General features: G+C 35.0%; 3 protein-coding genes across 3 annotated transcripts; 2 read left to right on the top strand and 1 right to left on the bottom strand.

The window, feature by feature from the left end:
* Nucleotides 1-34,278: 34,278 nt before the first annotated feature.
* LOC131658594 (uncharacterized) lies at nt 34,279-36,021 on the bottom strand. The gene is made up of 3 exons (XM_058927871.1): nt 35,476-36,021; nt 34,888-35,154; nt 34,279-34,614 (listed from the first exon to the last, which is right to left on the bottom strand). The coding sequence occupies exons 1-3, from the start codon at nt 36,019-36,021 to the stop codon at nt 34,279-34,281; spliced, it is 1,149 nt and encodes a 382-aa protein (XP_058783854.1).
* A 662-nt stretch (nt 36,022-36,683) lies between these two features.
* Nucleotides 36,684-37,307, top strand: LOC131658593 (pentatricopeptide repeat-containing protein At5g04780, mitochondrial-like). The gene has a single exon (XM_058927870.1). The coding sequence runs from the start codon at nt 36,684-36,686 to the stop codon at nt 37,305-37,307; it is 624 nt and encodes a 207-aa protein (XP_058783853.1).
* A 1,086-nt stretch (nt 37,308-38,393) lies between these two features.
* Nucleotides 38,394-47,412, top strand: LOC131662183 (uncharacterized). The gene is made up of 9 exons (XM_058931893.1): nt 38,394-38,966; nt 39,381-42,473; nt 42,767-43,327; nt 43,600-44,329; nt 45,259-45,398; nt 45,848-45,925; nt 46,377-46,443; nt 46,540-46,674; nt 46,755-47,412. Exons 2-9 carry the CDS (start codon nt 39,381-39,383, stop codon nt 47,282-47,284), a joined length of 5,334 nt encoding a protein of 1,777 aa, XP_058787876.1. The 5' UTR covers nt 38,394-38,966; the 3' UTR covers nt 47,285-47,412.
* Nucleotides 47,413-72,089: the final 24,677 nt, after the last annotated feature.

Here is a 72,089-nt window from a genome sequence, read left to right as displayed (position 1 = left end):
CCCATCTAAACCTTATAGTTGAGGTATTTATAGGAGTATCTAGGGCCTGGATCTTAGAACCCATAGAATGGTTATTGTATTCTTCTCTCATAAACTAGGAAAATGGATCGATTATTTTCCTTATTAATATGGAGAATATGAATTCCTTATTTGACTTTTCATTCCATACCTTTCATGTGTAACGACGCATCATTCCCCGTGTTTTAATAAGTGGGCTACTTGTGCAGCCAACATGCAAGTAATTCGATAAAAGGCAACTACCATATTCAGGTAGTGTGTGATATCATATATCTTGGATAAACTTTGTACTGCCTCTTCTAAGCCTTTTGCAACTATATCGATACAATCTATAAATAGAGTTGAATTTACACCATTTTTCTTCCCTCATTTTCTTCTAATCTTTTTAATTTTTCTTACACCCATATTACCCAAAGTCCAAATCCATTTGACTTCATATTTATTCTTCTTTACCTTAACCAATCGCACCAAAGCATAATCACATAGGTGACAATTTATCAAGTGTTCAAGTTCTAGAAATCACCTATTACCAAAAAAATCCAAAATTCCGATGAGGCCAAAAAGTGGAAGGAAATTAAACCCAATACCTTAAATGGTGATAGGAGATTCAATATACACTTCCATCTATAATACACTCACTTTGTTTTTCTTTCATTATCACTTTATGTTACTTTGTTTATTTTATTTTTTCCCCTAAAATTCATTATTAGTTCTATTGTTTATGAATTTGTTGAAAATGTTAGAGCTCATGTCAGAGTATGAGCTTTAGCTGCTTCACTTTTTATCTTAAAAAAAGTTTATTATAATATCAACTCCGGTCCTATTTATAAGAAAAAATTTCCTTTTTAAATACATTGAATAAATAATGTATCTAGACAGTACGTCCAAATACATTATTTAACAATGTATCTAAAAAGATAATTTTTTCTTATAAATGGGACCAGAGGCAGAGTATCAAACTGAAAGGTTAGCTTCAATTGAGATAATAATTTTTGTCATCTCATTTTGCAAATTCATCTTAATACTAGTTTCCCGAAGACAATTTGAACAACAATATGAACATCATGTGATAGTTTGTAGCGGCTCCAATTCAAAAACAAACAACAGACAATGTTGTGCCATCTAAAAGATTTTTATCATAATCTCATTGTACATGACCATTCTAATAGTTTGTAATTAGTTAAACTAGTTGTTTTGATTTCTCAATGTATCTAATGTAAATTATTATTAATGATGTTACATTTACTTTTGAAAAAACTAATGACACCTTACAATACATATTGAATCCATCAAAGAATGATAATAATTAACTTTATGTGTTTTAAATTAATTTCTAAATATAGTCTATTGAACAAAATATTTTCTCAAAAATTACGAAGTTATATCATCGAAAAAAACCAATATGAAATATAAAAAGTTAAAAAAAAAAAGTAAAAATTTTATTATTTTATTTTAGGGTTAAATATCACTGTGATCCTTCTAATATATCAATTTTCACTTTTAATTTCTCAAAATATTTCCTTCAAACAAAGGTTCATCTAAAAATTTCCATCCGCACTAATGATTCTTCCAACTAATGTGTGTTGAGAAGGTGATGATGTGACACACCATATGGTAGCTTTTGGTTGATTAATCGTACACGTAACAATGTAGTGTGGCAAAGATGTTGATATGGTATGCTATGTTTCAAATTTCACAATTTTATTATGTTAATATTAATTAATTATATAGCAACAAAAAAGTTGTCAGCTAAATCCAGCGAATAAGATGAACACGATACTTAAACCAAAAAATGGTCGCTATTTTAGTCTCTAAATATGTCACTAATTTAAAAACATTATTTTTTTAATTTTTTCATCATAGAGAGATGCTTATAATGACTTAGTCTTAGAAGATGCATATTAAGGGGAAAAAATAAGGAATTGTGTATTAGAATTAGTGACAAATTTAAAGACTAAATTAGCGACAAATTAGTGACCATTTCTAATAAAAGTATGATGTTCATCTTATCTTATGCGACAAATTTAAGGATGGATTTTCAATCACTATATAGTTATTTAATGTTGACAATGTAAGGTCAAAGATTTTCACGTGGCATTGGACTTTGGTCGCATTGTCATTGCCTATGTAAGCTCATTCACCAAAAACTACAATGGTGTGTGTTATGTCATTATTTATCAATAGACGTAAGTTAGAGGGACATTTAATGAGGATGAAAATCTTTAGAGGGACCACTGTTTGAAGAAAATATTTTGAGTGATTAAAAGTAAAAATTAATATATTTAATGGAGCCACAAAGACATTTTACCCTTCATTTGGTTTAATTGAAGGGTAAAATAGACATTTTAGAAAAATATAAGGGGTGTCAGGTGCAAACTGTAGGGGTGTCAAATAAATTTCTTGAGAGTTTTTGTTTTGAAATAATGTTGTTTGGGTATGTTTGAGAAAGAGATATGGGCTATCTTATTTCGGGCCTAATTGCTAACATGGGCTGAAATGGTTGTGCAAAAAAATTGATATTTTATATTTTACTCTTTTGACCAAAAAAAATATAGTTGATACTTTATATTTTACTCTTTTGACCCCAAAAAATAAAATTAATATCTTCTAGAATACATAATGTTAAAATTAACCTAAAATTAAACCCTATCCAAGAGCTCCTTATAAATACATACTCGAGTTTACTTCTAATAGATCGACGCCGCTCACTCAAAATTCCAATCTTCATTTGTCTCTTTCTCTTGATCCATTGTTGATATGATTTTTCATTATATATTTATCTAATATTAGTTCGTATATATAAAATATGTTCGCATATGTCTATTTGTATGATTGGATCGTATATGTTGATATGTTTGCGAGAGGTAGATCTGTTGCAGCGACGCTCAAATCAAACCAATACAATCATAGAAAATCTCAGGTCAATCATCTTGTTCTATCATTTTCTATTTATGTTTTGTTGTCTTATTTACTTCTATTAAATCCTGTTTTATTTTGTCTCCACCAGATCCATGGCCGAAACAACAACAAAAAATTCATGAAGTATCATTTCGGACCTAATCAAAAGAGAATTATTAGCTCTGTTTTGAATTTGTACGCCGTATTTTCATCGACCGTAATTTCCTTGATTAAATATAGGTAAATTGATAAATTTAAATCGTTTTCAATTTTGTTATTATAATCTATTTTCAATTAGTTGATTTTATTTAAAAGAATTCCACCTAATTTTTATTTTAATTTCTAGATTCTATCTTGATGACATGATTTAGTGAGTGACTAATAATATTTTATATAGATATTATAAAAAATTTATGTTTTTCAATTTTTTTTAATTTTTTATATATCAATGAGTGATTTATTTACTCAATTTTCCCAAAAACTATCCTATAACACTACCTTAATACAAGCAACAACATATACAATTTCATCTCAATCCATGTTTTGGTGACATATATTATGCATTGTAAGCGGAATATTTCAAATTAATGAGTAAAGTTTTATTAAAGAGGTAACTTACTATGTGAATTTAAAATGAGGATATTATTTTTGGCAAACTCATACACGATGGTTACCAATTTTTATTAAATCTTTGTTTTTACTATTATAATTTTTATATATTTAATAACCACTTTTGACACCATCAATAGAGGAAATGGAAGTGGAGGGAAAATATGTGATACCTCTAAGATAACTTTGTTTTCTTTTCTATAAATTGTGAATTATTTGAATCGGTAATGTTTTTAACAGTTTGTTACTTTTCTTTTTCTTTTGGCTAAAATTCCTTACAGATGCTATGGTCTTTGAGCTTGTTGAAGATGTTGGAGCTCAAGGCAAACCATGGAGGCTGTAGCAAAGTCTGCAATATCATATATAGCATCAATTTCATACGTTGAAGCTTTGATTGCATTGTAAATTCCAGTTTGTATCTATAAATATTCAGACTTTGGTTGTAACTTTTTGACCCATTTTTTCCATTCTTCTTGAGTGGAAGAAAATGAGAGTGTTGGATGGAAGGTTTGAGGAAATATGTCGTTCTTAGAGTTTTGTTTTCACTGGATGATGGTGAAATCATGAGTTCTTCTCTAGCGTCTATCATATTATCATCCATTTTTTAAGTGTAAAGGACATAACATATGAAATTTTGCTTTTTCTGATGAATGAAGTGAAAGTTAAAGAGACAGAATATAAATATATCCTTTATTTAGTTTAAGCAATATTTATTTTTATTTTAAAATATTTATTTTTAATCATCTTGTAAAAATTATATTTATATTTTTATATTTAGTCTTAGTTAAATTATTTTTTGATAATTACTTAAATATATATATATATAAATGTTAAAGTTTATTATTCTAATATATAATATATTTTATTTAAACAAACATTTTAAGAATTAATTTTAACAAAACTTAAATATACTTTTGATCTCTCTAATTTGGTTGATTTAAACAATTGAACCCCTATTATAAAACCAATAATTTTGGTTCCTTACTTTGGAAGGACTTTGAATTTTTGTTGCCCCATCCTATTTTGCTTTTGTGTCATGTTCATTTTTGCTTTTTTGTGTCATGTTGATTAATGAGGCGGCGGCATCTTTATGAATCCATGTCATTAATTCAGTTTATCTTTAAAAAAAAATTAATATTTTAATTAATAAAATACTATAAACATTTTTAATTAAATAAAACAATATTTAATTTGTTATAAAAAATAGAAAGTATTAAAAGAACATAGAAACAACATGTCATTAAATCAAATTTATAGAACAACTAAATATTGTTTTTCTTAATTAAAAAATGTTTACGGTATTTAATTTATTAAAATATTAAATTTGTTTTTAAAATAATCTGAATTGATGATATGGATTAAAAACATGTCGCCACCTCATTAATAAATATGATACATAAGTAAAATTAGATGGAGGACCAAAATTTTTCAAAGGCCTTCTAAATTAAGGGACTAAAATCGTTGGTTTTATAATAGAGAGATCAATTGTTTAAAAAGTTCAAACTAGAGAATTAAAAGTGCTTTTAAGTTTTTTTAATAAATAAATTTAGTGTAAGTTTGGTTTCAATTCTAGAAGGGGTAAAAACACTTTTAGAGTGTGGAATTAATTATGCAATGATTTTAATATGTTTGGTTCTATTAAAAAAAGATTGATTCTACTTCTAGTTAAAATTTGTAGCTTATGCTTTTAGAATTGATTACGGGTGATTTTTGTAATGAAATTAATTATTCAACTCACTTTTATATAAATATATACAAACATAAATCAATTCTGCTAAATTCACTTTTGTTAAAATCAATTATACCAAACTCAATTATGCTATAATCAATTATGTTAACAATCAATCCAAATACACACTTACCAAAATTCACATCTAATTACAGATTCATATATAACACTTACTTAATACATCCATTGTAAATTATTATAAACACGAAAATTCATTGCGGGGCTATATATATTTTAGATGTTTGAACTTTGTTGAATAAGATATGTATACAAAATGTTGGAACATGCAATCACATAATTGGTAAACAATGGACTATTTGGAGAAAAAGGTAGTGAGAGAGAGAGAGAGAGAGAGAGAGAGAGAGAGAGAGAGAGAGAGAGAGAGAGAGAGAGAGAATTGAGGGTGATATTCTGCATTAATAATGATGAGGATGCCTCCAAGACATTTATACAAGTGCTACAAAATGATTGAGACCTAAAACACATAATTGAAAAACAAAACAAAAAAAAAACAAAAATTGGGGTTCTAACCTATTAACACAAATTGTTAACTAGTTATAATTGATACAAACTTAGAAAATGTATAACAGGTTAACGCGTACGCGTAATCGGTTAACGCCAACTCAAAACTTATTTTTCTGCTTCCATAAGTTCTTTTCACCAAGATGTAATCGATTACACCCCGTGTTAATTGGTTACAACACTCGAATTACCATTCTCTTAACACACCATATTAATTCAAGTGCTCCAAGTCTACCATGCCCGTTCTCATCTTCAACTTTTTGAACACATCATTTGTGACTCTCTTAGTTAACAAATCAGCAACTTGATCTTCACTTCTACAATATCTCAATCTTAACTTGCGTTCACTAACAAGCTCGCTTAGGTAGTGAAACCTCGTCTCAATGTGTTAGGTCCTCTCATGTGCAATTGGGTTCTTAGCAATATTAATAGCAGAAACATTATCAACCAAAAGCGTAACAACCTCTTCCTCATTACTGCCCAGCTCCCTCAATAGTTTCATTAGCCACGCGACTTGGCACACACCTAACAAAGCGATAATATATCCGACCTTACAAGACGAGAGCAACTACTGGTTCCTTCTTCGAACACCATGAGATTTATGTTTCATCGAACATAAAGATATATCCAGTGGTAGACTATTGATCATCTTTATCTCCACACTAATTGGAATCTATAAAACCAAGAAAATTACATATTATCCCCATATAGGTTGTGGGAAAGAGAATTTTGCAGCCAATAGATCCTATGACGTATATTAGGATTCTGTTGACTACTATCAAGTGAGACACCTTTGATTTTTCCATGAATCTACTTGCAATACCGATACCAAACGCCAAATTTGGTCCTGTGTTGCACAAGTAACGTAATGATCCAATCAACCTTCTATATTGAGCTAGGTCTACGTTCTACTCCTTTTCATTCTTTGACTGCTACAACCTTGGTTCAGCTAGTGTAATGGCAGTGTTACGATGCTACATTTCACACTTCTTCAATATCTCAAGGGCATATCTCCTTTGGGAAGTTTTATGCTAAATAAGTGTGCCATGATACCAAGTCTGCTCATCTTGAATTCTTCCATAATATCACTCTTGAACTTAGAAATACTCTTCCCGTTACTTCCCATGATCAACAAATCGTCTATGCATAGACAAAGAATGACCATCTCTTCATTTGTATCTGTATTCACATAAATTTCATGTTCGGACACACATTTCTTGAAGTCAACCTCAATTAGGAAACCATATTTCCTTTTGTGCCAAGCTCTCGGAGCTTGCTTTAATCCGTATAACACTTTTCTCAATTTGTAGAATCTTCTCTTTTGATATTTCACAACAAAAATTAGGGGGTTGTTCTACATACACTTCTTCTTCAATTGGAACATTCAAAAATGTGGACTTCACATCCATTTGATAGAGAGATCAATTATTGTTATTTGCAATACCGACAACTAGCCTTATGGTTTCGATCCTAGTAACCAGAGCAAATACCTCATCAAAGTCTATACCTTATCTTTGCAAAACTCCTCTTGCAACTTATCGAGCCTCATGCTTGATTATTTCACCTTTGGGGTTTGCCTTCACCTCATAGACCCATCTTACATCAGCCAACTTCTTTCCTTCTTGTAAATCGACCAAATCCCAAGTAATTTCTTCTCAATTGATTCTAGTTCCTCCTCCATATCACAAATCCACTTTGAATTACTAAAGGCTTATTCCATCTTAAAGGGCTCGAATTCGGCCATAAGTGCAAAATGGACTAAACAACCACCATCATTGATTTCGTTGTCATATAATATCTCACAATCTTGGAGTTTTTTAGGCAAACCTCTTTGCCTAGTTGGTCTTCTCAAATTTTAACCAGTTTAAGCTTCGATGAGCGACTCTTCTGCAGTTTCATTTTCTCCAAAATCTAAAAATTTATGATGTAACTGGTTAACGGTTACCTGTAACAGGTCAATGCTTGCATATAACCAGTTATAGGTTGTTCCAGCTACTTCAATTCATCGTCCAAAATTTCTCGGCTGATCATAATTCTCCTATTTTCAATATCAAATAACTTATAACCTCTAGTAGGGTGATACCCTACAAGTATCGTCATCTCCCCTTTGTCATCCAACTTCTTTCTAAGTTGGCCTAGAACAAGTCAATATGCCATGGAACCGAAAATTCTCAAATGGTTCATATTCGGTTTGAATCCAGACCATGCCACTTCTGGTGTTATCTTCTCAAGCTTCTTTGTAGGATACCGCTTCTCCCCATAATTCTTTCAACAAGTTCTTTCCATTTAACATGCTTCTCACAATGTTCATAATTGATTGATTCTTCCACCCGACAACATCATTTTTTGTGGTGTATAGGGTGGTACTACCTCATGCATTATTCCTTCTTCATCATAAAACTTTCCAAAGTCATTTGAGACCTACTCGCCACCACCATCCGTTTTGAGAAATTTGAGCTTGTGACCGCTTTACCGCTCAACCATGGACTTGAACTTCTTAAAAATATCTAATACCTCATCTTTTATCTTGATTAGGTATGTTCGTAGCTTTCTACTATAATCGTTGATTAAAGTGAAAAAAATACCTATTGCCACCACACGAATCAACTTGCATCGACCCATACACATTGGAATACACCACCTCAAGGTGATGCTCAGTTCTACAACTTGCATCCTTGCTGAATTTACCCTTGTGTTGCTTAGCTTGCACACACTCTTCACAAATTTCAGTTGGTATGTTGATGAGCGACAACCTAGTTACCATTATGTTTCTTTGAATGTATTGAGATCTCAAAAATTGAGATGCCCAAGACGGTTTTGCCATAACAACTCCTCTCGACTTGCCGCTGTAGCAAGACGCCTATGCTCCATCACTTTCAACTCAATCTTGAAAGTTATATTAGCAGCCATATGAGCTTTAAGGACCCAAACCCCATTTGCATCTATAATGTGCAAAGTCTTATCTTCCATGCGAATCTTGTAACCCTTCTCAAGCAATTGGCCAATACTTAAAAGATTACATTATTCTTCGTGGTGTCATCCGCAAATTTCACTTTATTTTTCGTGGCTTGATTGATTTTGACAAATTAATCCTTTCTCCCCATCATATATATAGAACAATCATAATCTAAGTATCATTCTTCGCTACACTAGACTCTTTCTCTCATAGTCACGATAACATTTTCTTCCGCAATTTTTTTTGTAGTGTTTCCAAAAATGCTCTCGCTCCCTACAACCTACTACTGCTACATTCACATTATGTGATCAAGACTATGGGTGGAGCAATGGGTTGGCACGTTGGGATGCCCGTTTTGCCCACACTTTTATGTGGGGCGGGCCAATGTTTCAGGCCCTCACCCTCAAGTGTGACTGCCCCGCCTCATTTTTTATGCAGGTTTTTGCGAGCACGTGCATTAACATAAAATTTCCATTTTTAGGCCCGCCTCACCCCGCCCCGTTTTCTTGCGGGCTTTTACGTGGCGGGCATGCCCGTTTGCCATCCCTAATCATGAATAAGAGTGTATTCTCATCATTTATCTCTTTTCTTACAACCTTGGCTTCATCTCCTTGATATTCCCTCTATTCTGCCTTGCATTCTCTTACGAAATGACAGAACTTTATACAATTGAAGCATTATGCCTCACTTATGTCCAACTTTCCTTTTTCGCCTTTAAAGTTGCATTGACCATCATATTTGCTGTCGCTGCTCTCGCCATTTTGATAAGTCGAATTCTTTGAATTTTGATATTCTTTTCCACTGAAATTTGGAAAATTCACTTTACTCTTCATGGGCCATTTTCCTTTCAAATTTTTGTTCTTCTCATTGAACTGTGCTTGCAAAGCAATCTCAAGAGAGAGAGAGAGAGAGAGTTTTATTCTTCTCTCATCCATCTTTTACTCATGATTCTCAAGAGAGATTTGAAGATCGTCTTTGCTCAACGTCGCAAGATCCTTAAATTCTTTGATTGCCACTACAATTTTGTCAAATCCCAACGTCAAAGAACGCAATATCTTTGACATAACATTCTGCTCCGAAACAGCTTTTCCAAAATAATTTATTTAATTCACCAATCGCGTAATTCACGTCACATAATTGTTGATTCTCTCTTTCTTCTCTATTTGAATCAACTAAAATGAACGTTTGTGATCGTATGTGCCTTTGAACAACAGAGGGTTGTTCCTCTAAAAATCTCCTAGTTGCCTATTAAAACCAAGTCCAGTCCCGTTGGGATTTCCTCCCAACACACCAGCAAGCATTCCTAAAGCCTCAGCAAGTGCTTCATCATTTCTTCCACCTATTTCAGCCATTGCTCTTATAATTCACAAAACAATCTCCATTAGAGCAACAATATCGAATGTGTTAACTCACACTAGTCGTATACAAAAGAATAATTAATAATAAGACACTGGCCACAACGGCCGACTATGCTCTGATACCACTAATATAACACCCTTCTAATCCCCCGTGAAATACAAAATAATTTCAGAGTAAAACATGTAACAAGGATGCTACAACTCCTTTATAAAATTTTAAAATCATTTTTCATGCCTTTCCGAGGAACATAAATCAACATTATTCAACAAAACATGTTTAACACAACGGAATAGAATTTCATAATTTGAATAATGTAAAACATCAGTTATCAACACCAAAATTCACCGGCTCATAATCCAACCAAAATTATCCAAATAAATAAAATAAGAGTTTATTAAATAACTCTAAAACAAAGAATGTTTCCCAGTGTTACAAGACCAGAGCATGACACCCGACTCAATTGAAAACTAAATGGATTAGCTCTACAAGCTATCCTCACCAAGTACGAAAGCTTCTACTCCTTAATCTGAAAATGGTCAACAATAAGGGTGAGACATATTCACAATTAACATATATTATGAGTTCATAAACAACAAAAGATCATAAATAAATTGTTCATCCTATTGCAACATATTCTAGATTTTAGAATATTCAACCAACAATTCACAATTATAATCAAACATAAGTCACCTTACCATATTATAACACTGGAATTCTTTCACTACAGTTATAATAAACATACATACTAATGCAATAAGATACTATGCATGTGGTACCAAATTATGGGATTAACCCATCTCACCGATCCAAACATCATAGGATACGGCCACCGCCAAATCACTAATTCCACACAATGAGAATTAGCTTCCACTGATCCAAACACCACCGGGATACAACCACAAATACGATTATGATTGCATGCATCACAACTAGCATACTATTCATCAACATCAATCAAGATGAACAATAGCATCACAACATACTCACCGAAAGTCACACCGAGTATAATGTAGTCATCTTTCAACAAAAATAAAACAATCACATCATACACAATTTCACACCGAACGCAACATTAATATTATGATTATGTTGCCACAACATCACCACATTGTCACATTCATCAAATTATGCACATAATGTACAAACACACCATAAACGGATTAAATCTAGATTTTCAAAATAAAATCGGGCCACTGCCCGTTAAACCATTTTTCTAGATAGAATACTCAATTACCTTTCCAACGTTCAAAACGGCGGCTAAAACGGACTTACAGATCAAAAGTTATGACATTTTGAAGTTTTAGAAAATTCAGTCAAACTCAGTGGGAATCGGTTCCCCAATTTGGGAACCCGTGTTCCCTACCTAAAATCTCAATTTTTACAGAACCCGAAAATCCCCTTTTTGACAGCATTTTCTCTTCTCTAATTCAAACCCAAAACGTACCAAAATGTTTGCAACATTAAAACAGTGTCCAATTTAATATTCTAACACATTTCTAACATGCTTGAGGTTTACCTAACATCAAGTATAATCCCTAATCACTAATTTCATCAAAATCCTTCAAATTACCCCATAGGTTTCAAAACCTCAAAATCTCTAATACATTCAATTGGGACAAATAATACACCTAATCAATTCTATCATTCATAAACTGATTATATAGGCTAAACGGAATTAATCACCCCTTACCTTAGCCAAAATCTTGAGTGCTTCCTCTTCCTCTGCTCTTTCACGTACTTTTGATTCTTCTCTTTTCCTCCTCTTTGCTTTCTACTTCTTTTCTTTCCAAAACCCCTTATTATATGAAAAATAGAAATTAACTTAGTAAGACACATTTGCTTACACCTCCCCTTTACTAATTATCACATTAGGCCCAATTACTTTATTTTTTATACTTTTCCAATAAATCACTAAAACTCCCAATTAATCCAATTAATAATTTATATTTCAATTAAATTAAATAATGGAAATTATAGGGTGTTACATTGACCGTTGTGTATATGTTGCACCTTCGACAAGAGGTTTCACCCCAATCTTGACCACTTCAAGAACATCTTAGTAGTCAAATAATACCTTCATTTGCTTGCACCATTTGTCGTAATTCTATGCATCAATAGTTGGTAGGTTTGTAGGAAATCTATCATTAGAGACATAATTTATTGTTGCTCTCTAGGTGTTTATGGATCAGAACCAGACTCTTGATGCCAAATGTTGAAACCAGTGTTTTAAAAACCGGACCGGACCGGCCGGTCGGACCGGTCGAACCGGGAACCGGCCTGGTAACCGGTATGGTTCAATAGTCAGATCGGGTATGTCATTAAACCGGTGAGAACCGGTGAAAACCGGGAAAACCGGAAAAACCAGAAAACCGGCGGTTTAATTGCATTTTAAAATTTTTTTTAATTTTTTTTAAACTTTTTTTTTAACATTTCTTTTAAACTTTTTTTTTAATATATTTAATTGTGTATTACTTAAATAACATTTTCACATAGTTTTTTTCGTTAGTGACAAATTAAAAACTTTATTGTCTATTTGTTATCTTTGCTAATAGATTTTGTTAAATAGCATAGACATATTAAATTTTATTTGATTTTCTTTTTAGTATGATCCTATTTTGAATTAAATTTGGTACACATTGGAGTTATTTTGTTATAAACTAATCAATTAAATTATGTTGTAATTAAACTTTGTTTGCAATTATACTTTGTAATTTTTTACTATTTTGTTATGTGTGATACCTTTGTTTAAAATTTGAATTTAAGTTATAAAATTGTAAATTTATGATATGATATTTTTAAAAAATTTAAAAACTAGTTATATTTTTTTAGAGACTGAATCATCCGGTTCGACCGGTTTTATACCTATATAATGACAGGTCTATTCAACCGAGTTATCCGGTTTGGTCGTGCGGTTCGACCAGTGACCCAGTGGTTCGACCGATAAACCAGTGACCCAGTACCCTCACCGGTTCGATGACCGGTCCGATTTTTAAAACACTGGTTGAAACATACAATCACACAATTGGTAAACTTTGGACTATGTGGAGAAAGAGGTAGTGAGAGAGAAGAGAATTAGAGTGAGATAAATAATTGAGGGTGAGAATGATATTCTACATTACTAATAATGAGGATGCCTCCAAGACATTTATACAAGTGTTACAAAATGATTGGGGACCTAAAACACATAATTGAAAAACTAGAGAAAATGAAAATTCGGGGATGTAACCGGTTAACACAAACTGTTAACCGGTTGCAACTGATACAAACTAAAAAAAAATGCATAACAGGTGTAACCGGTTAGCATGTATGCGTAACCGGTTAACATTGACTCAAATATGTTTTTTCTACTTTCAAAAGTTCTTTTTCACCATGCTCTAACCAATTATACCCTCGTATTAATCGGTTATAGCACTTGAATTACCATATTTTCTCTTAAAGTCATGGCAACGTTCCAAGACTTGCATATCATTGAGACTTGCTCCAAGGTCTGTCATATTGAGGGTCATAAAGAATCTCATGATACATATGCTACCATTCTAGTAGTTGTTCTCTAAATTGTTTGTCTTTTTATTTTAATAACTATCCATTGTAATTTTTATAATGAAATGTTTCACGTAGTGGTTTTAACTTTTTCATATCTTGGTAAAAGCAAGTGCTCAATGAATCCAAGCAAAAGAATGAGAGCCAGTAATGTGTGGTAGAATAGATAGTAAAGCAAAATGATGATAGGGGACGGTCCAATAACTAACTTTTACAAATTTCCTTGATTATATGGAGTGACTAGGTTGAAGTCTAATATCTCGATTTAGATTAAACTAGTTTGAATTTTGTCCATGTTTGAATCTAAATCGAATAAAATCAATTAATTCCATCGGTATAAATTGAGTATTCTTTGAGTTATCTAAAATTTGATTATCTGAGATCTGAACTATTACAATTTTAATTTTCTCTTATTTTACACTATATTAGTAGTTTTATTTAAATGGTGTGATGTTTTTAATTATGAGATTATTTGGAGTACAACGTCCGTCTAAAACCAATTTACACGGTTATCTAATTAGAATAAAATATTTTGACAAATGAGAAGAGAAAATCATGAAAGTGGTGGTTATTAAAATAGTTTAATTATAATTTTTTTAATTTCGTATCTACGTGTCAAAATTCATTCTAATTGGATGACAGTATAAAATGGTTTGAGAAAAAAGGTGAGTTTAAAAAAATTTACATTGTCAACCAATTACGATCTTGTTAAGCGTCTAGTCATGCATACTGTAAATTTTACATTACTGTTATGATATGGCAGAATAAAATATTTCTATTGAATGACCGTGTAAACATTTTTTACACCGTCAGTCCACATATGCATCATCATTTGTTGAATGTTGTTTAATAAGTTGAAATCAATCTCATTTTCGATCATAAATTACAATTACAAGTCTCAATGTTCACTCAAATAAATTAACATCTCAAATTTGTCAAACATAAGAAAAAGAAATCAAAATTGCACCGCAGTCAGTAATATTATCATGATGTCCGGTCATTTATTTGTTCTTTTTTTGTATTTGCAATTATTTAAAGAGAATTTCTCACCCCACCCCTTAGATTTCTCACGCACCACTGATTTGACAAAATTGCTCATCTGCTTTCGTAGATGTACCTCTGAAAGTAACTTTTTTTTTGTTTAAAATTGTTTTGTTCCATCGATGTTCATATGGAAGCTTCCGTAAATGCATCTACGAAAGCATTTGATGAAATATTCGCGTCAGACTCTTCTTTTTCCCCATTCTTCACTTTCTCATTTCCAAAACCTCACTCCCTCTCAAATTCAAAAAACAAACTTTCGAACAAGTTCATTTCTTCCTCTCGATTCGGCCAGGAACGTCAAGGTCAACTACCAACACATTCCAACATGTTCCAAACTACATGTATTTGGTAAGTTTTTGATGTTTCGAGTTGTTTTAGATTTTTTTTAAAATACAGATTGAATTCGATTTTTAGGTGTAGGAATGATTAAGTAGTGTTAGAAATAAGGTTTAGCTATAATGTAGGTCCCGTTTCAACTGTAAAATGGGCGATCAATGGATTAAAAAGGGATTTTGAATCCTCTACAATAGTGACCATACTCTATTGTTGCATTTTGAAGGTTCCAGAACCTTCCGTAAATGCATCTATGAAAGAGTGGAACCTTGGGTCCTTCCATAAGTGCACTTACGAAAGAAACCCATTTTTTCAAATGTAAGACACTTCCGTAGATGCATCTATGGAAGGTTCTGTGCTGGTTTTTTTTCCTTTCTTTTTCTTGTTATAAGTACCTAGTAACTTACTCGATTTTATTAAATAATAATGAAGATATTATGGCTGACCATCCTGACAGAGTTATACATGGGAGGACTGCACAACATTAATCTGTGCGGCGTAAACGGATGCGTGTAGTATCACAGGTAACAGATGAAGCTACCGTTCTATGATAGGTACATGATACACTTGATGTAACTACTACACCCGTTCTAGCCGGACCGTCTCCATCTGTTCCAGTTGATGGGCCTTCTCCGTCCGTTCCAGTTGAGAGGGGGCTACTCCATCTACTAAACCATCACGAAGGCCTCGATATGATGTGGAGGGTTCTTCACAGATGTCCGCCGCCCGCAGACGTCAATGGGGCAGTTCGTCTATATCTTTTATTGTGCCAGTGACAAATGCCCGCAGGTGTCGGATCCTTATAGGCGTTGTCTTGATCGCATGGCTGTTGAGGACATCCACTACGACTGCTACGCTGATCGCCGTGAGACAATTCCATTTGATGAGATCGTACTATATTCTTGATGATTGAGTGCCAATTCGACCATCATTGTCTGTTATCTTCCCAAGCGGGTCATGCATTAGTTCGGTTACCAACAGACCATACCTCGCCACCCTTTTGACTCTGCTCCTATCGCTGTGACTTGTCGGCAGTTAGATAATGTATTTGTAGACTGGGAGCACCACTTGATTCCTATCAAGGCTCGAGCGACCACATCAGAGAGGGACTGTGTAACACCCTATTTTTATTAGATTTTATTTAATTAGGATTATCTGATATTTGATAGTTGTTTGTGTGTTTATTTAATTATTGTTTGAGTAATAATTATTTGATTGTGTGGTAATATATTACTTAGCTAATTAATAAATGGTAGAATTTTATTAGAATTAGCTATTGGGCTTAATGGGAATTAGAAATGAGAATAGTGGATGGGTTAAGCCCAATGAGATAATGAGAGTTAGAAGAGAATTTTATGAGTTAACCTAAATTAGATAGAAAAATAGAAAGAAGAGTATAAGAGAGTAGAGAAGAGGAAAGAGGCAAAAGAGTAGAAGAGAGAAGAGAAGAGGATTGTAGATTTCTTGAAGTTAGAAGGAAAAATTCAAGAGGTAAGGGTTTGAATACAAGTTCTTGTAGAATCTATGATTGGGTAATGTTGTGTATGCTTTCTATTCTTCAATTTCATGAATTTAGAAAATGATAGGGTTTATGTGAAATCAATTGGATTTTGTGGTTTGTTCATGTTTAATGTGTTGTATGAATGACCCATGGTTAGAAACATGTTTAGGAACCTTACATGTGTCCTAAATTTGTTTTCAAATGATGTATGGATGGTGTATGGGTTAATGGGTGTTGTATGAGGGGATTAGGGGAGAAAAATGGTGAAATCTGAGTTTTCACGCAGCCTGGGTCGACCTATGTAGAATCTGAGTCGACCTAAACAGTCTAGAAAGTCAAAAATCTATTTTTCCTTCAGTTACGTCAACCTAGAGGAGTTTTGAGTCGACCTAAATGAGTTTGCGCCGACCTAGAGGTTCAATTTTGAGCAGATTTTGTAAAGACCATAACTTTTGATTCGTAACTCCGTTTTATGTGTCGTTCGAAGAGTTGGGAAGCCAATGAGATTTTCTATATGATAGAGTAGAGTTGATTGGCATTTGTTTAATTTAATTATGATGTTAATTGAAAATAACATGTAATAATATGTGTACGTTATGGATGAATCTTGAATGATCAATGTTCATGGATGCCTTATGAGATGTTAATGTCATGAAGTATGTGATTGATTGATAAATGCTAATTGATGTGTGATATTGAATTGAAAGTCATGTTGTGTAATGTTGTGCAAAGCTGTAAAGATGTGATTGTGTAGTTTAAGAGATAGAGAGATCGTCTTAAATGCATGAGCCTTGTTTTGTTGCACACGTACACAAGCATGAGTCTTTGCAAGTGGCAATGTTGGGTAATCTCGCGAAGGTTATTTACTTGTCCCAAACCTAACGAGTATGAGGTTTGAAAGCTTAACGAGTCTGGGGCTTTGAGGTGGTTATCTTGTTCGTAGAGAGTGGCAACCGGCATGACCGAAAATGATAACAGAGGGATCCACATGCATATCGCATAGAGTCACACTTGAGTCGCACATGTCGGTGTGAAATGTTATTATGTGTGATTATGTGGTATGAATGTGTGGATGTGAATTTGATTGATATGCATATATGTGGAATGATGAATCATTTGATATGAATTAGAGAATGTGATGAGAATGAGATATATGTGATTAATACATATTTGATGTGAAAATGTCAACAGTAAGGGTGAGTCTCATCACAGTTAACAAATACATCATAGTTATATCATTCATCCAATTTCATCATATTCAGATTATCAGGAACATCCATCGTTTACACAAACGTCAACAGAACACATCTTTCACACAGACAATCATACTCAACATTAATTCAACAAAACACGCAATCAACACATCATCAATATTTATAACACTGGAATACTTCCAATCATGTTATAAAAGTATGCATATGTATGAACTGACACTATGCATGTGGTACCAACCTCATCAAATGGGACTAACCCATGACCGATCCAACATCATCAAGATACTGCACAGATTGCACACAATGGGAATCATGCCCTTTACTGATCCAACACACCCTTATGGATACAGTATCACCAATGAACATGAATGAATGCAACATATACAACATACTTATACCATCGTCAAGTCTAATGAGTAACATCATCAAATACCCATTTCATCATCATCATCATCATCTTGTTTATATACATTAGCATCATTCAAATACAGTCAATCATCATCATCATCATCATCATCATTAAAGAACATACATGTGTCCACATCAATCATCATCATCAATAAGAAGAACACACATGTATCCACATCATTCCAACACAAATAAATCAACATCATATAATTCTCAACAAATCATCACATCATAATGTTTTTCAAAACAACATCTTATATTGTCACATTTCATCATATATGTCAACAATACATCATCCAATTAAACAAATCGTCACATGATTAATATTTCAACATAGCATGTATTTAACACATCTCATCACATATATGTACAATACATCATTCACCAAGAAATAAAATCATATTTAAAAATAATTGGATTCAAACCTCATTCCATCATTTAAACACGTAGGCTCTCTCCTAAGATTCATCGTGCTCGAAACGGCACTAAAAACGGACCAACGGTTCGAAAGTTACACATCATTTAACTTTTCCAAGGAAACAACTAACGCTACAGCACGCGGCGGAACCAAGGTTCGCGGCGCGACCTGAACTACACAAATGCGTTCGAGGCGCAAATATGCACGCGGCGCGAAACGCGAAAATAAGTACGCCTTCGCGGCGCCAACACTGGGGCGCGGCGCAGCGCGGACTGGCGATTTCACAGACTTTCAGGTCTGCGTCAGATCCTGCGATCTCACCCATTCTGAGTCCAAAACTGACTCTAAACATCATATACAGGCAGTTAATCATCAATTTCATCATTATTCATCATCACACATCAAAACAACACATAATCAACCAATAATCCATGCAACTTTCATCAATTCATAACTTCCCTAAACCTAACATATAATCCAATTGACTCAACAACATCCCTAATCAATATTATTATCTAAGAACACGATAATAGATGATAACCGGGGAGTCCCCCCTTACCTTAGCCAAGAGTTCTTGATTGGTCTCTCCCTCTATTGCTCCTCTTTCATGTATCAGCACTTCTACTCTTCTGCTCCTCTTTCACATCTATTTTCCTTTTTTTCTCAATTCCTTATTTTTATGAAAACAGATTTTAATTTAGTAAAAAGACCTACTAACATAGCACCCTCTCTTTACTAACATCACACATGGCCCAATACCATAAACCATCATTTTCCACTTAAGTTCCACAAACCACCAATAATTCTAATTATTAATTAAATTTCGATTTAAAGTAAAAATTAAAATATACGGGTGTTACACTGATCATGTAACACTTGGGAGGTTTTCTTAGACTTATGTTCATGTTTGAATATTGCTATTTCTTATGCTTTGTTGAAAATTGAATGTATGTGATAACTTTTGGATATGTGATTAAAGGCCGATGTAGCCTAGAATTGTAATGTTCAAGTAACAAAGATATTGATGTTATTTGAATTTGGTAGATGAATATAGTATGGGATATATTCATTTAAATCTTTAATAGCAATTCGAATTGTTTTCCGCGAGCGTTTATGCATAATGTATGAGAACATGAGATTACATTTTGTGTTACAATATGATCTTTACGTATTATGGATGTTGTATGTATGTTATTTTGGGATTTTCATTTGGTGAAAATCAACATGTGGCGCCCTTTTTCCTTTATGCATGCTTACTCTGTTTGATTGTATGATATATTTGGGGTTAGAAAAGGGGTGTTACATTAGTGGTATCAAAGCATGGTCGACCAGTTGGTCAGAGTCGTTAATGTCTTTATTCCCGTTGTATTAGATTCGTGTATCTAACACGATCAATACTGTTTTGTCTGCTTTGGTTGTTGGTTTTCGTAAGATGATGGTTGCTGGAAGGAACGATGATGCCATTGTTGATGCATCGAGGATGTTGGCTGGATCTCTTGGTCAAATTCCTCAAGCGAATGCTGGAAATCGAAATGGTGATGATGATGAGTATCGTGCCTTAGGGAAGTTCTAGAAGAACAATCCTCCTACCTTTGAAGGAGAGCATAAATCGGATAAAGCTCAAGCTTGATTGAAGGCGATTAAGAAGATTTTTCGGGTCATGAATTGCACTGATGCTCAGAGAGTGCAGTTTGGTACTCACGTGCTGGAAAAGGAAGCTGAGGATTGGTGGAGCAATATGGCTCAGAGATTTGATGAGGAGGGTACTCAAGTTACTTGGGATCGTTTCCGTGATGCATTTTTGGAAAACTATTTTCCGGAAGATTGTCGTGGAAAGAAAGAGGTGGAATTTCTTAAATTGAAGCAAGGGAATGGTACCGTAGCGGAGTATGCTTCTAGATTTCAAGAGCTCATCAAGTATTATCCTCACTACAATACTATGAATGCGGAGAGATCTAAGTGTTTGAAGTTTGTGAATGGTTTGAGGCATGATATCAAGAAGGCAATTGGATATCAACAGATTACTCGATTTGTGGAGTTGGTTAATAAGAGTCGGATTTATGATGAGGATAGTAGGGAGAGTGCTTCTCACTACAAGGCTATGAATGAGAAGGTCAATATCATGGAAAACCGTATGATAATAAGAAGAAAGCTGGTTTTGGCGGAAAGCCAAGTGGGGGAGGATCTAAGGCTCCGATCAAGTGTTTCAAATATGGTGTTGAGGGACATCGTGTTGTTGATTGTCCTAAAGTTGAAGTGACATGTTTCAAGTGTGGCAAGAGTGGTCATAACGCAAACGAGTGTATAGGTGGTTCGAAAGTGACTTGTTACAATTGTGGGGAGCAAGGTTACATTAGCACCAAATATAAGCCAAAGAAGGAACAAGCGAAAGGGAAAGTGTTTGCATTGTCTGGAGCGGAGGCTTCTACCGATGATAGGTTAATTCAAGGTACGTGCTTTATTAATGGTACGCCTTTGATTGCTATTATTGATACCGGTGCGACACATTCTTTAATTTCTTTGGATTGTGCTAAGAGATTGAATCTTGTGTTATCTGACATGCATAGAAGTATGGTTATTGATACACCTGCTATGGGTTCTGTTTCTACTTCTTTTGTGTGTTTGAATTGTCCTTTGAGTATTTTTGGTAGAGATTTTGGGATTGATTTGGTTTTTCTTCTGTTAGAGCAACTTGATGTGATTTTGGAAATGAATTGGTTGGAATTTAATCGTGTGTATATCAACTATTTTGATAAGACTGTTATTTTTCCTGAGATTGGTGTTAAGGAAGATTTGTTTTTGTCTGCTAAGCAAGTTGGTGAATCTGTTCAAGATGGGGCTGAATTGTTTATGTTATTGGCAACCTTAGATGTGCATGAGAAGAGAACCATTGAGGAATTGCCAGTAGTTTGTGATTTTGCGGAGGTATTTCCTGAGGATGTAAGTGATTTACCGCCGGAACGTGAAGTTGAGTTTTCGATTAATTTAGTTCCTAGAACTAGTCCTGTATCGATGGCTCCATATAGAATGTCTGCTTCTGAGTTGAAAGAGTTGAAGAGTCAACTTGAGGATTTGTTGGAGAAGAAGTTCATTCGTCCTAGTGTATCGCCGTGGGGTGCGTCTGTTTTGTTGGTTAAGAAGAAGGAAGGTTCTATGAGGCTTTGTGTTGATTATAGGCAATTGAACAAAGTGACGATTAAGAACAAGTATCCACTTCCAAGGATTGATGATTTGATGGATCAGTTGGTTGGAGCTTGTGTGTTTAGCAATATTGATTTGAGGTCTGGGTATCATCAGATTCGTGTGAAGGCGGAGGATATTTAGAAAACTGATTTTAGGACAAGGTATGGTTATTATGAGTATTCTGTTATGTCGTTTGGTGTGACTAATGCACCTGGTGTATTCATGGAGTATATGAATAGGATTTTTCATGATTATTTGGATAAGTTTGTGGTTGTGTTCATTGATGATATTTTGATCTATTCCAAAAGTGAAGATGATCATGTTGAGCATTTGAGAATTGTGTTATCGATGTTGAAAGAGAAGAGGTTGTTTGCTAAGCTTTCTAAGTGCGAAATTTGGTTAAAGGAAGTGAGTTTTCTTGGCCGTGTGATCTCTAGTGGAGGTATTTCTATTGACCCGTCGAAGATTGAAGCTATATCTCAATGGGAAACTCCTAAGTCTGTTTCTGAGATTAGAAGTTTTCTTGGTTTGGCTGGTTATTATAGGAAGTTCATTGAGGGATTTTCTAAGTTATCTTTGTCGTTGACGTTGTTGACTAGAAAGGGTCAAGCTTTTCATTTGGACTTTGCAATGTGAAGCGAATTTTCAAGAACTTAAGAGAAGGTTGACTTCTGCCCCTATTTTGATTTTGCCGGATCTGTTTGAACCGTTTGTTGTGTATTGTGATGCTTCATTGTTGGGTTTGGGAGGCGTTTTGATGCAAAAGGGAAAGTGATAGCTTATGCGTCAAGGCAACTTAAAATTCATGAGAGGAATTATCCGACGCATGATTTAGAGTTGGCTGCCGTTGTGTTTGTTTTGAAACTTTGGAGGCATTATTTGTTTGGATCAAGATTTGATGTGTATAGTGATCTCAAGAGTTTGAAGTATTTGTTTGATCAAAGAGAGTTGAATATGAGGCAACGAAGATGGTTGGAATTCTTGAAAGATTAGGATTTTAGTTTGAACTACCATCCTAGAAAAGCGAATGTTGTAGCCGATGCATTGAGTAGGAAATCATTGCATATGTCTATGTTGATGATTCGAGAATTGGAATTGTTGGAACAATTTAGAGATTTGAGTTTGGTTTGTGAAGCGACGTCTTCATGTGTTAAGCTTGGTATGTTGAAGCTTACTAGTGGTATTTTGGATGAGATTAGAGAAGGTCAAAAATCGGATTTAAGATTGGTTGACATTATTACATTGATTAACCAAGGTAAAGGTGGTGATTTTCGGATTGACGAGAATGGTATTATGAGATGTTGTGATCGAGTTTGTATTCCGGATGTTATGGATTTGAGAAAGAGAATTCTTGAGGAAGGGCGTAGAAGTGGTTTGAGTATTCATTCCGGTGCTACTAAAATGTACCAAGATTTGAGGAAAATGTTTTGGTGGCAAGTTATGAAGAAGGATATAGCAGAGTTTGTTTATTCGTGTTTGACTTGTCAATAGTCAAAGATTGAACATCAAAAGCCGTCTGGTTTGATGCAACCGTTATCTATTCCCGAGTGGAAGTGGGATAGTATCTCTATGGATTTTGTGTCGGGTTTGCTGAGAACATCGAGTAACTGTGAGGCAATTTGGGTTGTTGTGGATAGGTTGACGAAATGTGCTCGTTTTATTCCGATAAGGATGGATTATTCAATGGAAAGACTTGCTAAGTTATAAATTGAGAAGATTGTGTGTTTACATGGTATTCCGTCAAGTATCGTTTCGGATAGGGATCCAAGGTTCACTTCTAGATTTTGGGAAGGTATGCAAAGTGCTTTGGGTACGAAGTTGCGTTTGAGTTCAGCTTATCATCCGCAAACTGATGGTCAATCGGAGAGGACTATTCAGTCGCTTGAAGATCTTTTGAGGTCTTGTGTTTTGGAACAAGGAGGAAATTGGGATAGTTTCTTACCTTTGGTTGAGTTTACGTATAACAACAGTTTTCATTCGAGTATTAGAATGACACCTTTTGAAGCTCTTTATGGTAGAAGGTGTAGAACTCTTTTGTGTTGGTATGAATCGGGAGAGAGTGTTGTGGTTGGACCCGAGTTAATTCAAGAGACTACGGATAAGATTAAGATGATTCAAGAGAAGATAAGGCTTCTCAAAGTCGTCAGAAGAGTTACCATGATAAGAGGAAGAAGGCTCTTGAGTTTGAGAAGGATGAACATGTGTTTCTTCGAGTTACGCCAATAACGGGTGTTGGTAGAGCATTGAAGTCGCGTAAGTTGACGCCGCGTTTCATTGGTCCTTATCAGATTTTGGAGAGAGTAGGTGAAATGGTATATCGGATTGCATTGCCACCGTTTCTTTCTAATCTTCACGATGTGTTCCATGTGTCTCAATTGAGGAGGTACATTGCGGATCCATCGCATGTTGTTCAATTAGATGATGTTCAAGTGAGAGATAATTTGACGGTTGATACATCATCTATACGAATTGAGGATTGAGAAGTGAAGAAGCTTCGTGGTAAGGAGATTGCTTTGGTGAAAGTGATATGGGGTGGAGTCGTCGATGGTAATATCACTTGGGAACTCGAGGATAAGATGAAGGAGTCGTATCCGGAGTTGTTTGTTTGAGGTAATTTTCGAGGACGAAAATATTTTAAGTGGGGGAGAGTTGTAACACCCTATTTTTATTAGATTTTATTTAATTAGGATTATCTGATATTTGATAGTTGTTTGTGTGTTTATTTAATTATTATTTGAGTAATAATTATTTGATTGTGTGGTAATATATTACTTAGCTAATTAATAAATGGTAGAATTTTATTAGAATTATCTATTGGGCTTAATAGGAATTAGAAATGAGAATAATGGATGGGTTAAGCCCAATGAGATAATGAGAGTTAGAAGAGAATTTTATGAGTTAACCTAAATTAGATAGAAAAATAGAAAGAAGAGTAGAAGAGAGTAGATAAGAGGAAAGAGGCAAAAGAGTAGAAGAGAGAAGAGAAGAGGATTGTAGATTTCTTGAAGTTAGAAGGAGAAATTCAAGAGGTAAGGGTTTGAATACAAGTTCTTGTATAATATATGATTGGGTAATGTTGTGTATGCTTTCTATTCTTCAATTTCATGAATTTAGAAAATGATAGGGTTTATGTGAAATCAATTGGATTTTGTGGTTTGTTCATGTTTAATGTGTTGTATGAATGACCCATGGTTAGAAACATGTTTAGGAACCTTACATGTGTGCTAAATTTGTTTTCAAATGATGTATGGATGGTGTATGGGTTAATGGGTGTTGTATGAGGGGATTAGGGGAAAAAATGGTGAAATCTGAGTTTTCATGCAGCCTAGGTCGACCTATGCAGAATCTGAGTCGACCTAAACAGTCCAGAAAGCCAAAAATCTATTTTTCCTTCAGTTACGTCGACCTAGAGGAGTTTTGAGTCGACCTAAATGATTTGCGTCGACCTAGAGGTTCAATTTTGAGCAGATTTTGTAAAGACCATAACTTTTGATTCGTAACTCCGTTTTATGCACCGTTCGAAGCGTTGGGAAGGTAATGAGATTTTCTATATGATAGAGTAGGGTTGATTGACATTTGTTTAATTTAATTATGATGTTAATTGAAAATAACATGTAATTATATGTGTATGTTATGGATGAATCTTGAATGATCAATGTTCATGGATGCCTTATGAGATGTTAATGTTATGAAGTATGTGATTGATTGATAAATGCTAATTGATGTGTGATATTGAATTGAAAGTCATGTTGTGTAATTTTGTGCAAAGTTGTAAAGATGTGATTATGTAGTTTAAGTGATAGAGAGATCGTCTTAAATGCATGAGTCTTGTTTTGTTGCACACGTACACAAGCATGAGTCTTTGAAAGTGGCAATGTTGGGTAATCTCGCGAAGGTTATTTACTTGTCCCAAACCTAAAGAGTATGGGGTTTGAAAGCCTAACGAGTATGGCACTTTGAGGGGGTTATCTTGTCCGTAGAGAGTGGCAATCAGCATGACCAAAAATGATAACGGAGGGATCCACATGCATATCGCATAGAGTCACACTTGAGTCGCATGTGTCGGTGTGAAATGTTATTATGTGTGATTATGTGGTATGAATGTGTGGATGTGAATTTGATTGGTATGCATATATGTGGAATGATGAATCATTTGATATGATTTAGAGAATGTGATGAGAATGAGATATATGTGATTAATAAATATTTGATGTGAAATGTGGAGTATATATATATATATATATATATATATATATATATATATATATATATATATATATATATATATATATATATATATATATATATATATATATATATATATATATATATATGAGTGATATATGTGTATATATGTAAATCATCAATATATGAGATTGTGAATTAATTGTGATGCTTAATTGTATTGAACATGTTAACTTTATATTGGAGATAAATGCATGTTTTGAGAAGAGTAAAGAATTGTGAAATGTATGCTTATTTGTGTTGCATTTCCCATTATTATATTTTCTATTTAGAATTTGAATTCTTACCCTTCTGTTTGAATGTCACCCTTGGTTGGTAACGTGCAGGTTCAGAAAAGTAGTTGCTTGATTCGTGGCTTAGCCGGAGAATTTTGAGGTTTCGTTTTGATTAGGTAGAGAGTCATATGCTCTGATCATGTAACACTTTGGGGTTTTCTTAGACTTATGTTCATGTTTGAATATTGCTATTTCTTATGCTTTGTTGAATATTGAATGTATGTGATGACTTTTGGATATGTGATTAAAGGTCGTAGTAGCCTAGAATTGTAATGTTCAAGTAACAAAGATATTGATGTTATTTGAATTTGGTAGATGAATATAGTATGGGATATATTCATTGAAATCTTTAATAGCAATTCGAATTGTTTTTCGCAAGCGTTTATGCATAATGTATGAGAACACGAGATTACCTTTTGTGTTACAATATGATCTTTGCGTATTATGGATGTTGTATGTATGTTATTTTGGGATTTTCATTTGGTGAAAATCAACATGTGACACCCTTTTTCCTTTATGCATGCTTACTCTGTTTGATTGTATGATATATTTGGGGTTAGAAAAGAGGTGTTACAGACTGAAGCTGCTTCGACGGATACATCACCTGGTACTACAGATTGTCGCACCCATACATGCTTCCCACCACACCTGGATCACCGCTCAGACCATCCCACGAGGAGATTCCGGGAGCTCTTCAGGATCAGATGGACCACACTCAGGATGTTATTCCTCGGTGTCGTGAGATAGATGACATGGCGCGGTCAGGCATTGCCGATGGTTTCTTCCCCGAGGGGTCTGCTGGATTGCATCTTGTGGACGGTATCCTTAGGGTGTCAGAGGGGGAATTTTCGTATCATAGAAACTGTTCCAAGACAGGTGGGGCATTCGACGGTAGAGGTAAAGTAGCCAATAGACGGAGCGGTGGACGCGTAGGCGGGGCTAGAGGCAAGGAAGAGACGCATTATGATGTACGACACACACAGTAGTGATGCTGAAGAATTTATTTTGTATCTGTATTTTGATTTCATTTTTGCACGATGATTTGATATATGTATTCGACATTGTTGGCCGACGATTTATACTATTTTTATTTTTGGTGTACTATTATTGCCTTTAAATAGCATTACTGGAATGAGGTTTTCCATTGTTGTTATAAAAATTGAGTTTTTGAGTGAAATGTATGTCATTTTAAAAGATAGCAAACTGTTCCATAGGTGCATCTACGGAACACTCTGTTTTAACACGTTCCGTAGATACACCTACGAAAATAAGTTGCGTGGATGCACCTATGGAAAAAATAAATTTAAAAAAAAAGTGTTTTCGAATGTACATCTACAAAATCAATGACATAATTGGCTAAGAAATTCAAAGGGGTCTTTTGAGAAATTATACTTTTTCTAATACCCTCCTAATATTTGGCGCATTCATTATTTATGTCCAGAAATGGGAAGAATGAAGCCAGAATGCGTAGCATCTTTTCCTCACATGACATTTTTCATTGAAATGTTGGAATGTATTATTTCTTTATTCTTCCATGGTTGGATACAATTACCTCCACAAGTTGATTATTACTGTACTATCCACCACCTAAAATAATGTTAACGATCTTTGCGTTAATGTATACACTTTGTGTGGTTATGTTGCACTTTGTCAACAACTGTTTGATGAAATGCCTCACAGAGATGTTGTGTCTTTGACTGTTCTCATCATGGCTTATCGCTATGGAGGAATGTATTGATGCATTGCTTGTGTTTGAACAGATGCAGTATGTGGTTGTGGTTCTGAATCGGGTACCAATGGTGAATGCCTTATTAGAAAATGGTATGATAATCCTGGATATCTTTAAGAATCGTGTTCGTTCACTTTCCGAACAAAGTATTTCGACCCTATTCTTGTCTAGGTTCACGAAATCTTTGCGGGGATAATTCTTGAAGAACAATCTGTTTCTAACAATGGAGAATAGATCAGAATGTAGAGGAAGTATATTTTTCGTATCCGAAACCGAGTCCAAAGGACTCCTTATATAGGAGATCAACAATAGAAACCGAAAGGACACACCTGTTTGGTAAAACGGTTATGTCCGTTGGGAAATGACACACCTGTTCGGTAAAACGGTTATGTCCGTTGAGAAAGGGTGCAACTATTCAAATGAAAATTTTGCTCGGGGCGCTGCCCCGCACCCCGCCAGGGGCTCCGCCCCTTGGAACCCCGTTTCTATTATTCGTATTCAATTGCACGTTTGGCTCTACGAGCATGCACTCCGCACTATCCCTAACTCATTTCAAGCTTAACGCATAATTGCATCGGCCTATAGTAAATCACATTACTACCAAAATACATTGATGATACTAAAATCACCAATAAACTCCCCCCATTTTAGTATAATCCTTGATTTACTTACAGGTATAACTATCAAACAAATGCATAGAAGAAAATGTCTTGCGATTGAATTTTCATCTTAGTACAAATACACATTCCAAATATTCGAAAATAGGGGTGTCACAATGATTGAACCCGTCAATCCATTTGAATATCTAAAGATATAGTACACATATGTTTCTTACAATACTCTATTATTCATACTTGACACTTTACAAGTCATGTGTCCTTATCTATTAATAAGCATATAGGAAGCCAAGTCCAAGCTTCTTGAAGCGGCAAAACTTCATGCTCACATAGGTGATCCTTTTAATCTTGCACCTGCATTAGCAATTTTTCAAAAGAACCATTAAGAAGATATACTTCAACCTAGCCATCACTTGCAGGTCTGAGCACATACCTTGAGAAGATAAACACAATTGCTCCAATCTTTAACTATGATCTTTCCACATTGAATTCTGCTGCTTCTAACGTTGTATTAGAAGGGAATTGGGTATACCATAACTAATAGATTTAAATGGACTTTAATCCCATCCCAATTTCCGACTTCTTCACTAAGTATCTTTCTAACCCCTTCGTCAAGTGGTCAGCTAAGTTTTGTTGCGACCGAACAAACTCAATAGATATCACCCCATTCATGATTAATTCCCTAATCATACTATGTCTAATACCCAAATGTCTAGACTTTCCATTGTATATTTGACTATATGCTTTAGCCAGTGTGGCACTACTATCACAATGGATAGAAATTGGTGATATCGGTTTAGGCCATATCGGAATCTCATATACCAAGTTCCTTAGCCATTCTGCTTCTTTACCAGCAGCAGCTAATGCTACAAACTCATATTCCATTGTGGAACTAGTTATACATGTTTGCTTCTTGGAAGCCCATGAGATGGCACCTCCCCCAAGCAAGAACATCCATCTGTCATACCCCAATTTTTGACCCTAAGATCATACATCATTTGCATATCAATCATCAATCAAGAGTTTCATCTTAAAGCTCTGCTCTCGGTGTTATGCTCACTTCATCTGTAAGAGGGATCATCAAACACCAATGTTTTTCTACTTGTATATGTTTTACTAACCAAAATACAAAAAATATTGCCTTGTGCTTTTGTATGTTTGTGTTTTGTAGGTACCAAGTCAAAGTATCCATCAAAAGGAGCATTTTTCAACAATTTCACTGTGCAAATCGATTTGCATAAGGTGTAAATCGATTTACACAACTGATTCTGCACCAGATTTTGCTTCTGCCATCAGTGCAAATCGATTTGCATAAGACAGCAATCGATTTGCATAACTGTTTTTTCCCCAGATTTTGCCTTTTTCAGCTATGTAAATAGATTTGCATAAAGTGTAAATCGATTGCACCAGTGCGAATTTGGAAAAATGAAGGCAAATTTCAGCTTTTTGAAGTGTTGACATCATTTGCAAGCATGGGAAGCATGACTTAGTTCTCACATTGGATTTCCTACATCATTTAATCATAAACCCTCATGTGATTGCATCAAGGCCATTGGATTTCATTTTTGGCTCCAAATCATTTTCCCAAGCCTAATTCTATTTTCCAATCCTAACTCCAAGCCACAAAAATTCCCAAGCCTAAGTGCTATAAATTGAGGCACTCCCCTCTTCATTTTTCAAGCTTTGATAGCCAAGAAACTTATTGCAAATTCTCTCCTCACCTCTTCCAAACCCATCACTCAAAGCTCTTTCTCTTCCACACAAATTAGTGAGTCACATCTTGAACCTCACTAATTTAGAGCTAAACCTCAACATAAACACTAGTTTCTTCATCAATTGTGAGAGATCAAGGCTTGTGGTTGTGTGTTCTTGAAGAAGATTCAAAGTTTGTGAAGATTTGGTAAAATTCTAGATCCAATCCATAATTCAAGATGTGATCCATTGTTGTTTATGCTTGATGCACCTTTGGTGCTATATTGATGAGATTTGCTTGCTTATTTGATACATTTTCGTGCACAAATTGATCCAAGATCACAAGGTGTTTGGTTTTATGTTTAAACTAGTTTTCTTCTCTTGATTTGCTGTTTTTTTGAAAACTGTGTTGTGCAAATCGATTTACATCTTGTGCAAATCGATTTACACAACTGAAAACTGCGCAGATTTTGAAAACAGAGTAAATCACTCACCATTTTTCTTTTCGTGCGGTATTGCTTTCGGAAGGCGATCTATATATCGTTCTTCTCGCATGCATTAGCACATAAAGTTTTGACCGGCCTCGTTGTAGGGTGATTTCTACATAAATCACTTGGCGATCTGCTTAACATAGCGCAATATTTCGTGTCCCGAATAAAAAGATCCAATATGGAAGAGAATTGTATGCGGTTGATTTAAGACTTGTGGAGGTTTTTATCGTGTAGTCGCTATGATTTTATCAAGCTTCTGATAAACCCCATTGAATTTAGATCCGAGACATCCTTCACTCACCATCGATCTTAATTACTAACTTTGATAACATACTTGACAAGTTTCAAGATGGTTATCTTTAACATTTAACAACTAACTTTAATTTCCGCACCTTTACTATACCGCTCTTTATCTTTCTCGCTTTATCGCTTTATTTTATCATGTCATCATATTTACATTCCGCAATTTTCCTTTTGTCCATTTGGACATATGTTTATGCTTCCGCCATTTTCTTTTTGTCCACTTGGACCATACTTTACTTTTATGCTAAAACACTAATAAACAACCAAAATCTAAAAAACACATAAGGCTCTCTTTTGGACTATTGGTTACTATCCTGAGCATTTTGGAGATTCGGACTTATGGACCTAGTACCTCTGGACCCATTCTATTATTACTCTGTGATTGTTCTGTCTGTCTGGCATTGTTCTGTTGCATGTTTATGTGTGCAGGTACTTCCTTGAAAGCCCTTGATGGTTAATTCCAAGGCATTGAGATAAGGATTTTACCCGAAAACAGCCGTTACTCTGCCCGATTTTCGTCAGAATCTTAATGTGTTTAATGCAAAGTGGTGCTAAGACAATAAGTTCATCTGGATCCCCAAGTGTTAATGTGTTGGTATTGATAAATCCAAAGGATGGGAAAACTACCTTGACTCTTAATGTCAAGTGTTGGCTTCTTATTTGGTTAGACCGTTTCTTTCCTTAGCTTTTATTTTATGCACTAGGCTAGCCTCTTCATCTCCTCCCACTTCTTAAATTTTCAAAATCTTCTCCCTTTTTCCAAAACATTCTTATGTTTGCAAATCTTTTCAAAACCTCTTCTTAAAAATATCTTTTGCCCTTAGTGGCTTTTCTTCAAAAGTTTAGACACTGTTAATTGTCGAAACGAGTGGTTATACCCCACGATTTTGAAATTGATTGATATAACAAGATCTTTTCCGCGTGAGAGAGCTAGTGGCATACTCGTTGATTTTATCTGAGTTGGAGCCCTTCTTTCATTTGCGATGCAAAGAATTCGTTTGTTCTCATGCTCAAGATCAATGGCTGAGTATTTCTCTCCAACGACGATAAAGTGTTTATTCGTTTTAAAACCGTTTTCCCCAAAAGCGGAACTACATTAGCTCTGACTTCTCCATTGCACCGAGGAGGTATGTAGGCCCAAAGCTTAACGCTTTGCCGAGCTTATTTAAAAAAAAGAAAATAAACCATTTTTTTTTACACACACACACACAGATTTTCAAAAAGGTTCCCGTGGAGTACCACGGATATGAGGGGTGCTTAAAACCTTCCCCTCATATAATCAACACCCGAACCTGATTTCTCTTTCTTGTTTTAAAAACAAAACTTTGGGTTTTACGTTCTTTTCCCTTTTCCTTTGAAAAAATAAAGCGCGGTGGCGATTTCAAACGGAATATTGATTCAAGTCAATCTCATGGCTTCGATATCAGATTTTCCCCGCTACACCATCCACTTGTAGAGGATGAGTCTTCAACATTATTTATCCAACTAGCATCCGAATAACCCTCTAACACCGAAGGAAATCCCATATATGACAATCCATAATTCATAGTACCCTTCAAGTACTTGAATACCCTAGTTATCGCATGCCAATGATGTCTACTAGGATTACTAGTAAATCTGCTCAACTTTCCAACCGCATAAGCAATATCCGGTCTAGTGCTAATCATAGCATACATCAAAGAGCCTATAGCACTTGAGTATTCGAGTTGATCCACAGGTTTACCTGTATTTGGCATAAGCTTTTCTCCCGGATCCATGGGAGTACTTACTGGAGAACAATTTACATAATTGAACTTCTTGAGTATTTTCTCAATGTAATGATATTGCGTAATTACAATCCTCTTGTTCTCCCGTTTAATCTTAATACCAAGAATAACATCTGCTTCTCCCATATCCTTCATGGAGAACTTTGATGACAAGAAATTCTTTGTTTTATCAACTTGATTTTGATCGGTGCCAAAGATCAACATGTCATCAACATATAGACAAATGAAAACTCCTTTATCGGATGTATCAAATTTACTATAAACACATTTGTCAGCTTGGTTTAGAATGAAACCATTAGACAAAACAACCTCATCAAACTTTTGATGCCACTGCTTCGGAGCTTGTTTCGGCCCATACAACGACTTAACTAGCTTACACACTTTGTGCTTATTACCAGGCATTACAAATCCTTCAGGTTGCTTCATATACACTTCTTCTTCCAAATCACCATTCAGAAATGCTATTTTGACATCCATTTGATGAATCACTAGATTATGAATAGCCGTCAAGGCAATCAACAATCTAATAGTAGTGATACGGGCAACTGGAGCATAGGTATCGAAATAATCAATCCCTTATTTTTGTTTGAAGCCTTGGATAACTAATCTAGCTTTAAACTTGTCAATTGTACCATCGACTTTCATCTTCCTTTTGAAGATCCATTTGCAACCCAATGGTTTGCAGCCTCGTGGTAAATCAGATAATACCCAAGTATTATTTTCCATGATAGAACCAATCTCTTCATCAATTTCTTCTTTCCAAAAGACAGAATCTGGAGATTTCACAGCTTCATCATACGTTCTTGGATCCTCCTCTATACTATAGCAATAATAGTATTGAGTCTCAATCTGATCCTTTGATCCCTCAACTAAATATAGTTGAAAATCAGATCCATAAGATCTAGATTTTCTAGCTCTTTTGCTTCTACGGGGTTCAAGTGTCTCACTTGGTACATCATTTGAATGATCATCCCTTAGAGATTCCTCTGAATTAGGTATAGATATCTTTGGTCTAGGTATAAAAGAGAAACAATTCTCATCAAATATGGCATCTCTTGATTCTATAATTGTGTTAATAGAAATTGAGTCATTAGGTTCTATAACATAAAACCTATAAGCCTTGGAGTGTTCAGCATATCCAACAAAGATGCAACCTACACCCTTTTCGCCTAAAGTTTTCCTTTTTGGGTCCGGGAGTCTAACCACAGCCCTACGACCCCAAACACGTAGAAATGTTAAGTTGGGTCTTTTATTATACCAAAGTTCATATGGGGTAGTCTTGTTCCTTTTATTAGGAACCCTATTTAACAAATAACAAGCCGTTAACATAGCTTCTCCCCAAAACCATTCACTCAAACCAGAGTAAGATAACATGGCATTTACCATTTCTTTAAGAACTCTATTTTTCCTTTCAGCCACACCATTTTGTTAAGGTGTATAAGGTGCCGTAGTCTCATGAATGATTCCTACGGATTGGAAAAATACAGGATCATAATATTCACCACCTCTATCAGTACGCAATGTTTTAATCAACATATTGCGTTGCACTTCAACTTCAGTTTTATAAATTTTGAATTTATCTAAGGCTTCATCCTTAGCGTGTAACAAATAAACATAGCAGAATCTAGAAGCATCATCAATGAAAGTGACAAAATACTTTTTATTCCCTAATGATGGAGTAGCATGCAAATCACATAAATCACTATGTATTAACTCAAGAATGATAGATTTCCTTGTTATACTTTTAAAAGGTTGTCTAGTGATCTTTGTTAACATGCAAGTTTTACACTTTTCGTTATTTTCATCAAAAACAGGAATTAAATCGTTTTTAGACATTTCATGCATTCTTTTATAATGTACGTGTCCTAAACGAGCATGCCATAACGAAAAATTGATAATATTCGAAGAAGACATAAACATAGAACCAGAATCTTTAGAAACTCCATTCAAATTCATCATAAACATTCCATTATTATAATAACCAAATCCTACAAACACACCAGACTTCGATAAAATATATTTATCGGATTCACACACTTGCTTGTATCCAAGCTTATTCAATACAGGACCAGAAATTAAATTCTTACGTAACTTAGGAACATACAATACATTAAACAAAGTAATAGTCTTTCCAGAACTGAATTCTAGCACCACGTTTCCTTTTCCTTCAACGGGAGCGAAGTGATCATCTCCCATGTATAGAAAAAAACCATCTTCCACTGGAACAAATGTCTTGAACCAGAAACGATCCTTGCAAACATGTGTTGTGGCTCCAGAATCAATCCACCACGCGATAACATCATCCTGCACATAAAATGCCTCAGAAGTTAGTGAAACCGAATGTTTAATCAAACTATTCAAATCACAAATTGATTTCTGACCTTAGTTTTCGGATTGGTCCTTAGACCCTTTTCCTGAACCACTTGCGTTCGCGTTGTCGTGCTTTTTGCCGAAGCGACAATCCTTCTTGAAGTGGCCTGTTCTACCACACTTCCAGCATTCTAGTTTCGGTTTCTTGTTAGCACCGAAATTGCCCTTTTTGTTATTGAAAGCACGTTTCTTTCCTTTGTTTTTTTTGTTATCATTCTTACCACCCTCTTCGATCATATTAACCGAGGGTCCAACAATTTCTTTGCCTTTTCCTTTGTTATCCTCATGCGCTCGTAGAGATTCCTCTATGCGCAAGTGACTTCCAAGTTGGATCAAAGACAGTTCGTCTTTTCCATGTTTCAGATTGTGTTTGAAATCCTTCCATGAAGGAGGCAACTTGTCTATGATGCTTGAGACAGATATTGTTTCATCCATCTTCAATCCATGCAGTGTGAACTGTCCAAGGATTCGAAGGAGTTCATTGAATTGTTCCATGACAGACCTCGATTCAACCATTTTGTAATTGTTGAAGTCGGTCACCAGAAACTTTTTACTGGATGAATCCTCTGCCATGTACTTGGCTTCGAGACAATCCCACAATTCCTTTGCATATTCAACGTTTTGGTAAATATCAAATAAGGGATCAGACATACCGTTAAGAATGTGCCATCTGCATATGTAGTCGTTGTTCTCCCACTTTGATTGGCGTCTCAGATTTTCAACCGTGTCATCCTCCTCAAGTTCTGGAATTGGAGTAGATAGGACGTGCACCACCTTCAACGTTGTCAACATGAAATGCATCTTCTTCTGCCAACGCCTGAAGTCTTGTCCTTGAAACTTGTCCAATTTTCCGAAACTTTTAGTCATCTCCTTCACGGTGCTTCCTCCTCCAGCCATGATTATTAGAAAATGATACTTTGTTTGTTTGTTAGAAAATGGTATGATAATCCTGGATATCTTCAAGAATCGTGTTCGTTCACTTTTCGAACAAAGTATTTCGACCCTATTCTTGTCTAGGTTCACGAAATCTTTGCGGGGATAATTCTTGAAGAACAATCTGTTTCTGACAATGGAGAACATATCAGAATGTAGAGGAAGTATATTTTTCGTATCCGAAACCGAGGCCAAATGACTCCTTATATAGGATATCAACAATAGAAACCGAAAGGACACACCTGTTCGGTAAAACGGTTATGTCCGTTGGGAAAGGGTGCAACTATTCAAACGAAAATATTGCTCGGGGCGCTGCCCCTTGGACCCCGGCAGGGCGCTGCCCCGCACCCCGCCAGGGGCTCCGCCCCTTGGAACCCCGTTTCTATTATTCGTATTTAATTGCACATTTGGCTCTACGAGCGTGCACTCCGCACTATCCCTAACTCGTTTCAAGCTTAACGCATAATTACATCGGCCTACAGTAAATCACATTATTACCAAAATACGTTGATGATACTAAAATCACCAACATGCCTAGTGCTGTTCAAATGGGGATATGGATACATGACATGGTAAGGAGGAATGGATGGGAATTGTATGTGATTTTTGGGACGGAGTTGATTGATATGTATGTCAAGTGTGGGAGAGTGGAAGGTGGGTGGATAGTTTTTAGTTATATGAATGAAAAGAATGTGTTTACTTGGAATGTTGTTATTAAAGGGCTAGCTTTGGCTAAGAGTGGCGAGGAGGCTAATTTGTGGTTTAATAGGATGGAGTTTAATGGAGTTAGAGCAGATGAAGTGACATTGGTTACAGTTCTTTCGGCGTGCAGTCATTCGGGTTTGGTGGATAAGGGTCAATTGATATTTAGTATGTTGGTTGATGGAAAGTATGGATTTTGTCCCAATGACAAACATTATGCTTGTATGGTTGATCTCTTGGCACGTGCTGATCGATTCCAAGAGCCTTTTGAGATTATGAGATGTACGCCTTTTGAGCCGACAAAAGCTATAATTGGTTCAAAATCTCAGTGGAATTTTGAATTCAGCGTGTTTATAGCTGGGAAACTAGTTGAGATGGTACCAGATAACACTGCCTATTATGTTCAGCTGTCAAACCTTCTTTCCATTTATTTAGCTGGAAAAAAAGCATAACGCTATTGTATCTTGCATAGATGATTTTAAAACTGATGGTGAGGAGCTAATGTCTAAGCAAGGGCCCACCAAGGACAGTAAAGAAAACACTAAATCAGGCAGTACGGTAATAGCATCTCAAGTATGATAAATATATAGATGTTAATATCTTCATTCCACACTTATCGATAGCGGCAGATAGCAGCGCTATCCCAAGATAGCGGCCTGGACCGGTGACCCTCTGCTATTTGATGTTTAGCAGTCGCTATTTAATGTTTAGCGGGGTGCTTCCCAAGCATGTTTGAATTGTTTGGAACGCGAAAACCCAAATATACCCTTAAAATAAATAAATTTGGTTTAATTATACATCTGTGTTTCATTACCTCTATTTTTTTTAAGTTGCAATATATGTTTTATAGATTATTCATATAATTAGTCTAAAAAATAGTCAAATAGTGGTTATCCCGCTCCGCTCCGCTATCTGGGATTGATAACTTGCTTCATTCCACATGTCCATCAATGTTGCATGTACCATTATTTTTACATTTTTGCAATTTAGATTTTTCTTTATTTTTCCATTTTTCATAACTTTACACAGTTGGATCCGATTACTGCTACTTAGTAAGAATTGTAAACCCCAAATCATGGATTTCTAGCTAGCTATAAAGCTTGTCATTGATTGAAGTCATTGAAACTTTACTTGATACTAAGTATGTTGCTTCTACTACTGCTACTTTACTTTATTCCAACCATTCTTCTTTTTTTATGGAACATAAGTTAATCACTACAAGGCAATGGAAGATTCTTTTGCTGAACAACATAGAATATCAGCTACTTTAGATTGGAGAAAGATTGTTCATACTGCTTCAACATTTGCTGCGGAAATAAGGTAACAAACAATCATATGCTTGTCTCATAGAAAGTAAATAATATGAAAGCATTATGTTATTAGTTGCAATATCCTACTTCAATTTAAATAATCATATATACATTAACAGTTTAAAAAGGGTCACTAATACATATATTTAATATATAAATGTTTTTGTCTTTATAGCTTTTGTTTACTGCAAAACATGAATTGCCGTATGTAATACTCCTAATTCTCTAGATGCTAGCTGCTTCCAAGAAAGGAAATGATTATCAAAAAGACTCGAGTATGTGCTGATATTAACAGCAAAAACATTGATTGAGGTAGAAAACAATCTCATCAATGTTTTTCTTTTCTTACTTTTTCAGATTTTCAATTTGTATATGATTTCCATTTTCGGTTTTCACTCCATTTTTCTATATGGTCAATTATTCATAACTTGTATAGCATTCTGTGAACCTTCTAATTTACCTGATACATGAATTGTATTCAAACCAATTTTGAACTTGTTAATTGTATAAACCACATAGACCCAAAATAAAAAATTATTCAAACCAAATATTGATCATTGGTTTTCTTTACATTTGAAAATTAATTGATTACAAATGTGAAAGTGAGAGCAACTGATAGCTACTTTACTTTATATGATCCCTTCCTCTCTTTTTGGATCATAAATTAATCATTACAATGCACAAGAGCATCCTTTTGCTGCAGAACATCAAATACTAGATACTGCAGATTTGAAAAAGATCAGGAAGATTGTTCTTACTAGCTATTCGAGTTGACCATTCGCTGATAGTGCAGGAAATAAGGTAACCAAGTTTTTGAATATTCATTTAAAAGTATTTACAAGGGTTTATAATTCTTCAACTAAGAGTCTTATGTTTATAATTCTATAACTTATTCATCATTTTCAAAGATAGATTGGCTATAGAAATCTTCTTAAAGGATCTTAAACTTAAATATATGATAGAATCTCTGTTTGAAAATTTTCAAATATTTGTTCAAACAAACCTAAAAAAGTTCTTTGATGAAAAATGTGCACATCAAGTTCAATTTTTCAAATAAACAGACTCTGAATGAAGAAAATCTTCCTACACAAAAAGAACATGAATGACATGCTCACAGAACAAGACTCATTATCAACCATTTTATTTTCCAATACACAATACAATATACTCACATATACATATATCTCTAACTTTGATCTATTGAACATTTTATAGATGGCGAGCTTCTGGACTGATTTGGCGAAGTCATATGTGGAGAAATTGATAAATGGCGTAATTGCAGAATCGAGTTATATCTGTTGCTTCACATGCATTGCTAAGGATTTTGAAGAAGAAAAAGCTAGGTTGGAAATAGAAAGAACAACTTTCAAGCAACGCATTGAAGTGGCAACCCGGAGAGGGGAAGATGTTCAAGGTAATGCTCTTTCTTGGGTAGAAGAAGTTGATAGGCTCATTCAAGAAGACACCAAAACAAAACAAAAATGTTGTTTTGAATTTTGTCCTCATTGCATATGGAGATATAGAAGAGGAAAAGTACTGGCAAATAAGAAGGAGCATATTAAAGAATTAATGGAAACTGGAAAGGAGCTTACAATCGGACTCCCTGCTCCTCTTCCAGACGTTGAACGCTATTCATCCCAACACTACATGCATTTTAAAAGCAGAGAATCCAAATACATAGAGCTTTTGGATGAACTCAAAGATGACAACAATTATATAATTGGGTTGCAAGGGATGGGCGGCACAGGAAAAACTACATTGATTAAGGAAGTGGGTAAGAAACTTAAGCAATCAAAACAATTTACGCATATCATCGATACCACAGTGTCATTTTCTCCTGATATTAAAAAGATTCAAGATGATATTGCTGGGCCCTTGGGATTGAAATTTGATGATTGTAATGAATCAGATAGGCCCAAAAAGCTATGGAGTAGATTAACCAATGGTGAGAAGATTCTTCTAATATTGGACGATGTGTGGGGCGATATAGATTTTAATGAAATTGGAATTCCATATAGTGATAATCACAAAGGTTGTAGGATTATTGTAACCACGCGGAGTCTGTTGGTGTGCAAAAAACTAGGATGCATTAAGACAATCCAACTAGATCTCTTATCTGAAGAAGACGCATGGATCATGTTCAAAAGGTATGCAGGTCTAAGTGAAACTTCAACTCAAGTTTTTCTTGACAAGGGCCTTAAAATTGCAAATGAATGCAAAAGGTTACCTATTGCAATTTCTGTTATGGCTAGTAGTTTGAAAGGCGAACAACGCCGGGATGAGTGGGATGTGGCCTTAAAATCCTTGCAAAAACCTATGTCCATGCATGGTGTTGATGATGAACTTGCTAAAATTTATAAATGCTTGCAATTTAGCTATGACAATATGAAGAATGAAAAGGCAAAGAGTTTATTCCTTTTGTGTTCCGTATTTCGAGAAGATGAAGATCTTCTTATTGAAAGGTTAGTCAGATTTGCCATCGGAGGAGGTCTTTTTGGGGAAGATTATGGCATCTACGAAGATGCTAGAAGTCAGGTAGTTATATCCAAAAATAAACTCTTAGATTCTTGTTTATTGTTGGAAGCCGGTCAATGGACAGTAAAAATGCATGACTTGGTTCGTGATGCAGCCCAATGGATAAGGAACAAAGAGATCCAAACAATACGAGTGTATGACAAAAATCAAAAGGCAATGGTTGAAATGGAGAAAAATATTAAATATTTGTCATGTGAAGGCAACCCAAAGGATGTGTTTTCCTGTAAGTTTGATGGTTCCAAGCTTGAGATTCTAATTGGCATCATGTCCAAGGATGAAGACGCCCAGGATACAAAAATCGAGGTACCCGACTCATTTTTTGAAAATAATACCAGTCTTCGAGTTTTTCATTTACTTGGTGATAGAACTAGTAGTCTAATAGCTCTATCATTACCTCAATCAATACAATCGCTGAAGAATATTCGATCTCTTATCTTTACACGTGGTGATTTGCGTGACATTTCTATATTGGGAAATCTGCAAAGTCTTGAGACACTTGATTTGGATCAATGTATAATTTTAGAATTGCCTAGTGGAATCACAAAACTCGAGAAATTTAGATTGTTGAAATTGGAATGGTGTGTAATTGGAAGGAATAATCCATTTGAAGTGATTGAAAAGTGCTCATCACTTCAAGAGTTGTATTTTGTAGGGAGTTTTAATTGGTGTTGTCAAGAAATAACCTTCCCTAAATTGCAAAGGTTTTTTGTAACTGACTACCATCCATTTAAGTATGTATCATCAAAGCATGTGTCTTTTGTAAGCAGAGATGAGCTTTTCCTATCTAAAACAACACTTAAGTACTGTATGCAAGAAGCAGAGGTTGTTATACTAATAAGAATCGAGGGGGGATGGAGAAATATCATGCCAGCGATTGTTCCTTTGGATCATGGTATGAATAATATAGTTGAGCTTCGTTTAAGGTCGATTTCACAACTACAGTGCCTCATTGACACTAAGCATACTTATTCTCAAGTATCACATGTCTTCTCCAAGTTGGTTGAACTGTATCTGGATGAAATGGAAAATTTGGAAGAATTGTGCAATGGTCCTCTTTCCTTTGACTCTCTTAAGAGTTTAGAGGACCTATCTATTGAGAATTGCAAACACTTTCAAAGCTTATTTAAGTGCAACCTTAACCTTTGCAATCTAAAGAATGTGTTACTGGTGAGTTGCCCGATGTTGATCTCCTTATTTGAACTATCAATTGCTTGTAGCCTAGTGTTGTTGGAGATATTGAAAATAATTGACTGTGGACATCTTGAATACATATTAAGAGATGAAAGAAAAGGAGAATGGTCGAGAGGAGAAATAATTGACAATGATAGAACAAGTCGCGACCCATTGTTTTTGAAATTGAAAGTTCTTGTAATTGAGAAGTGTCCAAAATTTGAAGTAATACTCCCATTTGTCTCTGCTCATGATCTTCCGGCACTAGAATCCATAACAATGAAAAGTTGTGATAAGCTGAAATACATATTTGGACAAGATGTCAAACTTGGTTCTCTCAAAAATATAGAGCTTAATGATGTACCCAATTTGATTGACATTTTCCCAGAATGTAATCATACAATGTCTTTATCCATTAAGAGGTCATCTTCTATTTCTAGATCTGCATCCAAGCCATCAACACAGGCAGACCCTATCAAACGCAACATCTTTTCATGGACTTATATGTATTGTTGTGGTAAAAAATATGAGAACAAATTGAAGAGTACCACAAGTACTAAAATCCCATTGGTTTATGAGAATCAACCGCAGAGCAGCTTACTGGTAACCCTCTCATCTACTTCTCATATGTTATTTCTGTCCCTCTTTTTATATAAAACTTTAGATACATTTTCGTATAAAAAAGAAACTAAATACTTCTTCCTGTCTCTGATTGTAAATATCATTTGGAAAAAATTTGATAATATTAGCCGATCTTTAGAACTTGTATTATATGAGAGAAAACATTAAAAATTAAAAAGAAAAAAGAAAAAATTATATGTTTGCATTTTCTTGAATTTTATATACACTCACCATGGTATTAGTTCAAATTCTTTTTTATTTGGATTACATTACAGGAAACAAATTCATATTGCCTTAACATAAACATATGGGAGCGTGCTCACTGTCTTTCAAGACAATCAATGGTGTTGTGCAATGTTAAAGAGATTGAGTTGACTCAGTTGAGGAAGATAAAATCAGTATTTATCCTTTCTATTGCTCCAAGAATGTTGTTGGAAACTTTGATAATTGATGATTGTGATGAATTGAGGCACATAGTAATAGATACTTGTGATCATGATAGTACTACTGGTGGAAATAATTTGGGCAATGTCTTCCCAAAGTTGAAAGAGCTTTACATTGAGAATTGCAACCAATTGGAATACATATTTGGACATTACACTGGTGATCATCAAAACCACCCTGAAACTCATCTTCATCTTTTGGCATTGGAACGTCTTCAACTCATCAATCTGTCAAGTTTAGTTGCCGTGTGTCCCGAACAATACCACACAACATTTCAAAAATTGAAATATCTTGAACTCAATAATTGTCCACAAGTAACTAATGTCAAATCTATTAGTGATTTCTTAACTCACCCTTCAGTAACAAGATCTACAAACAATACAATCATCCAGGTATCTGTATTTCTCTATATTTTTGTTTGTGAAATTAATCAATGATTTCAATCTTACTAAATAAATTCGTTACTACATTAATATTTTTTCTTCTAAATTATCCTTCAATCAAACTTTTCATTAGACAATAGCACATTGATTAATACATCTAATCTAATAATTAAAAATATATTTTTTTGGAGGAAGCAATGCTGCTTATTACACACACCTTACCTTAGGAGGCCATATTTATGGCTAAATAACTGAGTTTATTTGCCATTCACTTATTGTAGGAGTTGAGTGGGAACATGGAGTCTTTGCTTGCTTTGGAAAGACTAGTGTTAATTAAGTCCAAAGTAGAAAGTATATTTTGTGTCACTGAAGTAAATGAACAGCAAATAAATACAGTGTTGCAAAAGATTAAGCTGGAAGATTTATATGTGATGACATGTCTTTCTGTGGGTCCCAAAAATTCTTTTGCCCTCCTGAATTTAAAATCAATAGAAATAGTGCGATGTAAAAAGCTGCAAGTCATTTTCTCTGATTCTATTTTAAGATGTCTACCACAGTTGGTTGGTATGATAATAATAGAATGTGATGAGTTAAAGCATATAATTGAAGATGATTTGGAGAATGAAAAAATGTCAAATTCTTCATCCTTAAGGACATGCTTCCCAAAGCTAGAAGTGCTCGTTGTAGAAAAATGCAACAAATTGAAAAGTATGTTTCCGGTCTCCATATGTAATGAGCTTCCTGAGCTTAAGTGTCTCATCATAAGAGAAGCAGATGAATTACAGGAAATATTTAAAAGTGAAACGGGGGAAATTCAAAATGTCAAGATTCCAAATTTGAAGTTTGTAGCAATTGTGAACCTACCAAGCCTCTTCCAAACAGAGGGAATTCAATTCGAAACTGTAGAATATCGTTGTGTATTGGATTGTCAAAAACTCTCTTTCACTTTGGCATCATCGATGCCCGAATACCTTGAGGATACTTTTGATTGCAATGCATTCATACTGTTTGGTACACACTTTACCTAATGCTTTTTAAAATTATTACATGTTGAAAATAATTACATGTCATGCATTAATATTTACAAAATTATGCTTATTCCTTCTAATGCTTTTCATAATTTATGAATGTGTGTGTTTACACATGCAAGCTACCAAAAAGTCCATTAACCGGCTTGAAGGGTGAGCATTGCCTCCACTTATGTTCCGGCTATAGATTGTCCGATGTGAGATTCTTAACACCCCCTCTCACGCCCAGGATTGACTTATGTTCATGCTATAGATTGTCCGATGTGAGATTCTTAACACCCCCTCTCACGCCCAGGATTGAACGTCTAGAGCGTGGAACTAAATGATGGGTGGTTTGATAGTAGGTGGTCCAACAAATCTTAAACGAAACTCTGATACCATGTTAGAGTTTGGTCTAACTCATCCTTACAAAATCGGCTTGTAAGGTGCGGATTGCCTCCACTTACATACACAACATAGGTCATTTCTCTAAACAATGTGGGACTAAATCCACCCCTTCATAGCCTACTAGATATAAATTGTTTCTGAAGTTGTCAGATATGCACACAGTTTGGTTTTTCAAATATGTGATTTTAAATGCTCTAAGGAGCAATCCTACTAGATTATGTAAAATTCATTTCTAAATATTTCACCTGTAATTTTTTACTAAGGACTAAAACAGAATTATACAAACTTCTCTCAAGATGTTAAAATGTACCTATTAGGTTGAAGGGTATATAAACAACTGAATCTTCATAAGTAGAAGTATTTCAAGGACTTTATAGCTTATGGTGTTAACTTTTCACTTACTCATAGAAGCTTCAATAACTAAAAGTGATGATTTATAACTAAAAGTGGACATTTTGATTATTATTATTATGCTCATGACTTACAATCAAATGATATTTGATTATAATAATATTTTTGCTTTAGATTTCGAAACAGTTGTAAGTCTGACTCGTCTATTTCGAGAATTAAAAGAAAAGTCCAAACCTCGCGATATTGGTACTAAAATGTATGCAGCTGCAAATGAAGTGGAAGCAACATCAGAACATGAGTTGACTTCTTCACAGGTCAATACAATTATTTTTATTTGAGCTAACCACACCTGAATACAATCACCACCATGACATTTTCTTTTTGTTTAGATAAAAATGAAACAAACACCAGAGGCGGAGCATGAATTTGTTGAAAATGTTCCTAATTTAGAGATACCATCCGTAACAATATTACCAGCATATTTTCCGACAATGTCAAATTCCCTTGGATATTCTTCTCCAAATATATATTTATTTACTAGTCTAACACCTTAGTTAGTAATGAATGTTATTTATACTTTTTGTATACACTTAGTTGGAAAACAGTGGCAGCAACTTTGTCCACCATTTTAAAAACAAAGAATGAGCTATCTATACAATTTGTTGCTGCTAAACCAAAGACATTTTCATTGTATTCTTTTGAGATTTTTAGTGCAGGAATTGAATTATACTACTGACTTAAATATCAATTTAATTTTAAGCAGGGTATCGAGATATGTGTTGAAGAAGGAACTAGTTCAACTAATGCCAAGACAAAATCATCATCAACACATTTAGAATTAGTAAGTTCGTCATCTGGCCTATTTATTACTTGGTGTAAATTGTCTTCACATGTGAGTTTACGGTATGTTGCGGAGTTTTCAAACACGTTCTTTTGATTACAAGTAGTGTTATCATGTTTCTTTTTCATTAAGAATAGTCGTCCAATTAGATTCCCAGGAATCAAGCTTTAAACTATTTTTCATGTAAACATATTTTCAGTCTACTACATATAATATTTTTTTTCACCAATACTAATTTAAAACACATGTGTCCAAAGTTTATGAGAATTTGTTGTACAATAACTGTTGAGACTTAACACTGATTCTTTTGTTTTAAGGTTATCGAAATCTTTCTATAATGTAATCAAACTATTTCAACATATATTGTTAAATTAAATATAATGTGACAGATCCTGTAAATATTAAGGCTCAAAATCTTGATAATATAATTTGTTGATTTGAATTTGTGTAGGAAGATGGTGATAGCCAAATAGCCTTGAATTCTATTTCCATTGCAACGACTGATAGCAATGATCAAGGTGATGACTCTTCGAATATTTTTTCTATTATACTCTTCTTTCAGAAGTCATCACCTTTTTGATTTTGAACTATTTCCTATCCCAACATTTGTTTAGTTTCTTTAAATGATGATGTTGCCGTGAAAGTAAACTCAATTGTTGAGCAACAATTTCCTGAGGAAGATGACATAATAGTTTCAAAAGCCAAACCCTCTTCTATTGCATCTCAGTTTCCCTCTATGCCTTCTAAAGGTAATTTTATTACTTCTTTTTATTTTTAACTGACTTTGTTGTGCTCAAATAAGCTATATTACTCTTTCTAATACTTTCAGGCGACCCTTCTCAAAAAGTAGAGGAGTTAAGTTCTTCTTTGCTTGTGACAAGCGAGCTTGAGCAACTAGTCTCCAAGAAGTATCTGGATTATGAGAACTTGTTTTTATTGACTGATTTCCTTGTAAAGCATCCTTCTGTTCTTTTAAGGGACACTTCACTTAGTAAGAGATACAAGGGTTATGCCTACAACTGCCTAGCCGAGCTATTGAAATTCCTCCAAACCCATAGTGTTTTGGATGTGTTAGGTTCAAGCCACTCTGAATTTATTGAGTTATTACAAGATGTTCGCAAATGTGGTTTTGCTAAGGAATGGTTGGATGTTGTCGAAAAGCGTGTTTTGTTTCCTGGTTTACAAGTTTCTCAAGATGCATTGCAAAAACTGTGGGACTCAAATCACATATTGACTCAACAAGTAGAGGATCTTAAGCATCAATTGACTTCCTCTAAAGCTGTTTTAGAGAGCATCATTCAACAGAACCCACAAATTTTAGAAACCCAGTCTGCTTTAAGTGATCCTATTGGCTATTAGATTATTTTTTCTTGCATTCTGTCACTGCTAAAATTATTGTTGGAGCTTCTACCTTTGAATGCTATTTATTCCTCGAGTAGTTTCCCCTATTCTCATTTCAAATGGACTAAACCATTTTATTCTATTTGTTGTATGTTATGTTAAGTAGATCATGAAGTATTTATTCTTGGTTTCAAATAAGAAATCATGTTGAACATTCTTGGTTTCAAATAATATGTAGACAGCAATAATTTCCCTTAATATTTGTCGACATCAATAATGCTCTGTCTTATAATACTTCGACGTCCCATCTCATTCTACTATCCAAAAGTTCATTTTTATTTTATAAAAATCTTCTTACAACCTTCTCAATTTAGTTGATCTTCTAAACTCAGCTGCTCCAAGGACCTCAACATTGATTTTCATTGGCTTTGTAAATATTGGAGTATGAGCTGACTGTGAAATTGTACTAAGCTCATTTAAGTATGAGCTATCTGTGTTCTTTCATAACATGACAGCCATTTTGCTTCCTTGATCTGCTTGAACCTATCTATGAGCTTGTGACATCCTGCATTTGAATTCCGTGAGAGCTGGAATAGAAGATATGAAAAGCCATAAGACCTTGACTAAAATAGAAAAGTATCAAGTTAAGAGTCCACTACAAAACAAAAGTTCCAAAATGATAACCAAAACTAGTGTTATTAATGGCAAATGGTGGAAGTTTCATAGTGCTTGAAAAAAATGCACACAGCAAATGTCACTGCCAGCCATTTCTCTATAAGATTAGTCACCATGCTTTGTGGTTTATCCACTGATTCAGGAGCAACATTTCCCTTGAAAATATCACTTCCTGTCAGTTCTGCAACTTCAGACAAAGGATTTTATTTGAATTCTACTGATTGGTTCTTCACTGAACATATTACTTCGGACACCAGCTGTAATATCAAGCTTCTCCAATTTGCATGAAGACAACACTTTGCATGAGTATCAAATGATGAGCAAAAGAACTATGGTATTGGATCAAGCTTACAATTTCATAAAGATTAAGCTTTTGATTGACTGATCTTCAAATTCAAAATTGGTACAAGCTAAACTTTATGCATTAATATACTTTAGTGCTCAAAAGATCATTTACACTTTCATTCAAATGCATGTCCAAACTGAAAATATTCATGGCTTTTGATTTCACATTTCAAAATCATGTTTTGTCACCCTTTGTGTTGATGTAACCGGTTATCTACATCAAGTAACCGATTACATCGTTGGCAGTAACTAACAACCTTTCTCACTGAACCTTTTTAACTTGATGTAACTGGTTACATCACATCAACTAACCGGTTACATGTGCGTGATTTTGAATTCCTGGGCCTTAATGTAACCATGTAATCGGTTAAATCATCAAGGTAACCGATTACATCTGAACAAGTAGCACTTTTTCACATTATTTCAGATCCAAACAAAATTCTATTCTCAACCTTTGACCATTGCATTGTTTGATCAAAATACAACCTTTCTAAAGGGTATGATTCTCATATAAATATCATACATATCAGATATCATTTCTTCACCTCTTTCAATACAATTTACCACCTTTGTCTCACATATTTTCATACATGTGTTTTATACTTGAATTTTCATTAAAACTTTTTCACCATAAACCAGAAAAATAATTACCTCCATCACATAAAACCAAAAAAGTTTTAAAGTACCTAATTCACTCCCCCCTCTTAGGCTCAATCTGAACTTACAATTGGTATCAGAGCAGGTTATAGATAACATCTTCCTAAAGATCCATAATGGCTTCTGCAAATCAAATCTGGTCTTTAAAGATGGTGGTAGTAATAACAAGCCTCCATGGTTTTGTGGTGAATATTTCGATTTCTGGAAAATACGCATGAAAGCGCATTTAGAGTCTCAAGAAAAAGAATTTTGGTAAGCTGTTGTAGAAGGTCCTTTCGTTCCAAGAACTATTGTTAATGGTGTTGCCTCCATAAAGTCCGAAGCATCATGGGATGAAGATGATGAAAAAAATGTCCTTCATGACAAAAAGGCAATAAATCTTCTTCAAGGTACACTTAGCATGGATGAATATTTTCGCATTTCGGCATGCACAACAGCGTAGGAAATATGGGATACATTAGTAGAAACTCATGAAGGAACCGCTGAAGTGAAAAAATATAGATTAAACACGTTGAGTCAAGATTACGAGTTATTCAGAATGCAGTCTGGAGAATCAATCCTCGACTTGCAGAAAAGATTCGTGCACTTGACAAATCATTCAATGGCTTCCGCAACTTTATTTGGAAAATTTCAAGAATACGAGACGAAATTTGGAAGACTTAAAAAGCATGAAAATCAAGAGAAGAAACCCAAAGGTATTGCTTTAAAAGTTGACTCAAAGAAGTTGAAAAAGAAGATGATCTGGTAGAAGACGAGAACTTCATGCTTCTTGTAAAAAGGTTAGGTAAATTTTTTGGCAATAATAATAATACTAACTTTGTGAAAAATAAGAAGTTCTTCAATAAGAAAGAAGCCTCCACTTCCACACAAGATGTAACATGCTATGAATGTGGGAAACAAGCACACATAAAGTCGGATTGTCTAAAACTTGCAAGAAAAACTTCAAAATAAGAAAGGAGTCAAAGCCTAAAAGAGCCTACATTTTATGGGAAGATAATGAAGTGAGTTCATCTTCCGATTTGGAAAATGAAGAATGTGTAAATCTTGCATGGATGGAATCTCACCATTTCGATGATGAATTTGTAGAGGCGTGCTTGAAAATCACTACAAACATGTGGTATCTTGATAGTGGTTGTTCGAAGCATATGATGGGAGACATAAGCCAATTTTCAAATCTAGTGCTTAAGGCCAAGGGTTTTATCACTTATGCGGACAACAACAAAGAAAAAATTCTTGGCATTGGCAAAGTTGGAGCACCACCTTTCACATCAATTGAAGATGTACTTTATGTTGAAGGACTAAAGCACAAATCTTCTTAGCATAAGACTGTTAGAACAAGATTTGTTCTGATCAATATTCTTAGTTTTGATGATAACAAGGATATGAATTTTGTGTGAGATAATGTGGTACTCTTATACATTGCAATTTCCCTTTCAGGAAATATATAAAGAGTATGCACAAATCAGCGCTCAGAAGCTTTGTCTCAGAAGGTTCAGCATGCAACATCAGAACATGGTCTGGCAAGACATCAGAAGATGGTCAAGGCAGAATCAAAACATGGGTCTATGGAAGCATCAGAAGAACTTGAGATCAGAAGCAGAAGCACTGAAGTTCTCATGGTATCACGCTCAGAAGCACTTCAAGGTCAGAAGACAAGAAGATGCTACGCACCAAGCTGTTTGACTCTGATGATATTCAAACGTTGTATACACAAACATCAGATCAGAAGAAAGTACAGGTGGCAGGCTACGCTGACTGACAAAAGGAACGTTGGAAGCTATTAAAGGCAACGTCAGTAGACACGGCGTGAACAAGGCTCGAGGTAGTTGACAAAAGCGTGAAACATTAAATGCAATGCTGTACGGAATATGTAACACCCCATTTTTAATTATTTAATCTTCGTGTGTTATTTTAATTGTTTGGTCTTGTTAAGGGTGTGTGGTTGAGCGTGTAGGTGTGGAGTCCATAGTGGGATGAGTAGACGGGAAATGTATGTAGTAGTTATGTGATATAAGTAATAATAGTTTTATGTAGTAGTTATGTGATATAAGTAATAATAGTTTTATTATTATAATTACTATCATTATTATTATGATTATTATTATTATTATTATTATTATTATTATTATTATTATTATTATTATTATTATTATTATGTTTATTATTAATATTATTATTATTATTATTATTATTATTATTATTATTATTATTAATAGAATAATAGAATGAATATTTAGTGATTTATTAAATAATTATTTAATTAGGGAAGGGTAAGGTTGGAATTAAGTATTAGAGGTCTAAGGGTTAGTATTGGAATAAAAGAGAATTAGAAGTTGAGAAAAGGAAGAGTTACGTAGAAGAGTGAAAAACATTGTAGAAGTGAGAAGAGGAAGAAGAACAAGCTAGAGAGGAAGATCAAGGGAGAACTAGGGCAATTTCAAGAATCAATCTCCGCAGGATTTTCTGAGCAATTTTGAGGTAAGGGGGGTTTCCATACTATTATTCTTGATATGGGTTTAGGTATAATGATATGATTTGGGGTTTTGGGGATTTGTCGTTATGTGATAATTTTGATGATTGTTGATTTATGAATTATATGTTGTTATGATGACTGTTGTTAGAATGATAATTGGTTGCAATTGTTATTATGAGATTGTATGATTATGAAGTGTATGATGTAAATGTGTTGTTGTTGCGTGTTCGCGTGTCAGAGTTGGAATGAAGTTACGAACAATTTTGAAAAGGGATTTTGTTCTTGAAATTGCTAGAATTGAAATGTTAGGGTTTGGATTTGGATTCAAAACTTTTGTGCTAGAAATCATGTTTTAAGGTTCCTAATTGTTGATACATGATAGATATAGGTTGCTATGTATTTAATTTGTATTATAGTGATGTTTAGATGAAATTTTGAGGGGATTTGAGTGGGAACCCGAGAGCTGTTCGCAGGAAAAATGCAGGATTTTTATAAAACTTCAAAAATTCATAACTTGAGTTTCGGGTGTCCGTTTGACTCACCGTTTGAACATGGAGAAACCTAATACAGTGTACTTTCTTGTAAAAATGGTTTCAAGTCCTAAAATTAAATTTAAATAAGGTCTAATGTGATTTTAAGGTGTCAGTGTAAAATGTCGGTGTCGGGTTTGTTGAAATACTTTGAAAAATCATAACTTTTGTTCCGTGTCTCCGACTCGCGCGCCGTTCGAATCGTTTGAAAGCTGGTTTCGTGTACTTTCTGTTAAAATTATTTTCAATACCAGAATTCTAATAATTCGATGCGTTATATGTGTTTCCGTATATATTACGATGTGTTGAACTGTGAAATGTTGAGTTTGGTTGTGCAAATTTGTGTTGTAGCTGTGGATTGTGATTGCTGCAGGTTTTGACATGTATATGTGATGTGTTGGACAATTGTGATATGCATATTATCTATTATGAATGTGCATATTGTGTTGTGGTAATTCTTTGTGAATTACGGTTAGTGTGTGGCTTACGTGTGATCAAGAGGATCGTGTGATATGCATGTTGTTATTTATGATTATGCATATTGTGTTGATTGTGCATTGCATAACATAGCATTGAGACTGCTAGGTGAAAATCTATGGTAGATGCCTAGTAGGTCCGGACTCAATTGTGGAGTCGTGGTGGAGATAATTCGTTGCTCAGTGGAGTGTATGCGAATTATCCTGATTCGTTTAGGAATCGGGTTCGATTGAATGAACCATGAATTGGTGCGGTCATGAAATAGGGATCGTACTTGACCATGAAACAGGGGTCGTGGGTGTGATCATGAAATAGGGGTCACACTGGACCATGAAAAAGGGGTCGAGAGTTCCGACGGGAACTGTGGTCATGAACCACGATGTTTTGGTACCACATGCATTATGTTAAGTCATTGAGTCACATTGCATTGTCATTATTATTATATGTTTGTTGAGTTGTGATTGGGAGGGACATGTGTGTCGTGATATGTGCATTATGGAGTTGCATAAATGAATGGATCTGTGATGACTTGTTTATGATATTGTGAATGATGCGTTAATTTATATTGTGATAAATGTTTGAATAAATGAAGTTTGTATATGCAGTGTGATGTTATGTGAACATGAACCACAACCTGTGAATTATGTTATTATATCTGTTCCTATATCTTTTGTAATGGTATGTGAGTACTCACCATTTCTGCTGATATTTCCCCTACCATGGGAAATGGGCAGGTACTCAAGAATAGCAGTGGAAGTCCAGGATAGCATTATGGAAGTCTTCCGTGTTGTTAGTTCGAGTCGCTCTGATACGTAACACGGGAGGTTTTTGGGGATTATTTTATTTGTTATTTTTAATTGAATTTTGTTACGTATCTGTTTTTGATTCAAATATTTGAGGTCCACGATTTTGTGTGGAGTTTTGGAATAAGTTGGCAATTGTGCCGTGATTATTTTTAAATAAAATAATATTTCCGTTGTTTTTATTGATTAATGAGAAATGAATAGATGAAGTAATTGAGACTTCATATTCTGTTTGGTTTGAAATGATGTGACATTCCACTTGTGTTTGTGAACTCTGATAAATTTTTATTATTTTACCGTATTTTTATAAAATGGGAAAGTGGGGTGTTACAAGTGGTATCAGAGCAGGTCAGTCTGTCCGGCCAATGTTGTCTAATGTTGATTGTCCCTTAGTACTTGACATGTGTGTGAAACACTGTCGGTACTTATTTGTTAGTTCTAGTTGTTGTCTTCAGGTGTTGGTTTGAAATAAGTGGGGGAGACGCTTGTCTCCTGGACGTGTTGTTAGTATGTAGAAGTTGGTCCAAGGTGGTGTTGATTGTAAGGGTCCAAACGTTATTGAAGCGATGTTGTTATAAACTGGCGAGAGTATGGACTCATGAATTCGTAACAGTCGAGTTTGAGATGTGCGTAGATTATGGATGGTGAATTGATTGAGAATGAGGAATTATTCCAATGGAAATGATAGTTTATGGATTAATTCAGTAGATGGTATGTCTTGAGTATAGTTGGATTAAAGTCAGGTGATTTTAGTAGTTGGATGAAAAGAAAGGATGTTGGTAGATCTTGGAAGCAAGAGAGAGAGATGGAACTTATGTTCATCAATCTCCAATTCTGATTTTTACAATTATGGAGCAGCTGTCAGTAAAAGGGGCATAACTTTTTATTCATGATTCTGATTGAAGCGATTCTGGACTTTTTGGAAAGCTTACGAAATTCCCTACAGTTTGCATATAAGATTTGTCTTCAGGAGGTTTGTGAAGAGGGAGAAAAATACGTTATAATATTTGGGTCTGATGCTGACTTTTTGGAAAATTCTGCATACGGAAATTCTAAACCAGTCCCATTGCAAGGATGATAACTTTTTACTCGTAACTCGGATTTGGGCGATTCTTGAAGTTCTGAATCTAAACGAAATTCCCTTCATTTTGGAATATAATTTTATGCTTGGGAAGTCTGTATTGGAAGAGATAATTGTGTTTGAAGTTGGGTGATTCTTGCTGAAAATTGAAAAGGTGAAGAAGAATGTAAAATATTGATAAGGAATGAAACGTTGGCATTTGTAAGAATGCGACGGTATCGGAAAATGCATGGAGATGCAATTTATGTTGAATGAGAATGATTGTAGTGACGATGTTATGAGATGGTAATGTTGAGAGAAGAACGAATTCAAGAGAGACCGCGATAATACTGTTGAGTTGTGAATTGAATGAGGCCAAGTGTGAAAATAGGTGGATTATAAAGGTTCTGAGAATAAAAGAAAGACGATTGGTTGGTTAGCGTTGTTGAAATTCTTAACTTTGATGAAAGTTGCAATTGGAGCGAACCGAATCGGATTGTACTTGATGTAGTAGCAATTCTCGATGTTAGAAGGATGTTTAATTGATAATTATGTTGTGCTACGAGCGTGTATAAGAATATGTATTGGATTTTGAATGTTTTTGTATCATTGGCGAGGTTGGAATTGAGGAAACTAAGAAGACGTTGGTAGGCCTTAGAGAATTGGTGGAGCATTATGCTTACGGACTTTGGGCACAAGTTGAAGTACGCTATTGTCATTGGGTAATGATGATTTATGCCACTATTATGGTTGCCGGCTATCTATTGACAAATTGAGGAACTGATCACCCTTAACCTATTGTTGATAGTAGACGGAATCATAATTGATGGATAGATGTGTCGTGCCAACTAGTATAGTATGTACGTTGAATTGGTTGAAGTCAAGCCGAGCACTTGAGTATTGTTTGATTTGTCGATGCAGATTCGCATATAAGTATATTAGTTGAATTTAAGAATGATAGCATGAAGTTGCGATTGGATTGATGAGTAGTATGGAGACTCACAGTCGAGTCCTGGATAACTTGAGTCGTTGTTTGTGATGAAGCGAATGGCTAGTAAGCCTTAAGGTGTATGTATGGAGTATGAAGCGTATCTTCCATATTTGTTTGGATGAGTTGGAGCTGGTGTTTGTTGCGAATGTTTTGAGCTGTTATAAAATCAGAAGAAGAGCACGTAGAATAATTGAAAGTTAAGTTGTGATTATTAAAAGGAGTGAAATTATAAGTTGGTTTATTAAAGTGCGATTTTGGTTGGAAAAAGATGAGTTACTCGGTTGTGTTGATTCAGACAAGAATTTATGGAGCACTATGTCAATATAATAAGAAATCGATGGTTTGGTATGTTGAATTAGTGGGAAGTGAAGAAAATGAGTTATCTTGTTAGAATTAGTTGGACCCATGTACCATATGTGGTTGTAATGTTGTTATGTGTTTAAGACGATTTTGGAGAATGTGTTATTAAAAGGTGGTAAAGTTGTAGTTATGTTTTATGACAATTAGGAATTTATGGAAGTATATGAATGTCTCATCCAAGATTTGGAAGTAGTCGTTGTTGTAATTATGTTGAATGTTCCGAGGTGTTATCTTAAGGATCTAAGTTTGAAATATTCGGTAACTACGAGAGCGTAGAATACCTGTTGGAATGGAACTTCCGAAGAGTTAAGTCGAAAATCTTTATTATGTCGGTTTTGGTGATTGGAAGTTGGAGTAAACGTGGTAGAGTTGATACTTTACAAGTAATCAGAGTGCGCAGCGAACGCGTGGTGTAGTGCAGTTGTTCATACGTGAGTAACAACGATGTTGGTAGGTTGGTTGCGTTGATGTTGTGTTTAAGTTGTGTGTTCTTATGTTGTTGTGTTCTAGTTCTTAAACCGGTGAATTCTTAAGTTGGTTACTCTTTGTGTTGTGATGTTAAGTTATAAAGTGTGTTACTTGAGTAGCATTCGTGTTGTTTTTGCCATTGATGTTATGAATTGTTGTATTATACGTGGGGTTGTTTTTCGGAGATGAGAGTTGATTAGTCTGATGGAATAAGTAGTTGGAGTAGTTGTATCGGATAAATTTTCGAGGACGAAAATAATTTAAGTGGGGGAGAGTTGTAACACCCCATTTTTAATTATTTAATCTTCGTGTGTTATTTTAATTGTTTGGTCTTGTTAAGGGTGTGTGGTTGAGCGTGTAGGTGTGGAGTCCATAGTGGGATGAGTAGACGGGAAATGTATGTAGTAGTTATGTGATATAAGTAATAATAGTTTTATGTAGTAGTTATGTGATATAAGTAATAATAGTTTTATTATTATAATTACTATCATTATTATTATGATTATTATTATTATTATTATTATTATTATTATTATTATTATTATTATTATTATTATTATTATGTTTATTATTAATATTATTATTATTATTATTATTATTATTATTAATAGAATAATAGAATGAATATTTAGTGATTTATTAAATAATTATTTAATTAGGGAAGGGTAAGGTTGGAATTAAGTATTAGAGGTCTAAGGGTTAGTATTGGAATAAAAGAGAATTAGAAGTTGAGAAAAGGAAGAGTTACGTAGAAGAGTGAAAAACATTGTAGAAGTGAGAAGAGGAAGAAGAACAAGCTAGAGAGGAAGATCAAGGGAGAACTAGGGCAATTTCAAGAATCAATCTCCGCAGGATTTTCTGAGCAATTTTGAGGTAAGGGGGGTTTCCATACTATTATTCTTGATATGGGTTTAGGTATAATGATATGATTTGGGGTTTTGGGGATTTGTCGTTATGTGATAATTTTGATGATTGTTGATTTATGAATTATATGTTGTTATGATGACTGTTGTTAGAATGATAATTGGTTGCAATTGTTATTATGAGATTGTATGATTATGAAGTGTATGATGTAAATGTGTTGTTGTTGCGTGTTCGCGTGTCAGAGTTGGAATGAAGTTACGAACAATTTTGAAAAGGGATTTTGTTCTTGAAATTGCTAGAATTGAAATGTTAGGGTTTGGATTTGGATTCAAAACTTTTGTGCTAGAAATCATGTTTTAAGGTTCCTAATTGTTGATACATGATAGATATAGGTTGCTATGTATTTAATTTGTATTATAGTGATGTTTAGATGAAATTTTGAGGGGATTTGAGTGGGAACCCGAGAGCTGTTCGCAGGAAAAATGCAGGATTTTTATAAAACTTCAAAAATTCATAACTTGAGTTTCGGGTGTCCGTTTGACTCACCGTTTGAACATGGAGAAACCTAATACAGTGTACTTTCTTGTAAAAATGGTTTCAAGTCCTAAAATTAAATTTAAATAAGGTCTAATGTGATTTTAAGGTGTCAGTGTAAAATGTCGGTGTCGGGTTTGTTGAAATACTTTGAAAAATCATAACTTTTGTTCCGTGTCTCCGACTCGCGCGCCGTTCGAATCGTTTGAAAGCTGGTTTCGTGTACTTTCTGTTAAAATTATTTTCAATACCAGAATTCTAATAATTCGATGCGTTATATGTGTTTCCGTATATATTACGATGTGTTGAACTGTGAAATGTTGAGTTTGGTTGTGCAAATTTGTGTTGTAGCTGTGGATTGTGATTGCTGCAGGTTTTGACATGTATATGTGATGTGTTGGACAATTGTGATATGCATATTATCTATTATGAATGTGCATATTGTGTTGTGGTAATTCTTTGTGAATTACGGTTAGTGTGTGGCTTACGTGTGATCAAGAGGATCGTGTGATATGCATGTTGTTATTTATGATTATGCATATTGTGTTGATTGTGCATTGCATAACATAGCATTGAGACTGCTAGGTGAAAATCTATGGTAGATGCCTAGTAGGTCCGGACTCAATTGTGGAGTCGTGGTGGAGATAATTCGTTGCTCAGTGGAGTGTATGCGAATTATCCTGATTCGTTTAGGAATCGGGTTCGATTGAATGAACCATGAATTGGTGCGGTCATGAAATAGGGATCGTACTTGACCATGAAACAGGGGTCGTGGGTGTGATCATGAAATAGGGGTCACACTGGACCATGAAAAAGGGGTCGAGAGTTCCGACGGGAACTGTGGTCATGAACCACGATGTTTTGGTACCACATGCATTATGTTAAGTCATTGAGTCACATTGCATTGTCATTATTATTATATGTTTGTTGAGTTGTGATTGGGAGGGACATGTGTGTCGTGATATGTGCATTATGGAGTTGCATAAATGAATGGATCTGTGATGACTTGTTTATGATATTGTGAATGATGCGTTAATTTATATTGTGATAAATGTTTGAATAAATGAAGTTTGTATATGCAGTGTGATGTTATGTGAACATGAACCACAACCTGTGAATTATGTTATTATATCTGTTCCTATATCTTTTGTAATGGTATGTGAGTACTCACCATTTCTGCTGATATTTCCCCTACCATGGGAAATGGGCAGGTACTCAAGAATAGCAGTGGAAGTCCAGGATAGCATTATGGAAGTCTTCCGTGTTGTTAGTTCGAGTCGCTCTGATACGTAACACGGGAGGTTTTTGGGGATTATTTTATTTGTTATTTTTAATTGAATTTTGTTACGTATCTGTTTTTGATTCAAATATTTGAGGTCCACGATTTTGTGTGGAGTTTTGGAATAAGTTGGCAATTGTGCCGTGATTATTTTTAAATAAAATAATATTTCCGTTGTTTTTATTGATTAATGAGAAATGAATAGATGAAGTAATTGAGACTTCATATTCTGTTTGGTTTGAAATGATGTGACATTCCACTTGTGTTTGTGAACTCTGATAAATTTTTATTATTTTACCGTATTTTTATAAAATGGGAAAGTGGGGTGTTACAGAATACGCAAAGCATTAAATGCTCCCAACGGTCATCTTCTCAAGTGCCTATAAATATGAAGTTCTGATGAGAAGCAAGGTTACCAATTCTGAACGAACTTATTCTGAAAAACTTGCTGAAACGCTGTTCAACTCAAAGCTCAGAAACTTCATCTTCATCAAAGCTCACTACATTGTTGTTGTAATATATTAGTGAGATTAAGCTTAAACGTTAAGAGAAATATCACTGTTGTGATTATAGCTTTTCAGAAGCATTTGTAATACTCTTAGAATTGATTACATTAATTTGTAAGTAACTAGAGTGATCAAGTGTTGATCAGGATACTCTAGGAAGTCTTAGCTTGTGTCTAAGCAATTGTAATTAGAGTGATCACGTGGTGGTCAGGATACTCTAAGAAAGTCTTAGCTTGTGTCTAAGCATTTGTTCCTAGAGTGATCAGGTTGTGATCAGGATACTCTAGAAGACTTAGTCGTGGGCTAAGTGGAAAACCATTGTAATCTGTTGCGATTAGTGGATTAAATCCTCAGGTGAGGTAAATCACTCCGTGGGGGTGGACTGGAGTAGTTTAGTTAACAACAAACCAGGATAAAAATAACTGTGCAAATTGTTTTTATCGTTCAAGTTTTTAGACTACACTTATTCAAACCCCCCCTTTCTAAGTGTTTTTCTATCCTTCAATTGGTATCAGAGCGCCGATTCTAAGGTGCAAGCACTTAACCGTGTTTAGAAAAGATTCAGGAAGAGAAAAACGCTTCAGTAAAAGATGGCTGGTGAAATTCCAACAAATACATCTGCATCTACATCTGGCTCTGCTGAGCAATACAATGGTAACAATGGTTATACTAGACCACCAGTATTTGATGGTGAAAACTTTGAATACTGGAAAGATAAACTGGAAAGTTACTTTCTTGGTCTAGATGGTGAATTATGGGATCTTCTGATGGATGGTTACAAACATCCAGTGAAAGCCAGTGGCGTAAGGCTTACGAGGCAAGAAATGGATGATGATCAGAAGAAGCTTTTCAAGAATCATCATAAATGTAGGACTGTTTTGCTGAATGCTATCTCTCATGCTGAGTATGAGAAGATATCTAACAGGGAAACTGCCCATGATATATATGAGTCATTGAAAATGACCCATGAGGGAAATGCTCAAGTCAAGGAGACTAAAGCTCTTGCTCTAATCCAGAAATATGAAGCCTTCAAGATGGAGGATGATGAAGATATTGAGAAGATGTTCTCAAGATTTCAAACTCTAACTGCTGGATTGAGAGTTCTGGATAAAGGCTACACCAAGGCTGATCATGTAAAGAAGATCATCAGAAGCTTACCCAGAAGATGGGGTCCAATGGTGACTGCATTTAAGATTGCCAAGAATCTGAATGAAGTTTCGTTGGAAGAGCTTATCAGTGCCTTGAGAAGCCATGAAATAGAGCTGGATGCAAACGAGCCTCAGAAGAAAGGTAAGTCTATTGCATTAAAATCTAATGTTAAAAAATGCACTAACGCTTTTCAAGCTAGAGAAGAAGATCCTGAAGAATCAGAATCTGAAGAAGAAGATGAACTGTCCATGATCTCCAGAAGGGTAAACCAACTCTGGAAGAGCAAGCAAAGGAAGTTCAGAGGCTTCAGAAGTTCAAAGAGATTTGAACGAGGAGAATCTTCTGACAGAAGATCTGACAAGAAGAAGGCTGTCTGCTATGAGTGCAATGAGCCTGGACATTACAAGAACGAGTGTCCAAAACTTCAGAAGGAGAATCCCAAGAAGAAGTTTCATAAGAAGAAAGGTCTTATGGCAACATGGGATGATTCTGAATCAGAATCAGAATCAGACTCTGAAGGAGAGCAGGCCAACTTCGCGCTGATGGCTACAGAAGATGATGGATCAGAATCTACATCAGAATTAGATTCTGAAGAGGTATTTTCTGAACTATCTAGAGAAGAGTTAGTTTCCAGTTTAACAGAACTTCTGGAACTCAAGGCTCATCTTAGTATCAAATACAAAAAGCTGAAAAAGCAGTTTGAATTTGAAACTAAGAAGCTGGAATTGGAAAATTCTGAACTGAAGGAAAAAGTTTTAAATCTATCCAAAGATAGTGGATCTCCTTCTGAAACAGAAAAATCCATTCCTAGCATGAATCATATTCTGAAAGAATATGACTCGAGCTTCAGAAAGTTCTTATCTAGAAGTATTGGCAGAAGTCATCTTGCTTCTATGATATATGGTGTTTCTGGAAATAGAAGGTTTGGTTTTGGCTATGAGGGTGATACCTCACATAAATTTGAACCTGTTGATGATCTGAAGATCACATACAAGCCATTGTATGATCAGTTCAAATATGGCCATGCTCATGATATTAGGCTCAATTCACATGCACAGAAGTTTAACACTGTTCACACCAAGAAGCATGTGACACATCCTAAGAAATATCATGTTGTTCCTCCGGTTAAATATTCTGCTAAACCCAAGTTCAATCAGAACTTGAGGAGAACTAACAAGAAATGACCCAAGAAATTGTAGGTACCTAAGGAGAAGATAATTTCTGTTGCAGATATCCTTGGCGGCAAAGAGGACAAAAAGCAAAATGTCATGGTACCTGGACTCTGGGTGCTCGCGACACATGACGGGAAGAAGGTCTACATTCCAAGACCTGGTGCTTAAGCCAGGTGGAGAAGTCAAGTTTGGAGGAGATCAGAAGGGCAAAATCATTGGCTCTGGAACCATAAGTCTTGGTAACTCTCCTTCCATAACTAATGTACTTCTTGTAGAAGGATTAACGCATAACTTATTGTCCATAAGTCAATTAAGTGACAATGGTTATGATATAATCTTCAATCAAAAGTCTTGCAAGGCTGTAGGTCAGAAGGATGGCTCAATCCTATTTACAGGCAAGAGAAAGAACAACATTTATAAGATTGATCTTTCTGATCTTGAGAAGCAGAAGGTGACTTGTCTTATGTCTGTTTTTGAGGAGCAATGGGTCTGGCACAGAAGATTAGGACATGCTAGTTTGAGAAAGATTTCTTAGATTAACAAACTAAATCTGGTCAGAGGACTCCCAAATCTGAAATACAAATCAGATGCTCTTTGTGAAGCATGTCAGAAGGGCAAGTTCTCCAGACCTGCATTCAAGTCTAAGAATGTTGTTTCTTCCTCAAGGCCGTTAGAACTCTTGCACATTGATCTGTTTGGCCCAGTCAAAACAGCATCTGTCAGAGGGAAGAAATATGGATTAGTCATCGTAGATGATTATAGCCGCTGGACATGGGTAAAGTTCTTGAAACACAAGGATGAGTCTCATTCAGTGTTCTTTGAATTCTGCACTCAGATCCAATCTGAGAAAGAGTGCAAAATCATAAAGGTCAGAAGTGATCATGGTGGCGAATTTGAGAACAGATTCTTTGAGGAGTTCTTCAATGAAAATGGTATTGCCCATGATTTCTCTTGTCCTAGAAATCCACAGCAAAATGGAGTTGTAGAGCGAAAGAATAGGACTCTACAAGAAATGGCCAGAACCATGATCAATGAAACCAATATGGCTAAGCATTTCTGGGCAGAAGCAATAAACACTGCGTGTTATATTCAGAATAGAATCTCTATCAGACCTATTCTAAATAAGACTCCTTATGAATTATGGAAGAACAGAAAGCCCAACATTTCATATTTCCATCCTTTTGGATGTGTATGTTTTATTCTGAATACTAAAGATCATCTTGGTAAGTTTGATTCTAAAGCACAAAAGTGTTTCCTTCTTGGATATTCTGAACGCTCTAAAAGCTACAGAGTATACAATACTGAAACATTGATTGTAGAAGAATCAATCAATATCAGGTTTGATGATAAGCTTGGTCTTGAAAAACCAAAGCAGTTTGAGAATTTTGCAGATTTTGATATTGATATATCAGAAGCAGTAGAACCAAGAAGCAAAGCTGCAGAAGCTGATAGTCTCAGAAGCAATGGATCAGAAGATCAAGTTGCTGCATCTTTAGAGAATCTCAGGATTTCTGAAGAGTCAACAGTCAGAAGATCACCTAGACTTGCTTCAGCTCATTCAGAAGATGTAATCCTTGGGAAGAAAGATGATCCTATCAGAACAAGATCATTCCTAAAGAATGACAATCAGAAACAGTGATCAGAATCAGTAGGCGTAAAGTCTATTCAGAAAAATACAGCTGTCATCTATTTTCGGATGGTGAACGCGTGTCTTTACGGTTAGTAAAAAGCGTGCAGTTGAAAAGACGCCGATCTAGGTAACTGTGTTAAATCATTTCATTTACCATGTTCTCTCACCTAACGTCACTCACCATTTAATGTAATTGATTTCTTTTGATTCTGTAACTGTTCATTCTCAAAATTTTATTGCATATTGTTTTAAATCCGTCTCTATATATTCTTTTCAAATCATATCATTTATCTTTTTTCGCTCCCATTCTCTCTTTCTTCTTGCATACTTTCTTTTGAAAACTTCTTAGTCTCTTCTAAAACCCTAACCGAAAACCCAGAATTTGTTCTTCTTATTTGTTCATTCTGCTTCAATGGCTGCTTCTTCATCTCAAAATGCTGGTTCATCTGCTCCTCTCCATATTCAAGATGAAGAAAATCAGAAACTCACTCCAGTCGTTGCGTGCTCCATTCCTAAGGATAAATTAGAAGTTCTATGTGAACTCATGGTTGATTTTGATAACATTGAAGAACACAAATTTCATCTCAAAGAAGATATAATTTTTCAAGGATGGACTTCGTTGTTCGCTGAGTTCTGTGGACCAGTCTACCGAGATCTTGTCAAGGAATTCTGGGTACATGCAGTTGTCGCCCCCAAATCAATCTTGTCTTTCGTCCATGGAAAGTTTGTGGTAGTGACTGAGAATATTCTAAGGATGATGTTTGATCTGAGAAACCCTGAGGGAGCTTTTTGAAATCGATCAAAGGGCTAATTGGAAAGATGTTTTATCTACTCTCTACACAGACGTAAATGAAACAAAGAATGTCAAGGACATGAGACACCTCTACAAAATCTGGACCAAGATTCTTCTTGGGTGTTTTTATCACAAGAAAGGGACACATGCTTCTGACTTCGTCAGCAATGAGCAAAAATACATTCTGTATTGCATTGCCACTAAGAAGAAGGTTGATGCTATCTACATTATCTTCAACCATATGTGGAAGGCTGTGAAGGATTCCAGAAATGCCTTCAGAGAAAAAAGTTGTACCACCATTCCTTTTGGTAGAATTATCACAAATCTTCTGGTTCACTCCAAGATTGTTGAGAACCTGGAAACTGAAGGTATTATCAAAGACCTTGCTGTCACCTCTGGGGCCTTCTTGAATGCGTTCACTTTAAAGAAGATGAAGGTGATTAAGACTATCATCAAGACTCCCCAACCTCTTGCTGGAACAAGAATCCAAAGAGAACCTGTTCTAGCTGAATTTGAAACCTTCTTCAATAGTGAGGTACCAGAAGTCAGAACTAGGTATCTGAAGTCACAAAAGGAGGATAAAAGTCTTAAAGATCAAGAGAAAGGTGCTCCTATTAAAGTAAATCGCAAGAAGGAAGAAAGGACCAAAAGGAAGTTTGATCATCCTTCTGTTAATCAGGTGAAGGTAGTTCAGAAAGGTGCTGCTACCACTGAGAAAGAAGTAGTTCCGGAAGAAATCATTGCGAAGGCTGTTAAAGCTGTTTCTGTTGATTTTGAGAAGAATAAGAAGGAAGCTGAGAAGAAGAAAAAGTGAAATAACAATGCTGAGATTGTTGAAGTTGTTGAGAAGGAGAAAACCAGAAAAAGGAAGCTGATTATCCAAGACTCCGATGAAGAAAATGATGTTCAAGAGGCTGTGAATCAGCAGGAAGTTCTGGCGAGCATCAGAAGGAAAGAGATCTCTAGCGGCAAAACAAAGATTGTTGAAGAGCCGAAGAGTAAGAAACAGAAGAAGACTGAGGCTGTGGTCAAAGCTGTTTAGAAAGCATCCAAAGGTATATGTATTTCTGAACCTGATTCTACTCCTGCTGGTATTTCAGAAGTTGCACCAATAGCGGTTGCCCTTATCCTTGAACCAGAAAAAGCCCCATCAGAATCACCTATAAATGTCCATGTTCTTACACCTCCATCTTCTCCTGTAACCATTCCTTCTTCTCCACCCACCATCAATCCTGTTTTGGATATACCACCTCTTCAAACTCTCTTTCCACCTCACTCAAATATCTCCATCTCTCAACCTCCTCCCCATGCCAACTTTGAACACATTCCTTCCACCTCTTAAAACAATCATAGTGGTTCTGATCTTCCAACCTCTGCATCACATGAGCAACTGCTCCGTGACTACAACTACACTCCAAAGCCTCGTCCTGAAGCTGAACTGGTTGTGTTAGAATCTGACAATGAAGCAGAATCTTCTTATAGGCTGGATAGAGAACCTCAACCATATTTCATCCCCAACCCTGCCTTTTCAAAAACCAAAATAAAATCCCGCCTTGTCTACCCTATTGGTGTAATTTTTGAAAAGGTAAAGAGGAATCTCAGAAGTATCTTTGACACCCTCAGAATTGCTGAAAGTTCTGGCCTGAATGACGTCGCTATGAGGAAGTTCTGGAGGATCTTACGCAGAGAGTCAGATGCTCTGTTTTTAGAACTTCAGGAAGCCTGTGTAGAAGCTGCTCCACGGCCTCGTGGAATTCTGAGAAGTTATGAAGATTTCTGGTTTGCTCGTCTCGGAGGGAGATATACCCTGGAAGAGAAGCAGTTTGTGGATGAATTAGAAGAAGCAAGACTGGCTGCTGCATTGGAAGCTAACCCTTGTAGGGAGATTGTGGTCTGGATACCTCAATATCCTGTTCTACTTGGGGATTTCAAGACTCTCTTTGACTTTTTGAGGGAAAACCCTTCTAAGAAAGACCCAAGCTTGGTCATTCCAGAAGTTGTTGACCCACCAGAAGTTGAAGGTCCTTCTGCCCCCAAGAATCTAGCTGCCATTCTTCAGGCACTTGAGAATGGAGATTCTGAGGTTCCTGCTGCAGAGTATGGAGATGCTTCTATGCAAGAAGCAGATGTAGAAGATCATGTTGCCGAATCAGTTCCTGTTGAGGAAATCCCTGCAAATGATCTATCAATGGAAGCTACAGATCAGAATGCCATCCCGTTGGATAGAAGCTGTGAAGCTTCTTCTGATGAACCTTCCCGTCTTGCAAGGACTCTGGAAGTTCTTTAGAAGAACCAGGATGAGCAAAGCTCAGTCAATGCTGAGTTTAGAGCTTTCATAGAGAAGCAGAATGAGCATAACAATGGGGTTCAAGAGATGCTGGCCAAGATCTTGTCAAGGCTAGGGTCATCTTAGATTGAGTCTTAGTTGTTTTGTTTTTGCTTTTGCTGCATCTGTTTTGTGCATCCTCTCTTCCTTATCTTCTTGTACTTCTGTACTTTTGTCTGCTTGAACTTAAATGAAAATTATCTTTTTCTTCCATGTGCTTCTTTTTGTTTTTCATCTGAATCTTTTATGTTTTTGATGTTATGACAAAAAGGGGGAGAAATATGTGATAAATGATTTGATTTAATCAGTTACATTACTAACAGAACTTGCAAAGTTCTATGCTTTAAGATGTGTTGTTGCAGGAATTGAAGATTAAAGATCAACATGAAAAGCAACAAGATGAATCAAGTTCTTGGATTCTTGAAGCAAGCTGAGTGCTATGAAGCTTCAGAATCAGAATCAGAAGCAAGAAGGAAGAATGTTCAGATATTCTGATGATAGAATATGATCTGAAACATTATGTCTATTTGTTCTGATACATTCTATATGGCTCTGACACATATTATGTGTTCTGAAACATATTCTATGTTCTGACTCATTCATGCTAACTTTTGTCGTTTAGTTTTGTTCTATAACATTTCAGGATGTAGAGATGCTCTGATGATGCTCTGGTACATTCAACAATGTTCTGAAACAATCTAGCATGAAGTGATGAAAGAAGAAATTCAAGCTCTGAAGCTGTCCCAATGGAAGCAAGAATCAGAAGCTGTGGATGTTCTGAAGATCTAAAGAAATTCAAGTTCTGAAGCTGTCCGATGGAAGCAGAAGTCAGAAGTTGTGAATGTTCTGAAGATCAAAGAAATTCAATGTTCTGAAGCTTTCCGATGGAAGCAGGAATCAGAAGCTGTGAATGTTCTGAGGATCTAAAGAAATTCAATGTTCTGAAGCTGTCCTATGGAAGCACAAATCAGAAGTCATGAATGTTCTGTAGATCAAGCACTGTGAACGTCTCTACTGAAATACTCAGGGAAGTCTTTTATTATTAAAATTCTTCTAGTATTAATTTCAGGGGGAGATTATTCATCTCAGGGGGAGATTGTTAATCTCAGGGGGAGACATATTCACATGCTTATGCTATAGCTGTGTAAATTGTCTTTAGCCGTCTGCTCTTTCTGATCGCAAATTCATATCATTTATATATGTTTTTGTCATCATCAAAAAGGGGGATATTGTTAGAACAAGATTTGTTCTGATCAATATTCTTAGTTTTGATGATAACAAGGATATGAATTTTGTGTGAGATAATGTGGTACTCTAATACATTGCAATTTCCCTTTCAGGAAATATATAAAGAGTATGCACAAATCAGCGCTCAGAAGCTTTGTCTCAGAAGGTTCAGCATGCAACATCAGAACATGGTCTGGCAAGACATCAGAAGATGGTCAAGGCAGAATCAGAACATGGGTCTATGGAAGCATCAGAAGAACTTGAGATCAGAAGCAGAAGCACTGAAGTTCTCATGGTATCACGCTCAGAAGCACTTCAAGGTCAGAAGACAAGAAGATGTTATGCACCAAGCTGTTTGACTCTGATGATATTCAAACGTTGTATACACAAACATCAGATCAGAAGAAAGTACAGGTGGCAGGCTACGCTGACTGACAAAAGGAACGTTGGAAGCTATTAAAGGCAACGTCAGTAGACACAGCGTGAACAAGGCTCGAGGTAGTTGACAAAAGCGTAAAACATTAAATGCAATGCTGTACGGAATACGCAAAGCATTAAATGCTCCCAATGGTCATCTTCTCAAGTGCCTATAAATATGAAGTTCAGATGAGAAGCAAGGTTACCAATTCTGAACGAACTTATTCTGAAAAACTTGCTGAAACGCTGTTCAACTCAAAGCTCAGAAACTTCATCTTCATCAAAGCTCACTACATTGCTGTTGTAATATATTAGTGAGATTAAGCTTAAACGTTAAGAGAAATATCACTGTTGTGATCATAGCTTTTCAGAAGCATTTGTAATACTCTTAGAATTGATTACATTAATTTGTAAGTAACTAGAGTGATCAAGTGTTGATCAGGATACTCTAGGAAGTCTTAGCTTGTGTCTAAGCAGTTGTAATTAGAGTGATCACGTGGTGGTCAGGATACTCTAAGAAAGTCTTAGCTTGTGTCTAAGCATTTGTTCCTAGAGTGATCAGGTTGTGATCAGGATACTCTAGAAGACTTAGTCGTGGGCTAAGTGGAAAACCATTGTAATCTGTTACGATTAGTGGATTAAATCCTCAGGTGAGGTAAATCATTCCGTGGGGGTGGACTGGAGTAGTTTAGTTAACAACGAACCAGGATAAAAATAACTGTGCAAATTGTTTTTATCGTTCAAGTTTTTAGACTACACTTATTCAAACCCCCCCTTTCTAAGTGTTTTTCTATCCTTCAAAGACAACTTTGCAACAAAGGCTTCAAAATCAAGTTCACCAAAGATGAATTCTTGATTGAAGATGAAGTCACCCATGAGGTAAAACTTAAAGGTAAAAGAATTAACAATATTTTTATGATATCTTTAGATGATTTATCTTTGAAAGTAAAACGTCTCATGGTAAACAACAATGAATCATGGCTTTGGCATAAAAAGGCAACTCATATTCATATGGAACATTTAAATAAATTAGTCAAATGTGATCTAGTCATTGGTTTACCAAAGATAAATTATGTGATGCTTGGAAAGCAAACAAAATCAAATTTCAAGCCAAAAAATGTGGTATCAACAACAAGGCCACTTCAGTTATTGTTGATGATTTTTCTAGATATTCTTGGACTTTGTTTCTTGTGCAAAAAAGAGATTCTTTCAAAGCATTCAATAAGTATGCAAAACCAACTCAAAATGAAAAATCATTAAAGATAGCATCAATAAGAAGTGACCATGGTGGAGAGTTCCAAAATGCGTCATTTAAAGAATTTTGTGAAGAACATTGTATCTTCCATAAATTTTCAGCATCAAGGACTCCACAACAAAATGGAGTAGTTGAAAGAAATAATAGATCCTTAGTAGAACTTGCAAGAAAAATGCTTAGCGATTCAAGCCTATCAAAGTATTTTTGGGCGGATGCGGTAAGCACGGCATGTTAAGTAAGTAATCGAGTTATCATTAGAACAATCTTTAAAAAGACTCCATATGAGCTCTTCAAAGGAAGAAAGTCAAACATTGCTAATTTTCATATCTTTGGATGCAAGTGCTTTGTCCTCAACAATGACAAAGACAATATCGGTAAGTTTGACGAGAAATCCAACGAAGGTATATTTCTCGGTTATTCCCTTACTAGTAAAGCATATAGAATTTATAATAAAAGAACTTTAACTATAGAAGAATTTATGCATGTTTCCTTTGATTAATCTAACACCTCTAAGGAGGATATAGTTGTTTGTGATGATGATGATGATATATTAGAAATTCCTTTGGAATAAGTTGCCAAAGACAACAATGTGAATCAATCGCAACAACAACTTAGCGCTACGACTTAAATCTTGAATGCATTATGTTAAAGTGTGACAACACAAGTGCTATCGATATAATGAAAAATCCAGTCATGCACTCAAGGACCAAACACATAGACATTCGACATCATTTCCTTCGCGGCCATGTTCTCAAATATGACGTGGAACTATCGTTCATGGATACACATAATCAATCGGCAGATATTTTCACGAAACCACTTGTAAAGGAACCTTTCTTTATGATTCGACAAGAACTAGGCATTTTGGCCGAACATGACCTATGATCACTCTATCAAATACCTACTTACTCAAGCTCATCATTTAAGGTACATGCTAAAATTCTCCATATTTACGTTTTCACAATTTCATTTGTGAAACACTCTTTTAATTAAGATTATATGCATATATGTTGCCTAAACATGTTAATATCAATGTTATATATGTTTTTTTTGGGTTTATATCTTTGTGTTGTTTGTTATTTCCTTGTTATCGTTTAATGTTTTATTTTCGTATGTTTAAGACCATGTCGTGTTTCTATTTCGTTGTTGGTGTTTATTTGGTACTTTTTAAGACAATATGTTGTTTCTTGTATAACATAAATGCTATGTTTTATATTGTGTGTTATGCTACTATATTGTGTGTTATGATACTATTGTGTATTGTGTTAGATTTTACTTCTTTTCCCCATCCTTTTTTATAATAATAAAGGGGCAGAAGAGGCATTTTTGCTTTTGTCTAAAATTCTGCAGCCACATAATCAAGAAAATCAATAATTAAGGGGGAGCTATAAAGATAAGGGGAGCATTCACATTCGGATAAATTAAGAAATCTAAAGAGTTCATGCACTTCAAATTGTCATTGGTTATTGTGGACCTCCGTTTTTCGGGCCATACCTCTGAGCGGGAGAGATACGTGAACTGACTCTTTTTTATCGCTTATGCTTTCGCATTTTTTGAAAATTCACAGAGTCGCCACCGACCTTTTATTTTATCCAATTAAGGAAAGGTTTATAAAAGAAACAGAAAAAAGACCTTTAAGAAATTCTGGGTAAGGGGGTAGGTTATACAAAGGGAAGGTGTTAGCACCCTTTGTATCCATGGTTATCCATGGGCTCTTAAGTTTGCTTAGCTCACTTGTTTTTCGATTACTTTTCAATTGCTTTAGAATGCTCATATGTGGTTTCAAATACCTTTGTAAATTGAATTTTGTAATGATCCTTGTGCGGATGTATACAAAATGCTTGTTTATCTTTCGAAAGATGTTTTGAAAAGAACGTTAACTTTGTAATGATCCGTGTTTGGATGTATACAAAATATTGTCTTTTTGGAAAGTTTTGTTTTGAAAAACAACAGTGTATGAGAATTTTGTTTGTTTTGATTTGAGCAAGCAAACTAGGAGGTCTACCCTGAGTTGTAAGGTCTTTATCCTTATTTCCTTTAAAAATCTATCCTTTCACCGGATACAAACAAAAGGTTCGATTTTGTACTCGAAACAGTAGAATTTTGACTTTAATTTTGAAAAGAATGAGAAGGGATTACCTTAAGAGGTGCAAGTGTGATTGTGTTTGTATTCAGATATTTTATCTTTGAAGTTAGTGATCTAACGGTTCAATTTTATCTTTGACATACACGCAGTTTATATTTGCTGGAAATTAAAATGCGGAAATGTAAAGTGCGGAAAATAAATCTACGCTATTACATCGATTGTGCAGGAAATGTAAACTAGCCTATTTACATGAATTTGACATCCTATACATTTATCTAGGAATTTAAATTGCAAGAAAAATAAAAGGCATGTTTTTGGATTTTTTTTATGATTGATTTTAATTATAATTAATGCATGATTAATTAAATTAAAATGAATAAAAAAAGATGAAAATATATTTAAACCTAGAAACTAAGTTTAAAATATGTACAAAATATTTGTCAATTAATTTTAAAACAAAACTAATTTTTTTGGAATTTTTGAAATTGATTTGAAATTGATTAAGCTAATTAAACATAATTATGCAAATAATTATACAAATAATTAAAACTTAAAGAGAAAATTATCCTAAATATGTACAAAATTAGTTTATAATACATAAACAATATTTAACATAAAGAACAATTTTTTTTATGATTTTTTGATTGGTTAGAATAATTAAAAAGCAAATATATAAATATATACCAATTAATTATGCAAAATATTGAAATTATGAAGAAAAATAAAATATTTTTATTTCAGAAAAT

The sequence above is a fragment of the Vicia villosa genome, linkage group LG3 (assembly GCF_029867415.1).
Source record: "Vicia villosa cultivar HV-30 ecotype Madison, WI linkage group LG3, Vvil1.0, whole genome shotgun sequence".
Lineage (NCBI taxonomy): Eukaryota > Viridiplantae > Streptophyta > Magnoliopsida > Fabales > Fabaceae > Vicia > Vicia villosa.
Note: the sequence above shows the minus strand (reverse complement) of the source record. Positions and strands in the feature narration are given on the sequence as shown.

Excerpts from the sequence above, each read along its gene's own strand:
- LOC131658594 (XM_058927871.1), bottom strand. The coding sequence starts at position 36,021 with ATGCATTTCATGTTGACAACGTTGAAGGTGGTGCACGTCCTATCTACT. Across the intron at positions 35,155-35,475 it reads AAGGAAAAGGCAAAGAAATT|GATGATGTTATCGCGTGGTG; the intron begins GTTGGACCCTCG and ends TTTTATGTGCAG. Across the intron at positions 34,615-34,887 it reads ATAAGCTTGGATACAAGCAA|ATCACTAGACAACCTTTTAA; the intron begins GTGTGTGAATCC and ends ATGTTAACAAAG.
- LOC131658593 (XM_058927870.1), top strand. The coding sequence starts at position 36,684 with ATGCCTAGTGCTGTTCAAATGGGGATATGGATACATGACATGGTAAGG.
- LOC131662183 (XM_058931893.1), top strand. The coding sequence starts at position 39,381 with ATGGCGAGCTTCTGGACTGATTTGGCGAAGTCATATGTGGAGAAATTG. Across the intron at positions 43,328-43,599 it reads CAAACAATACAATCATCCAG|GAGTTGAGTGGGAACATGGA; the intron begins GTATCTGTATTT and ends CACTTATTGTAG. Across the intron at positions 44,330-45,258 it reads CAATGCATTCATACTGTTTG|ATTTCGAAACAGTTGTAAGT; the intron begins GTACACACTTTA and ends TTTTTGCTTTAG.